Raw genomic sequence first — 54,857 nt, forward strand, 5'->3', positions numbered from 1 at the left:
CAATGAGGATGACCCAGGGAAGAGGGAGGCGGCTGTGTGGGGGCGGGGGAGAGGGTGGCTGGGAGGCTTTGCCTCCCTGGGCCTCAGTTTCCCCATCTGTCAGGGGAAGAATGAAGTCACTTGCCATCCCCACCCTCCCCATGACCATGGCATTGGTGGAGAAAGTGGCGGGCTAGGGCCAGGGAGCCCAGCGGTCAGCAGTGCCCAAAGGACACGCAGGCCATGCTGGAGGGCTCCAGTCCTGGATGTCCCGGGCAGCGGATGGGGGAAGGCAGGGCCCCACTGGATGTTCTCGAGCAGCAGTGTCCCTGGTTATCAGGCTCTCCTGGCTCTGACATTCAAACCTGGGGCACCGAGGGTCTAGGGCCAAGGTGGCTCCAGATGCTGAGAACCTGGGGGACCACGGGGTGGGTCCCCCGTGGGTCCCCCCCTCTCTGACCAGAGCTGTGAGGCTGGCTGCATCTCTGAACCCCAGCACTGGCTGGCCCAGGAAGCCGGAAGAAGTCCGGGTTGGAGAGCAGTAGGGGGAGGGGGCTTGACCCTCGGACACCCGCTCCCCTCTTAGCACTGGCTTGTGGGGTGGGGGTCTAGGTGATGCAAAATGAGGGGCTTGAGGGATCACCATTCCCACTCTCCAGAGCCCCCTGCCCGAGGAGCAGGACACACCCCCCGTTTTGGCTGCAGTCCTGACTCTTGGTGTGATCTCAGGGCAAGCCACGCCTCTGGACCTCAGTTTCCCAAGGAGGAAGTGGGGATGAGTTTTCTCCCACCCTGGGGATTGCTGCCTCGCCACCCCCCAGCTTAGGGACGGGGAGAAGACTCCGGCCGGGATAGTGGGGGGATAGGAAGAGGGACTTACCGGCTACGTAGAGCCCAGGCGGCGCGTCCAGGTTCCCAGGGCTGCCCGTGGGCGAGCGGAAGCCGCGGGGCCCGCGAGAAGGGGCGGGGGGAGCCCGGGACGGCCCCTCCCACCCGGCCTCCCAGGGCGCGCCCCGGCCGGGGTCCAGAGGGGCGGCGGCGCCGTGCGCCCCCGCGCGGCCGTTGCGCGCCTGGGCGCCGATCTGCGGCAGGGGACTGCTCCGCACGCGCCGCGGCCCCCCAGAACTGCGGCCTGGTGTCCGACCGTCCGCGCCCCGGTGACCTTGGGAAGCCCAGGGCGGGGGAGCCACGCGGGGACTGACCGCCCTTACCCCCACCTCGGGGCTGCTATTCCGGGCGCCGCGCTCAGGGCCCGGGAATGTGAGCGAACCGAGGTCGCCCTGTTGAGACTCCAGGAGGGCGCTGCCCTCTCCCCACCGACGCCCAGATCGCGTCCCCACGAAGGTTCCCTTTCCTGGCCATTACCCCTCCCCAAATCCCTCTCCCTACGCCTCCCTCAAAGTCACCCTACTCAGGAACCGGCGCGCCTGGGTTCCCGCCCCAGGTCCCGACCACCCCCAGCGCAGGGCCCCAGAGCACTGGGGGGAAGCTCAGTCCCAGGGGCCTGGCGTGGGGGGCGGAGAGCCCCTTCCCAGCCCGGCGCATTCCCGGGCGCTGCTGTCACCAGAGGACGCGCCCCACCCCGCCTCCCGCCCTCCCTGCCCGGCCCCAGGCTGCAAGCCGTGGCTTCGCAGCTAGACCCGGGTCCAGAAGGTCCGCCTCCCACGCGACTGTGGCCCCACCTTCCCCGACCTCAAGTTCCCCATCCGGGCAATGGGGCCGGCGGGGGTCTCCACAGCGACAATTCCAGGTGGATCTCAGCTCTTTGCGCGGACGGGCAAGGACAGGGTTACCCCAGGGTTCCCCACCACCAGACCTTTCCCCGGTTTAGCATCTGCGCGCCCCCCCCACCCCTCATCCCCCGCCCAAGCAGGGACGCAGCAGGCACCCTCCGCTCGCCCCCTCCCCTGGCTCCTCGCTGTGGCCCCAGGATGCTGCCTGGCGAGCGGGTTGAGGAGATGGGGGCACCAAGGGGGGCGTTGGGTGGACAGCTCGTCTGCTCCCTGGGCTCGGCCCAGGCTCAGCTTGAGTGTCCCCTTCTCCCGGGAGCCTGCAGTGAGGTGTTCCAGCCCCGACCACAGGGAGGGGGTACCGCCGGTCCAGCTCTGTCTGTCCTCCAGCCTGGAGCAGCTCAAGGCAGGGCCATCCAACGCCGTTCATTCATCCAGCACTTACTGAGCATTTACTTTGTGCCGCTACAGCTGTGAATCCGGCTAGTGAGGGGAGACAGTGCCCTACGAGGGCACCATGCTACCTTCCCATCAGGACGTTCTGCAGAGATAGCCCAAGCCCACGGCAGATGGGGTGGGGGGCCAGGAAGGCCCTCACGCAGGAGGTCACTGCCGCAGGGAGGTGGGGGAAGGGCAGCCCAGTCTGCCTGGAACAGCACATGCAAAGGCCCTGAGGCTGGAAAAGGGAATAAGGGACAGTGGGAAGGTTGGGGTGGGTGGAGCCAGTAGCCAGCCTGGGGGTGGGATGTGGTCAGAGAGGGGCCAGGGGGATGGCAACCCTGGGAGGTGGGAGGGGGTGCTCTGGTTTGGGAACAGCTGCCTCTGGCTGTCATGGGGGCAGGACAGGGGACCTGGAAAGCAGTGGGGAGGCAGTGGCAAGCATGCTGGGGTCAGGGGCTGGGCTGGGGGCGTGGGGGGTGGGGAGGGCACTGGGCAGCTCCCAGCTGTTTGGAGTGGAGTCTGCAGGCCTTGGGACAGATCCCACGGGGGAGGCACTGGGAGGAGGCAGGTGGGAGCTTGGGCTGAGCAGCCAGTGACGGGAGGCGCCCCATTCCCTGCGGGGGAGGGAGAGGCACAAGTCCGGAGGTCACCTACTAGGATGGGTCTAGGGTGAGGCAAGGACAGCTGGGAGTCCAGGGGCCGCGTCTGGCTGGGGATGGACATGTGGGCATCCTTTGCACACAGGGGTGCTTAGAGTCATCGATGAGGTCATGGGGTGAGAGTGTGGACAGAACGGAGACGGGGGCCTGAGTGTCAGAGGCTGAGGTGGGCATGGGGTCCCCCAAGGTCGCAAGAGGATGGGCTTCCGAGAGGAGGAGGGGCAGCCTGAGTGGGTAAGATGAGGATAGAGCATGGACCAGTGGCCAGCGGATCAGCATCAATGAAGGCAGTGACCTTGACAAGGTTCAGCCTGGGGGAACAAGGCTCGAGAGAGGATAGCAGGAGAGAGAGGGGGATGGTGCGGGCAGGCACCCTCTGCAGAGCAGCTACTGTGTGCTGAGCTGGGGCCTCGGGCCTGGGCGGCATCAGAGAGAAATCAGGCTTGGCCAGGAGTGCCACCAAGTGGACAATCTCATCCCCCGCACCCCCACCCCCATGTGCCTTATGCCCCAAGCCCCAGTCCACCGTGCTGTGCAGGGTGTGCATACAGCAGGCAGTGTGCCCTGCAGGACGATATACAGAAGGCACTGTACCCTGCAAGGAGTGTACATACCAGGCATTGTGATCTGCAAAGAATGCATACAGCAGGCGCTGTGTCCTGCATGGAGCATATACAGCAGGCATTATGCTTTGCAGGCAATGTATGCAGCAGTCACTGCATCCTAGACATGCATACAGTAGACACTTGGCCCTGCAGGGAGTGTATACAGTAGGTACTGCACCCTGCAAGGAATGCATTTAGTAGACACTGACCCCCCCAAGGAGTGTATACAACAGTCAATGTAGCCTATAGAAAGTGTATACAGAAGTCACTGCACCCTGCAGGGAGGGTATACAGAAGGCACTATGTCCCACAAGGAGTGCATACAGCAGGCACCATGCTCTACAGAGAATGTCTACAGCAGGCATTGTACTCTGCAGTGAGTGTATACAGCAGGCACTGAGTCCTATAGAAAGTGCATACAACAGTCCCTGTGCCCTGCAGGGACAAGACACAGGAGGCCCTGGGTCCTGCAGGGAGTGCATACAGTAGGCACTGTGCCCCGCATGGGGGCCCTAATGCTCATGGGATGGCCAGTTGGGGCTGGGGTGAAGGTGTGGAGTCCCGTACCCACCCATGCCCCCTCTCCCCAGTCTTTGTCACCCTGCAGATCTCCAGCCTCCCATCCCCATGCAGGAGCTAACTCAACTGGATTCAGCAGATCCCCAGAGGAGGCGGAGAGCTCAGCTCGAAATACCTGCTGCAGGTGGAGGGGTGGTTGTGAGGTTTGGAGGCTCCAGGTGCGGCGGCATCTCACCCCCCCCCAACTCATGCCCTGGTCTGAACTCAGGCCCAGGGGTCGGCAGGGTCCCCCTACGCTGAGCTCCGGCCTGGACCGCATCCCTGACGCTGGGCCTGGACAGGATCAGGCCAAGTGGGCACGAGTCCTGATGGATGTGGGTCAGCCTAGGCTCCCTCTGTGGTCTCACAGCCTTGAGCCTCCCCCTGCCCCCCTCCCCAACTCCCTATGGCCTCCCACGATCCCTCAGGCCTGGGCACATGGTCCACAGGATACTCCAGTCTCCTGTGTAGATGGGGTGGGAGGGGTCCTGCAACCCCAGAACCCCGGTCTCTGGAGCTGCCCAGCTGTCCCTGGGCCTGAGCATGAATAGAGCAGAATCGGGGACCCACCATGGCCAGGGTCGCCCATGTGAGCTGGGATGGTAGTTTTCTCCACCCCAGGGAGAAGCCAACAGAAGCAGGAAGCAGAGAGGGCGAGATTTCTGAGACGGTTGTTTCAGTCCCTGGATCAAGCTGCACCTGAAGCCATCCATCCATTATTTTTCACTTTAGCAATTTGGAGTTTCTGTGACTTGTTATCAGGAGGTCCTCTCAAATAGGGAACAGCATCTTTTTCATCACCCTCACCCCCCTGGACAGGTCCGGTTTCTTAGGCCACTGATCCTGTGATGCAGTATTTCACCTCTACATATCACCACCACCTTGGAGGCCTCCATATCTGATGTGACCCCCCCAGCTGCCCCCGTGAGAGGAATCCTCACCCCCACCTCATGGGTCGGGATGCTGGGGGGGCAGAGGGGCAGAGTCACACACAGTGAGACTTGGAGGGCCTGGGATTGCTTCACAGTCACATCCGAATGGGTGTCCTGAGCTCCTTTTGAGGCAGGGGGCTGGGGGGACTTGCCTGAGTGGGGAGATGCTTGAGGCAGGACCTGGAGAATGAAGGGGAACCGGACGGAAGAGGGTGTGAGGGAGAGGGTGTTCCTGGCAGATGGAACAGTACGTGCAAAGGACAGAGGGCCAAAGGAGCAGGGTGAGGACCAGCCCAGTGAGGAGGCCTGTGTAGCTGGAGAGCAGTGAACATGAGGCCAGAGGCGGCAGGGGCCTCGCATATTGTGGGGACCGGGAGCATGGGAAGGTTATTCAGAAAAGGCAAGAAGTGTTAGGTGAGAAGGAAAAGTTATGCATGATCTGATGCCGTTTATATAAAAGGAAAATTACCTATGTTAGCATAAACTCAGACAGGAAGTGGACAGGAATAAACCCTCACGGTTGAGCATGATGATCTAGGCGGGGGTGGGGGGGGAGGGGGTTGGGGTGAGTTTGAGTTACTGCCTTTTAGGTTTTAATTTATTGTAGTCTTTTAATTCTCTTTTTTAAAGAGAATTTTTATTTTGGAATAATTTTAGATTTACAGAAAGTTGCAAAGATGTTACAGCAAGTTTCTCTCTATCCTTTGTCATCAGTAGTATAATGTCACCCCCCGCACACACACACACACAGGATGTCCATGTCCCGGTCCTGGGACCTGTGACATGTCACTTCACGGGGCAGAGGGGACTTTGCAGGTGGAATTAAGGCCCCTGGGATGGGGAGGTCCCTGGATTCCCCGGGGGCCCCAGCATCGTCACAGGGTACTTATAAGAGGGAGGCGGGAGGGTCAGAGGCAGAGAGAGATGGGAGATGCTGCACTGCTGGCTGTGAGGATGCAGGGGGGGCCGCGAGCCAGGGATGCGGAGGCTCTAGAAGCTGGAAAAGGCGGGAACCGCTGCTCCATTGGAGCCTCCGGAAGGACCGGCCCTGCCCATGCCTGCATTTTAGGACTTCTGACCTCCAGAATGTGAGGTGATAAATATATGTTTTCTTAAGCCACCAAGTTTGTGTTAATTTGTTACAACAGCCATAGGAGACGACTATTTGTCACATCTAAGGAACTCACGTTGGTATATTATGATTATTAATTGATAATATTAGTAATTACCATCACTATTGACCAAACTCCAAACGTTATTTGGATTCCACGAGTTGCTGTTTTTTTTTCCTTTTTCCCCAACTAATTTCCTTTTTCTGCTCCAGGATCTCATCCAGGAGCCCACATGACATTGAGCTGCTTCTCTCATAATTGGTCAAAAGACCCAAGCAGATGAAATACAGATTATTCCTGTGGAAATCTGGCTGGTTCTGATGGCACCCAGTACTTTGCATGCAGCCGAGTCAACCGATGTCCCCAAACAGAGGTTGAGAAGGCATCCAGCTGAGGACTGGGGGACGAGCGTCCACCCGGAGGGGCAGCACCCACTCAGGACCCTGAGGATGCCCACCCAGCGGGCGGAGTCTGAGGCAGCTGGGGGAGGGTTTGGACTTTCCCAAGGCTCCCCCAGTGAGTGGGTCAGCACCTACACGGGACATAGCATGGAAATGCACAGCCTGTCTCTGCCATGGAGCCCCCAGTCCTGTAGGAGAGAAGTCAGCGAACTAGCAGGGAAATGGCACGATTGCAGGCTGTGAGGGTACTGCAGAGGGACTCATAGGGTGTGGGGGGCCCTTGCCTGGGTCCCAGAAGATGAGAAGGAGCTCCTGGACGAAGACTGGGGGGTGGGGAGTCCTTTGGGCAGAGAGAATGGCATGTGCAAGGGCCCTGAGGTTGGGATGAGCTTGGTACGGGATCTCAGACCAACAGAGAGGCCAGGGCGGCTGGGCCAGGGTGAGCGAGTGGGTGTGTGGGAAGGCCATGGGGGCCCACTAGCAGGCTTTGGATGTGATCTGATTTGGTTCTGGAAGGCTTCTTGCTGTCAGGAAGAGGCTGGACTGTCCCTGAGCCCCACAGCATTCCCTGAGTCCAGTTCTCAGGCAGCCCCTGGTTCTGTGAGCCTCTGAGGGCCCAAATACATCGTGGCCTCCTGACCTGGCCATAGCTGTCCTTAAAGCTCCTGACCCAGGGCCCTGGCTGGTCCTGAGCATGGTGCCAGGGAGGCCCCACGTGGTGTCTTCAGTCCCATCTCCTCCTCTGGATCATCCTTGGGCTCCCCTGCCAGGCATCTTGAAGGCAACGTCCCCAAAACTGCACTCTGGACCTCCCCTCCCGGACCCTGTCTGCCGCCCCACACCCTGACTGTGGACATGTGTCCTAGTGTCACGGGCCAAAGGGGAGAAGTTGGAGTGGTTGAGCCCAGGCTCTGCTCCGCTCTGGGGGGGGCATCAAGCCCCTCAGAGCTCCCCACCCACATACCTTCCTGTCCCACATTTCACTCCATCGCTCTCCGAGCTGCAGTTGGACCATGTATGGGAGCCATTCCAAGCTGGGTGTACAAGACAATTAATGTCAAAGGTGGAGGCCCCGGCCAACGGGGGGTGGATGCCAGGGGTCCATGCGCCCCTCGTCCTCCCCTCCCATCCTCCCCGGCCCCTCAGTCCTGCTCTTCAGATCAACTCACGGCACTAAACCCTTGCTTCAGGGTCTGCTTTTGGCAAAGGCCGGACTAAGACAGGGGAGGAGAGACAAGCCCCCTGCGTCAGTCTCCTGCTGGCCTGGACCACATCAGCGAGAGGGAGTGGACAAAGGGGATGCGGGGGGCTCCGAACTGAGTCGTGGGCACCGGGAGGAGGAGCCTCAAAGGAGAACCGAAAAGATGTAACAAGAAAGGTGGGAGGGGCTTCCCTGGTGGCGCAGTGGTTGAGAGTCCGCCTGCCAATGCAGGGAACGCGGGTTCGTGCCCGGGTCCGGGAGGATCCCACATGCCGTGGAGCGGCTGGGCCCGTGAGCCATGGCCGCTGAGTCTGCACGTCCGGAGCCTGTGCTCCGCAGCGGGAGGGGCCACCACAGTGAGAGGCCCGCGTACCGCAAAAAAAAAAAAAAAAAGAAAGGTGGGAGAATAGCCTACAAAGAGGTGTCCCAGAGGACATGAGGGGACAGAGCTTCTAGAAGGAGCCAGTGACAGTGTGTGCTGAGAGGCAGGAGAGGCAAGGGCAAGGGTTGTTCCCGGAGGATGGAAGCTCAGGGAATGTGGCACCCAGATCCCCACAGCCCCAGCTGGGCCAGTCTTGAGGCAGTGGGCACTGCAGTCATGAGGTGGCCTCCCGCCCGCTCTGCTCACGGGGCCCGTCCCTGGGGACCTGAGAGGTCTGGCCGAGGGCTCCCGAGTACAGACAGGCAGCAGGGAGTCCACTGCGTTTCAAAGTCCAGGAGGCAGGAGGCAAGAGAGGGACCCAGGAGCCGGGCTGAGTCACGCCTGCCTGCCTGCTCCCTCCCCGGTCCTGGAAGGAGGGGCTGCACCACCGAGGACCCCGCGCCCAGCCCACCTGCCAGCCGCCTGAGGGAGGCCTCCCAGGGTCCCGCCTGGGCGCTGTCTCAGCAGCCACCCCCTCCACCTGCGGCAGGTATTTTGAGCGAGGCACCCCAGCACTTCTCCTGGGAAATCTGCTGAGTCTGGGGAGTTATCTCAGGTCAGGGAAAGAACAGACTGGAGACAAATCAAGCCTCTGGCCTGGAGCACGGGGGCTCAGGGGACCGCGCGGCCAGGCTGGGGCTCCAGCCCACGACCACCCCGGCCTCCTGAGCCCTGGGCAGGGGTCAGCAGGGAGGGTCAGCAGGGAGGGTCAGGCAGCCCCCCTGAGTTCCCCCCTCAACGCCTGCCCCTTTGCAAAACTGCGATCCTGTGCTTGCTACACACACTAGGCTTCAGTTTGCTCATCTGTAAAATGGGGGTATTAGCTCCCTAGGCCTGTGGTTTTTAGGGGGGTGGGGAAGCTAAAACGGTTTTCACTTTCTGATTGTGGCAAAATATACAATCACACAAAATTCACCATCTTCACCATTTTTAAGCGCACAGCTCGGTGGCATTGAGCACATTCACATTGTTGTGCAACCATCCGCACCATCATCTCCAGAACTTTCTCATCTTCCCAAACTGAAGCTCTGTCCCCATGAAACACTGACTCCCCACCCCTCCCCCAGCCCCTGGCCCCCACCATCTACTTCCTGTCTCTCTGGATGTCACTCCTCTAGGATCTTCTGTGAGTGGAATGACACACAGTGTGTCCTTCTGTGTCTGGCTTATTTCACTGGGCATGATGTCCTCAAGGTCCATCCACATTGTATCAAGTGTCGGAACCTCCTTCCTTTTTAAGGCTGAATAATATTCCACTGTATGGGTGGAGCACGTTTTGTTTATCCCTCAGCAGTCGATGGACACCCGGACTGTTTCCACCTTTTGGCTGTTGTGAAGAAAGCTGCTACGAACATCTAAGGTTTTCCTTTTATTATAAAGTTTTCCATTCTAGAGTGCTGGGGGAGGGCATCCCTGCTCGAGGGGGCGCAGGCTGGCAATGGGATGGCTCCCCAGCCCCGTGGAGGAGGTTCAGCCAGGAAAACAGTGGGCTGCCGGGAGATGGGGGCAGAGCTGGTGTCTGCAGAGGGTGTCAGCTGACAGCCCTGCTGTGAGGCACTGGGCCAGGAGCTTTGGATTTCTTTCCCCCAGGAGGCTTCTGGGGGTCCAGTGGGCTCAGCTGCCTACTGCAGCGTGAGGGCTCTTCCTATGCTCCCGTAGCCCCTGGAGGAGAGGCCTGGGGGGCAGTATCGGGGGGGCAGGGGCTCCAGACGCACCAACCTGCACTGCAGGCCAGGTTCGGCCACAGTCTGGTGACTCTGGCTTGCATGTCCCTTCCTGAGCCTCAGTTTCCTCATCTATAACGTGGGGCTAAGAAGAGCACCGACCTCTGGGATAAGCCACTTCCTGGAAGGGGTCTGGCTTTCTGACGTTGGCCTCCAGAACCCGCCCAGACCCCCGGCTTTGGTTAATTCTGGGTGATCTCCTCTCCACCGTTTCCTGAGGGCCGGGTGGGTCTGTCTTGGGCACAAGACTGTGCTGAACAAATACCTGAATTCGCAGGCAGCAGAGGCGTGCCACTGAGAAGAACCTGGATTCCTGCCTGCCAGTGTGGATTCCAGGGTGACAATGATGTGACAGCTCAGACCCCCGGGCCCCCCAGCTGCCTGCCTTCTGTCACACCGCACCTGGTTCTCATTAGCAGAGGACTCGGGCTCCCCCGGCCGCAGCCAGCTGGCCCCCTGCACTGGCCTGGATGGAATCCTTGGCCCTGGAGCTGAGGCCGGCCCCCCGCAAAGGTACCAGAGGATGGCTCCATCCAATGCACTGGGGCCCCCGCAGAGTCCCCCATGCCCTGGGTGCCCCCATTTGACATGCCAGGCAGACATGTGACAACGCAGAAGGTGTTTCCTATCCCTGGTGGCTTGGCTGGGCCGAACTCCGAAATCTGGTCTCTGGAAAATTCCGAGGCCTGATTCCAGCCCCACGGAGCCCTGCTAACCCCTCCCCATTCATTGTGTTATGTAACTTTTGGGGATTAATACCGAGGCATCCAGAGGCAGCTGCCTGGATTCACGTCCAGCACTGTCCCTTCCTGGCTGGGTAAGCGACTTAACCTCCCTGGGCCTCAGTGTGTTCATCTGTAAAATGGGGACAAGGCCAGTTCCTGCATCTGAGAATCGGTGAAAGGGTGACTTGAGACAATACAAGGAAAGACCTGGGAACCGAGTCTGGGGAACAGCTCAGAGATGCTCCCATGGTTCCCGGGGGGCCCAAGCCTGCCCACTTGGTCTCCATTCCCCTGCCTCTCTTTGGCTGCCCAAGCCAGGAGTCACAACCCCCAGTGTCTGTCCATCAGTACCCAAATCCTGCTCCTTCTCTCCACTGAGTGTCCATCATATATGCCAGCCTCCCAACCCCAGCACTGCCCCTTTGGGCTTCACGCCCCTCCCCACCTCCCTGAATCCTGCTGTGGCTCCCTAGTGCCAAGATAATCAAGTCTCGTGCATTGTCATATGGGGTCCGGGGACCCACCTGCCAGGACCCACAGTCACACGTATTCAGGACGACTAGACTCAGACGTCAAGCGCAGTCTGGGGAGAGCCCTGCCAAGCCCTCCCTCCCACCCACCCTTCCCCTCGAAGCCTCGAGAGAATGAGACAATCACTCTGACCTCAGTCTCCTGCTCAGAGAAATGGGCGTGTTGACAGTTCACAGCTTGGCGGGAGGCGCAGGATTGGAGGAGCAAGCGAGCTGAGCGCGCGCGGGACTGGCGCTGGGCTGGCGTGCAGGGTGCCAGCGCCGCTCTGGTCCCTGAACTCCCGCCAGCCCCGCGTCCCCGCACGCCCAAGCGCCCCCACGCGCCCGCCCCCTCCCGCGCTGGCCGCCCCGAGCGTCTGGACTCCACCCCTCCCCCCTCGGCCAATAAGACGCGTCCAGGCAGCGCGCGGCCCCCAGAGCAGCGCCGCGCGCGGTGGTCCCGGCCGAGGCTGCGCCAGCGCGCCCGCCCCGCCAGGCTCCCGGGAGGGATGGAGCCCGAGCCGCGGCGGCGGCGGCGGCGGCGCAGTTGCCGCCCGCTGGTCTCCGTCTTCCTGCGCGACCCGAGCTCGGGGCGCGTGTACAGGCGCGGGAAGCTGATCGGCAAGGTGGGGACCCCGGCACCCCAAGTCCGATGACGAGGGGGCCGGGCCGGGCAGGGGTCCCGGCGGGGCGGGGCGCGTTCGCGCGATCGCGACCGCAAACGAGCCAGCGTGCGCCCCGGCTTTTGTCTCTGCGTGTGTCGCGTGTCCACGCGAGTTTGGGGCTGGCGTGGGTGGACGCCCGGGTCTGCGATGTACCCGCTGTTCTGCGTGCATCGTGTGGCGGGAACCGGTGTTGGGCACGTTGTGCTGTGTTGTGGGTTGTGTGTCTAGGGTGTGGGTGTGCGCCCAAGTGTTCTGCGACTTGGAGCCTTGGTGCGGACCCAGACTCTGTTGTGTTGTCCCTGTGCGTATGTGTCTGAATGTGTCATAGGTCTGTGCTTTCTGTGTTCGGGCGTTGTACCGTGTGTCCGGGGACTGTATTAGGGTCCGTGGGCTCTATATATCCAGGTGTGGATGTGTCTGTGTGTCTGAGTGTATGTGTCCCTGTGCCTTCGTGTACTTCTGTGTGTTGTGTTGCCTTGGGTATCCAGGTATGAGGATGTGAGCTATGCATCCATGCGTCTCAGGGGTGTGTGTGTGTGTGCGTGTCTGTGGTGAAGAGGTCTGGCCATCTGTCCCCACACCTGTGTGCCCTGAGCTCGTGAATCGCCTGCCCCGCAGGGCGCCTTCAGCCGCTGCTACAAGCTGACCGACATGTCCACCAGCTCCGTGTTTGCGCTCAAAGTGGTGCCTCATGGCGGTGGTGGGGCTGGACGGCTGTGCCCCGGCGACAAGGTACGCTCTGCGCATCAGTGCCCAGGGGCGCTGTGACCAAATCGGGTCCGCAGAGACGTCCTGCCCTGGGGGTGGTGAGCATGCCCGTGGGGGCATGGGTACCTCGGGTGTGGGCACCTGCCGGGTGTGTACACGTGGGACCCCGCCTGCAGGTGGAGCGCGAGATCGCCCTGCACAGCCGCCTGCGACATCGCAACATCGTGGCCTTCCACGGACACTTTGCTGACCGTGACCACGTGTACATGGTGTTGGAATACTGCAGCCACCAGGTGCCCAGGGGGCGGGGCCTAGAGGGAGCCATGCCCCCCCCAGTCCACTGTGCTCATCTGTGGCCCCCTCCCATGTCTGTCTCTCCTTACCTGTTTCTACCTGTGACCACACTAGGCCCACCTCTGCTCACCCTTAATGCTCTAGTGCCCACCTGCCCACCCAGAGGCTCTCTTGACTCACCTCGGCACACCTATGCCCACCTGTGCCCCTCCTGCACTCAGCCAGGCCCCACCTGCCCACACCTGGCCTCACCTGGGCAGTCCTGCCCCTGTTCCCCAGGCCCGGGGCCCTTGGGGCCACTCACACGGTGCAGCCCAGAGCCCAGATGTCCGACAGGCAGGAATGCCTGTTCCTGAACCCACTTGGACTTAGTTGCACCTTCATAGACCCCTTGAACTGCCTGAGCCCACTTAAATACACCTGAGCTCTCCTTTGCCCAGAACGTACCCACCTTGGGTTCGTCTCTTGCCGAAAAGCTCACTGTGGCCCCCTCGGCCCATCTGAACTCGTACGTTCCTCCTGGGGCTCAGAGCTCACCTCTGCCTGTCCCACAATCAGCCACATCCACCTGAGAGCTGAATTTACCTTTGCCTTCTTGGGTCCCTGGAACTCACTGTACCGCCTAACCTGGGCTCACCTGTGTCTCCTCGGCGCCGGTGCTGCACCTGCCGGTCCCCTGCAGTCACTGGCCCACGTGCTGGAGGCGCGGCAGACGCTGACAGAGCCTGAGGTGCGTTACTACCTGCGGGGCCTGGTCAGCGGCCTGCGCTACCTGCACCAGAGGCGCATCGTCCACCGGGACCTGAAGCTCAGTGAGGACGCGGAAGGGGCCGCGGGGGCGGGGCGGGGGCGGGGCGAGGGCGGGGATTCCACCCACACGCCGTGCTCCTCCCCCTCCCATCCCCTCCGCCCCCGGGCCCCGGCAGGTAACTTCTTCCTGAACAAGAACATGGAGGTGAAGATCGGAGACCTGGGGCTGGCCACCAGGGTGGGCCCAGGAGGCCGCTGCCACAGGTGACCGGGAGGCTCTGAGCGGGCTCTCTGGGTGGGTGAGGGTGGGCCGGCTCTGGCCCCAGCCTTCCTGAGCCCCCGTTATGCCCCCCAGAGTGCTCTGTGGGACCCCAAACTTCCTGGCCCCGGAGGTCGTGTCCAGAAACGGGCACTCCTGCCAGTCGGACATCTGGGCTCTGGGCTGCGTCATGTGAGTGGCCCCCGAAGCCCCGGGCCTGGGGAAGGGGGCAGGACTGCCCAGCTGGGGCCAGGTGTGGGCAGGTGGGAGCGGGCGCCGGCAGGTAAGGACAGGTGTAGGCATGTACAGGGGAGATTGAGTGGGGGCACAGGCAGGTATGAGCAAACACAGGACCAGTGTGTGCAGCTCGGGGGGCAGGTGGGAGCACACACCTGCCATCATCTGAGCGTGCAGGTATGAATAGGGCATATGGCGGGATGATAGTTTTGAGTGTGCACAGAGGTGTGGACAGGTGTGTGCAGGTGGCAGATACACAGGCAGATGAGGGCATATGTACAGGTATGAGGTGTGAGCATGCATAAACTAAACCCGGAAAGGTATATGCAGGTGTGTCCAGGTATAACCCAGGAGCAGGCAGGTGTACAGACAGATGCTGGTGTCTCCTGAGCAGACAGGAATGGCCAGGTGGGAGCAGATGTAGGGCAGCTATGAGAAAGTGGATGTGACGTGGGTACGGAGTCAGGAAGTGTGGGAAGGTGTGGCCAGGTGTGCACAGGTAGGTGTGAGGCAACCCTGGATGCCCAGGACAGATGCAAGCAGGCACCCAGGTTCCTGCCCCCGACCCGGCCCAGGTACATGGTGCTGACTGGCGCCCCTCCCTTCGTGGCGGCACCCTTGTCGGAGATGTACCAGAATATCCGAGACGGCCGCTACCCCGAGCCTGCACATCTGTCCCCCAATGCACGCCGCCTCATCGCCCGCCTGCTGGCACCCAACCCGGCCGAGCGGCCCAGCCTGGACCACCTGCTGCAGGATGACTTTTTCACGCAGGTGTGGGGTGTCAGCGGGTCGGGGCTGCCCTTCTCTGGGGCGTCTCAGCAGACCCAGGTGTGGGTCAGAAACCCTACTAGCCCAGGTACTCAGGAGTGGTGTGCTAACGCCCAGCTCTCCACTCCGAAGGGCTTCACCCCGGACCGGCTGCCGCCCCACTCCTGCCACAGCCTGCCCATCTTCTCCATCCCCCAGCCTCTGGGCAGGCTCTTCTGGAGGGTGGGCCGGCTGCTGCTGCCCCAGTGCCGGAGGCCTTGTGAGTACCGCCCCGCCCCCTCACCTGCTCCTACCTGCGCCCCGCATCTCACACGCCTGTCCTCCTCCCTACCTGCTCTGAAATGTCACCGCCACGGCAGAGGCGGATGTCGGTGGCAGAGGTCTCGCCCTGCATGGGGTCAGGCTCTGCCCGCCCCCCAATCCTCGTGCCTCCTGCAGGCCCCTTCACTCCTAAGGAGGCTTCAGGTCCAGGAGAAGACGGCCCTGACCCTGACTCCATGGAGTGCGGTAGTGAGGTGAGGGCGCGGGGAGGGGGGCATGGTGGGGAATGTGGAGGGCATCCTCACAGGGAGGCTGGGCAGAGGGAGAAGCCAGGGGGTCTTCAGGGGGGGAGGCCAGAGCCCCCAACCCCTGCTGCTCCCTCCCCAGGCCTCCCTGTCAGAGGGAGGGGCTCCGTGCCCTGAGCGCCCTGTCCACCTGCTCAGCCAGGGGACCCTCGGGAGTGACCCGGCGGGTGAGCAGACTCTCCATCGTAGGTGGGAGCTGTGGGCAGGACTGAGGGTCGAGAAGTGGGGGCAAAGATCCTGCCTTGCCAGGACCACGTCCCCTCTCCCGGCCTCAATTTTCCCACCTGTAAAATGACAATGATGTCTGGAATCCTTCTGGGGTGAAAATAGGACTTTCCCGGATGTGGGAGTTTGGGGCGGGGCTGGTTGGAGGGGCCCTGGCCTGTCTGTCCCCCACAGAGATCTGTCTCCCCAGGGCCCCAGGGGAGCCCGAGGCAGGAAGTAGAGGCAGCCATCAGGAGCCTGCAGCTTTGCCTGGACTCTGGCGCCCCAGGTAGGAGCAGCACAGATAGCTGGCGACTGTATTACAGACTTCCAGCTTCTCCTGTGGCCCAGCTTCTTGGGCCACTGGGGTTTCCCAGGGTTTCCATGATTGCCCTTTTTCTCTTCTGCAATCCAATCTAGGATCCCACATGGCCTTGAGCAATTTTTATTTTTTAATACAAAAAATGTTTAATGAAATAAAGCAAAGCCCTACGGTATTTTGGACCTTACAAGCATTTCAGATTTACTCATTTCCAGAGGCAGAGGCAGCTGTGATCCCAGGGTCCCCCAGTCCTCCCCCATCAAGGCAAGAGTTGGTTGTTTTTTTTTTTTTTTTTTTTTGGCCGCATGTGAGATCTTAGTTCCCCATCCACGGATCGAGCCTGTGCCCCCTGCAGCGGAAGCACGGAGTCTCACCCACTGGACCGCCAGGGAAGTCCCAAGAGTTGGTGTTCTATTCCCTGGACTTTACTCTCCATCTCCTGTGCCTCTGCCGTCCTTCCGCCCGCCCCTTCCAGGACCCCTGCTCACTTCATTTCATCCTGTGCCAGCCACGCAGGACCCCCCAGGAGAGCAGCGGCCCATCCTCTGGGCCCCCAAGTGGGTGGATTATTCCAGCAAGTACGGCTTTGGCTACCAATTGTCAGACGGGGGCAGTGGTGTCCTGCTTCGGGATGGCACCCACATGGCCCTGCATCCCGCAGAGGGGTAAGTTGTGGAGTTCCTTTCCCCCTGGGAGGCCAGGCCCTCCTCCCTGCCTTTCTTCATTCACTCCTCACAGATTTATTACACATCTACTGTGCACACCTACAGGCGCTTACTGCCTGGTCGGGGAGAACAATGCTAAACAAATGAATTACTAAGTTGATTTCAGGTGGCAGTTTTCGAAGGAAACGAAACAGGTGAGGTGACAGATTGGGGAAGTGGAGACGACTCTCAACAGGGTGGTTGTGGAAGCAGGGGCTTTCTGAAGAAGTGACGCTCAGGCGAGACAGAAATGATGAGAAAGAGTCCATCAGGAACAGCATCTGAGGCCTAGGGAACAGCATGTGCAAAGCCCCCGAGATGGGACTGAGCATGGTGGGTTTGAGGAATGGCAGGGAGAGGGGAAGGACATGAAGTCACAGAGCCTCACAGGCCACTGTTGGGGTTGGGGCGGGAAGGAGGGGTCAGACTCACACTTTTTTTTAAAAAAATTAATTAAATTAATTAATTTATTTTTGGCTGTGTTGGGTCTTCGTTGCTGCGCGCGGGCTTTCTCTAGTTGCGGCGAGCGGGGGCTACTCTTTGTTGCGATGCACGGGCTTTTCGTGGTGGTGGCTTCTCTTGTTGCGGAGCACAGGCTCTAGGCAGGTGGGCTTCAGTAGCTGTAGCGCACAGACTCAGTAGTTGTGGCTCGCGGGATCTAGAGTGCAGGCTCAGTAGTTGTGGCGGCCCGTCAGGATCTCAGCGTGGACAGGCTGAGTCTGTGGCTCCAAGGGTCTGGAGTTCAGGGGAGGGGCCGGGGCTGGATGAACAGAGAGGGCTGGTCCGTGCAGAGCTGGTTTCACATCATGGTCCAAGAGACACGGCTGCGTGAGAAGGTGTCCTCGGGTGTGAGGTGTCCAGGATAGAGGTCCTGACAGCTGGCACCGCCCTGTGCAACCCCCCACCCCCATCAGCCAAGTCATCTACATGCCTGACCGGGGAAGGCTGGAGACGTTCGCCCTGAGGGATGTGCCCACCCTGCTGGGTGCCAAGCTGGCTGTCCTTCGGCTCTTTGCCCGATACATGCAGCGGCGGCTGCGAGAGGTGAGGGCTGGGTGGGGCTGGGGGGTGTGCCAGGCGGTGGGAGCCCTCGGCCCTGAGGCCCTGTGGCTGGGTCTGTCCACAGGAGGGGGGCCTGTCCACAGCCGCCTGGCCGGCAGCCCCCAGCCTCTGCCTGCTGCGCTTCCTGGTGTCCGAGCGGGCCGCACTCCTGCTGTTCAGTGATGGGACGGTGCAGGTGAGTGAGGGTCCCCCCCGCAAACAGGGCTGTTACATTGCACACTTCTGGGGGGAGCCCAAGAAAATCGGAAATAAAATGTGTCTGAATGACAGCAAAATGTCACTCAGGGTCATCGTCCTGTGTGGTTACCTGTAGCAGCTGTCGAAATGTCATTTTGTTGCAGAATCATTTTTAGGTTTTCCTGCGCAGTCCTGGCAATCCCTGGGTCATCATAGCCACTCCTAAAACAGATTTCAAACGCACTAGTATACAATACTTATTATTTTTAAAAATTAGTATGATTTTATTTTATAGTAAAAATCCCCTCTCCGTTCAGACCAGAGTACCCTGGCCTGGGCCGGGTCTTAGAGGATTGTCTTCAAATGGCCCTGCCCAGCAGCTGTGGAAGCTGGTACCCATGAGGAGCTGCTGTTCCCCAGGGCACAGGCTTAAGAGTAGGAGGTCTCACTGGGCGGCTCTGGGTGGAGGAGTCCCATCTGAGCCTCAGTTTCCCTGTCTGTGTGGTAGAGCCCCGGGCTCCTGACCCTGAGTTCCTATGGGTGGGGCAGCCACTGAGACTCAGATCAGGGGGACCTCAGTCTCCTATCCACTTGTCCTCCGAGGGCCAGGGCCCCTTCTCCCCTCGGACCCAGCTCCTCCCGCCTTGGTAGGTCAGCTGCAGCGGAGACCAGGCTCAACTCGTGCTGAGTGGTGGGTGTGAAGAGCTGCGGCTCACGGTCTGGGAGCAGGGCCAGCCTGGCACCTCCTACCCGCTGGGCGTCCTGCGGAGCCACGGCTGTGCTCCGGCTGCCCGCCAGCACCTTCAGCATGCGATCCACATGCTTCAGAGCATCTAGCTTCCCTGAGGGTCAAGGTGGACCTCTGCATGTTGATGCCCAGGACCCAAGCTCCCTTTCTGTCCCTTTTGCTCCCCCAGAGGGGACGTCCTTGGGGACAGCTGGGGGAGCATGCAGGGGGTATAGGAGGTGGGGGTCCTGGCCTCGTGGCATGACTGTTCAACCCAGACTTGTGTTTGGAATTGTTCTTTTATCATTAAAGTAAACTTGACTCTGCAGCCTGCCGTTGGCCTCTCTTTGGGGGAGTTTGAGGAGCTTTGCCAAGGGGGCACCATGATCTGAGCCCACTGCTCCTGTGGCAGAGACAGGCCAGATTTTCACCAACACAGAAATTCTTACTAGAGTGGGGTTCTTCCATGACCAAAAGTCTAAAATATGGAACATTCGCTCAACTGCTGGGCAGTGAGGACACAGGTGTTGGAGGCTGGGAAGATGGCGACCCATGTCATGCCGGGACAAGACACTGGACCAGGGTCACCCTGATGTGCTGCACCTGTGAACCAAGAGAGCCAATTGCCAAGGGGGACGAGAGCTTGCCCTCAGGACTTCCCCTCCCCACGCCCCCGGAAATGCTTTCCAGCTCCCTGACTGAGAATGCGGTCCCTCTGGGTTTTTGTGAGTTTCAGTTATTCCAACTCACAGTGGCTGAAACAAAGAAGAAGAGCTTATTGGTGCCTATAACTGAGAGGTTGGGACCCATGACCTTCAGGCAGGGCTGCATCCAGGGCCTCTCACGGCAAGGTAGGGAATTCACCCTGGCCTGGCCCTCTCTCTCCCCGAGGGCTGCAGTGTCTCTGGCCTCACACTTACAATATTCACAACCCTGTACCCAGCAGTAAGCAGTCTCCTCAGGTGTTTCTGGAAAGTCCTGGGACAGCACTTCCTCAGACCAGCATAGGTGACAGCCCTGCCCATGGTTGGGGGACCACCCGGTTAACCATTGCGTCTTCAGAAACCCCTCCAGGGGGCTGGCTTTGGCTGGTCTGGATTTGGGCTTCGGCCCTGGGCCTCACACTCCCCTGGTGGGTCCTTCAGCCACCCAATCTCCACGATCCCCTGCCGAGCTCCCGGGCACCTGGGCCCTTTGGGGCCCTTCTCTCCTCTTATTTCAGCAGCAAACTGACAAGCCCACTCCCTGCAGCTCCCCAGAGACCCCTCAATTCCTTACAGACACCAGGCCAACACCCCTTCTGCCCACCCCTGTCGGGACCCTCGCTCAGGCTCCCGGTCCCACCTCCCTCCCGAGGACGCACGCCCACCACCATAGACCCCTTGGCCGGGGTGGGGGTCGGCCACAGCTCTTCCTCTTGCTCTTGGGGCCAAACTGCAGGGGGGTGGTCTCCATGCCTCAAGTCCCTGCTGCCTCCGTAACCCTCTATGGCCTGACTTCGCTCCAGGTCAGCTGGGGCCACTGGCGCCACCACTACTCTGCCACTGAAGTGTGGGCCGGCCCCGGGTTAAGCATCGCCCTCCCACCCACCCACACTGGTTCCTTGAAGCTCTGTAACAAATTACCACAAAGTAATAGGTATTTGTTCTCCACGTTCTGGAGACCAGAAGTCGGAGACCAAGGTGTGGCAGGGTCGCGATTCCTCTGAAGGCTGCGGGGCAGGCGGGGAGGGCGAGGGCCGGGTTGGGGGGGGGGGTGGATTCTTCTGACCTCTTCCAGCTTGTGGTGGCCCCAGGCATCCCTGGGCTTGAGGCTGCATCACCCTAGCCTCTGCCTCCGTCTTCACACAGCTTCACCCTCTGTGTCTGAGTCTCCTCCTCCGTCTCTTATAAGGACATTAGATTTAGGGCCAACCTAATTCAGGATGATCTCATCTCAAGATTCTTAATTACATCTGCAAAGACACTTTTTAAAAATTTTTATTTATTTATTTTGGCTGCGTTGGGTCTTCGTTGCTGTGCGCGGGCTTTCTCTAGTTGCGGCGAGTGGGAGCTGCTCTTCGTTGCGGTGCGCGGGCTTCTCATTGCGGTGGCTTCTCTTGTTGCAGAGCACGGGCTCTAGGCACATGGGCTTCAGTAGTTGTGGCTCACAGGCTCTAGAGCACAGGCTCAGTAGCTGTGGCACGCGGGCTTAGTTGCTCCGTGGCACGTGGGATCTTCCCAGACCTGGGGTCGAACCCGTGTCCCCTACATTGGCAGGAGGATTCTTAACCACTGCGCCTCCAGGGAAGTCCCTGCAAATACCCTTTTGTAAGCTCCCATCCACAGGTTCCAGGGGTGTATCTTTTGGGGGCCACGAATCAATGCACTCCACCCCCTGAGCCTCATCAGAGCTGGTTGCTTGTACCTAGGTGTATCCCCATTTTTTTGTTGCTTTTGAGCCACACTGTGCGGCATGTGGGATCTTAGTTCCCCGACCAGGGATCAAACCCGTCCCCCTGCAGTGGAAGCATGGAGTCCTAACCACTGGCCCGCCAGGGAAGTCCCAGGTGTATGCCCATTTTACAGATGGGGAAATTCCAGCAGGGCTAGGTTGGAACCATGCATGTATGTGGCCCTTCCTGAGACCCACCTGCGGCCCTGCAGCCTGGGGCTACTACTCTCAGTTGGAGGATCTGATGTGGCCGTCACTCGCTCGTGGGGTGCCCTGTCCATCTCTGGCTACTTCCTCTCCATCCCTGTTGCCCCATCAGACGCTCCTGTCATCCCAAGCCCCTGGCCTCCTCCTGGAAGCCCTCCAGGCTGCTCTGCTATGCCTTCCTAGCTTTCCTAGCGGGCTGTGTTCCCCAGACCCCTCATTGCCCATTCCTCAAGCCAGCAGCCTGTGGTCACCTGGCCCCTGGGTTTGTCCCTGGAGCAGTCCTGGGCCCCTCCCTGTCACCACACCCCATCCTCCACACACTCCAGCGCTTCCTTCCCCGCCTTTGGAACTTTTGTGGCAACTGCCAGCTGACCACGGTCCAACCCATGGTCCCCCAGTCCTCGACTCCAGGCCAATCCCAGTCCTGAAGAAATGTGTCCAGCAGCCCCACGGGCCATGGTCCTCTGCTCCCAACTAGGTGACAGCGGGACACCACCTGTGGCTCATCGCTCAGATGTTCTTTGGGGACTGGTAGGTGTTAGGAGTCATCCTGGGAGGAAGGTTTGCAGACCTCAGTTTCCCTGTCTGTACAATGTCAGGTGGACCCCGTCCTACTGGAGATGGGGGTCCCACACACACCACGGAGGCAGGCCAATGCCCTAGGAAGTAACCACCTGGCACCATCCCCTCCACATGGGTCATAGCCGTCCCCATGGCTGGTTGTCCCCTGGGATGTCAGGTCCTGAGCCTCAGGAAAAGGGGACCTGGCTGGACCACCTTTCGGTGTAGCCCCGATGCCGACAGCACCTGGCTTGTGGAAAAGCCTGGAATTGGGGTATCCTGAACTCTAACTCTTGTATCTGGAAGACTAGGGGGGGAGGGGCTGGATCTGAGCCCTCCCCCCACCCCTCCCCCATGCCCACCAACCCCACACCAGGCCAAGGGCTCACGTGTAGTAAAAAGACTTTATTAAGAAGGCTTTGAAGTCAAAAAATAAAACTCTTGATACAATTTTCTGAACCCTTAGGTCAGCTCAGCAAATATATAATCAGTAATTTAGCTGTGTAAGATTAAAGGTCCGTTACTTTATTTAAAATAAAATATATTTTAGTTTTCTTAAAATTTATTCCATAAAGTACATATTTCCCTATAAATTCCCTACATATACACAAGAGGTAAAAAGTAAAAGTTTAAAAAAACAAAAAAATTAAAAAACGGTCAACAGAAACCACAGCAGAAAAAGGATTAATAATTAAAAAAAAAAAAAGTAAGTTCTGGACGCCCCCTCCCCCCGCCCCCCTCCAGCCTGCGCGCGGCTTACATACTAAAGGGTAACCAGTTGGCCCCAAAAAGGGAGCCGTCCTTCTGGAAGTTTCTGCAGAGGTTGAGGCCGTGGGAAAACAAACACTGTCAAATCGATATCAGCTACGTACAAAAGGACAACCGGGAGAGTTGTAAAAATTGTGTTGTTTTTTTTTTCCTTAAAAAGATCACCCTGGGGAGGGGGGGGGTGTCTTAAATAAAAAGTGCAAGCAGGCCTTTTCTCTCTGGTTTATTTTAACCTGTCGACTCAATACTGTCATTTGTTAAGAACTGAGGTGTCGCTGGGCCACCCGTTCGCCGTCTCCACGCTTGGGACTGGAGTTAAAGCTCGTCTGTAAACACTGGCCAGCCCGCCGCTCACCCCGCCCACCCCCTCCCCTTCCTCCCCACCCGGCCCTGAGCACCCAACCCGCGTCCGTGGACGGGCCCTGAGGGCCGCGGGCGCGGCGAGGTGACCGGCTAGGAAAAGATATGAATGGCCTGGGTGGCAGGTGTGCGGCAGGCTGGGCACTCGGGCTCACTCTTGCCGCAGATGCGGACGGCGCAGTCCATGCAGAAGAGGTTGTGGCCGCAGGGCACCAGCGCGGCCATCACCTCACCCTCTGCACACACAACGCACTCCCGCGCCAGAGCCGCGGAGGCGGGGGCGTTGGGGGCCGGGGCCGCCTGGGGCTTGCGGCCACTCTCCGAGGCGCTCGAGTCCAGCGCAGAGCACGAGGAGGCCGAGGAGCTGCCGGGCAGCGAGGTGGCCGTGGAGAAGCTGGCGCTGCTCGAGAAGGATGCCAGGGAGCCCTGCGGGGGCCGCCAGGGCAGGGCGCCCACCGGGTCGGGCGCAGCACGGCGGGCCAGCGGGAGCTCCAGGCTCAGGCCGCCGGGCTCGGGCAGCGTGGGCGAGTGTCGTGGTGTGCCAGCCCCGCTGCTGCGCCGGGCGCCCGCGGCGGGTGGCGCGGGGGCCCCGTTGACGGCGGCGCAGCCACTGAAGGCGGGCAGGGGCGGGGCCCGCTCAAAGGGCGCCCAGATGGTGGCCGCGGTGGGTACGGTCAGGTCCAGCGCCAGGAAGTCGAAGCCGAAGTCGCAGTCCTCGGGGGCGGGTGGCCCCGCGGGGGCCCCCGGACCGTCCCCACCGAAGGTGAAGCCTCCGTTGCCCGAGGCGCCGTAGGGGCTGGTGGGGTCCGCGTCCGGCACCGGCATGGTCGGCCCCCCTCGGCCGCCCGCATAGAAGGCCTCGGGGCCCCCCGGGGTGCCCAGAGCAGCGTCCCCCCGGAGGCTGGCCGTGGGCGCGGGGGGCCGGCGGCCCGGGTTGGGGGCCTTGGCCCAGAGACCCGCGGCTGCCCCAAGCAGGTCCAGGCAGACGTCGGTGCCGTTGGAGTGGAAGTCGCTGTCGGGGCCGGTGTCAGCGAAGGCTCCCGTGCGCAGCGTGATGTGGGCCTCGATCTCCTCGCGCGCCCGGTCCACGTTCTCGGGCATGCCCGTCACAGCGAACACCGGCTCCTTGTCGCGCCCGGGCGTCACGATGTACGTGTGCGTCCGCTGCTGGATGCGCTTGATGGTGGCGCCCTTGGGGCCCACCACCAGCCCCACCACGCGGTAGGGCACGCGCACCTGGATGGTGGTCTGTCCCGGCAGGTTGGGCGGGCCCTGCGCGGTACCGGGCAGCCCGCCTGCCTTGCTGCGCGTGGCGCGGATCACGGAGAAGTGCTCGGCGGCCGACAGGATCTCACGCTTGGCCATCTCCACGTCCTCTTTGCGGCCGGTCACGATAAAGACCGGCTCCTCCCCACGCACCGGTGTCTTGATGTACGTGTTCGTCTTGGCGCGCAGAGCCTTGATCTTGCACCCTGTGGTGGGGGACGGGGAGACACAGTGAGGGCAGGGACCCCTCCCCAGGACAGCCCCTCCTGGGCAGCAGCTGCAGGGGCCAGCCGGTGCACTGGGTTAGGAGGCCCCACCTTCGGGCTGTAATCTCAGGCACTCGGCGTCCCTCCCTCCAACCTTGGGCGTCAGTGTCCACTCTGGTTCTGCAACCCCTGGCTCTGTAACAGGGGGATTGTCCCAAAGGCAAGGAGGGACCCTGTTTTAGGTTGAAAGGCGTCCCCCCAAATCCATGTCCACCTGGAATGTCAGAATGTGACCTTATTTGGAAATAACGTCTTTGCAGATGTAATTAGTTAGGGTGAGGGCATGCTGGATTAGGGCGGCCCTGAATCCAATGACCAGTGTCACTATAGAGGAGGGACATGTAAAGACACAAGAGAAGATGGCCCTGTGAAGACGGAGCCCAGGGTTGGAGTGAGACAGACACAAGCCCAGGAACGCCAAGGCCTGTCAGTCAGTACCACCAGAAGCCCGGGGAGAGGCCGGAACAGATTCTCCCCTGGAGGGAGCATGGTCCTGCCCACACCCCGATTTCCACCTTGCAGAACTGTGAGGGTTCATTTCTATAGTTTCAAGCCATCCAGTTCATTTTACCAGATCTAGGACACGAATGCAGACCCTCTGACACCAACTCCCTGACAGGAGGGGAAACTGAGGCTCGGATTGTGGAAATGGCCTACGACTTCTTCCTGACCATGTGACCCTCCCCCAAGAGCAGATCCTGGGCCCCATATCAGGACGCCTCCAAAGGCCCTCAGTGGTCCCAGCCTCTGAGGGGAAGCTCGAGGACACGGCCTTGTGGCTTCATCTTTGCTGCCTGGGCTGGGCTGGGCTAGGGGGCTGACCCTGCGGAAGGGGGCCAGGGTGGCCGTTGGGGAGAGGGTCAGTCGAGCAGGTTCTTTGACTAGGTGCCTCTCCCACCACCTAGGCGGCCCTCCCGAGGTCGACTGGAAGCTGCCCCTGAGTCATCTAAACACAAGGCGTGGCCGGCCGGGGGCCCTGACACACCCCCCCCGCCCAGGGGCCTTCTGACACATCTTGAGTCCGGACCCAGGAGTCTGGGAGGACCCCCCCACCCCCAAGTTCTGGGGATGCCAGAGGGACACAGGGATATTGTTGCAGTGCAAACAGAGGGCGGCACTGAGTGGAATAACAGCATGGCTAACTTCTCAGCGAGGGAAAATACAAAGTTAGCGGGACGAGCTGTCTGCCTGCAGCCAAGGAAGTCAGAGACACGGGGCCTGGGCAGGGGGCAGCCTCACCCCCAGCGCAAAGAGGGCAGGAGCCCCCCATCCATGGCTGAATAAAAGGGGGCCAGCTGAGTGGGGGTCTGAAATCTCCCAGGGAGACACTGATTTCCTCCCATCTCCCGGCCTCGCCTCCTGGCCCCCAGCCATCCCCACTGCACCCGGCGTCCTCCCCGTCGGTGGCTGCTGACCTGGGCTGCCTCCACTCCTGCCTGGATGGTCTCCTCCCCACTTGGCTGGGGAGGCCCCTCCTGCAGTTCCCCTGCGCCTGACCTTTCCCATTTGTCACGTCATCCTCACTGCTGCACCCCACCGTCCTCTCCCTTCTCTGCATCACATCACAGCCCGGCACCCTCTCTTCCAGGAAACCCGCCCTGACTATGCTGGGCCAGGCCCCAGCACACACTTCTCAGAGTTTCTCCTCACACCCTAAGTCTGACTTTCTAGACTCCCCGAGGCTGGGGGACTGTGCTGTAAGGGCCGGTGGACTGGGATTGCCCTGGGCACTCAAGGAACCATCCCATGCCTCAGTTTCCTCACCTGCCAAAGGAGGGCAGAAACACACCCAGCCTCACAGGTTTGGGGCAGGACCTGACCGGCCACAGACTGGAGAGTGGCCCCAGACCGGTGCCTGTCCTCATGGGGGAGCCTTAGTGGGGAAGGGACCCCTGGGCAGGGCAGGGCTGGGGAAGGACCCTGCAGCTTTCCGCTTGCCGGCCCCCATCCTGCCCTGACCCAGAGAGCAGCCTTGGATGGAGGCCTCAGTGGCCAAGTAGAGCCCAATTAACCATCCAGACTTCAGCTGTGACATCCACTATCCCCCAAACCCCACCCACGCTAAGACCCTGAGAGGTGGCAGAGCTTGAGGGGGTGGGGAGTGGAACTGCACAAGCCAGGAAATTGGGTTTCCAGGAGTGACCCTGGGGGCTACCGCCAATTGGTGGGTGCAGCAGAAATGCAGCTTCCCGGGCCCTGCCCCAGAATTCCAACTCAGATAACCGGGAAAGGTGGCTGACTGCCCCAGGCCCCAGCAGGCCCCACCCTGCGGCAGCCGGACCCTCCTCAAGAGGGGCAGGGCCAAGGGTCCCCATGGGGGGCCTAGATGCAGGCAACCCTGCTTCCCATTGCTTGTGACCCTGTACTGGGGTCCAGGCACCACTGCACTGGGCGTTCAGGGAACCAGGCCACACGGGCTCTGCCCCAAAGGAGCCCACGTGGTGACCACAGGCCACACTTATCAAGGGAACCTCAAGGCCGTGTGCGGGGAGCTGAGGGGCCGCCCTGGGAAGGAGGCTGCGTGCCGCTGGCTAAGGGGACAGCAGGGACAGAGTTCCAGCAGGCCAGGGCTGGGACGAGTCAGCCCGATATACTGCCACTCCCAACACAGCAGGGTGCTGTCCCCAGGGCCAGGCTGAGTCACAGTACCGTGTCTGGGGGCAAAGCTGGCTCACCTGTGAAACAGGGCCAGGGAAAGCCCCGTGCAGCAGGCACGGAAGGGTGTGACCTGCCACCCGGGGGCCCCGTTCTTCCTACGCCCCCCAGTGGGTAGGTAAGAACGTCAAGGCAGGGGCCCCCGACAGGCCTGCAGCGTCCCACAAGGGTGGGGCCCCGCACAAGGGAGAGAACAGCGAGCGCGAGGGATGATGGAAGGGACCCTGGCTGGCTGGCAGGTCACTCGCTCCCGACCGTGAGCCGAGTGTGCTGCAGACCCAGGCCTGGCTCTGAAGACCCAACCCCGGCCACCCCACCCACGGCCATTCTGCCAACTGGGGCAAAGGCAGCAAGGCGGGGGGCGCAGGGGAGGGTCTCAGAAGGAACTGGGCGCCAGCCCCCTGACATTTGATGACCAGCTGGGGTGACAGGCTCTCCACCGGCCCTTCTGAGTTTCCACTTTTCCTGTTTGTGGAAGGGGGCCACCTCCCCACCACCTCCAACCCTGGAGCTTTGGAAGGTGGAGGTTCTCTCCTGACTCACCCCTGCTCCCTGCAGGGCAGGAAGAGCCAGGAGACTAGGGTTCATATCTGGGCCCTGCCGACCAGCTCTGGCGGCACCTCCGCTCCTGCAGCCTCTCCCTCCCCGTCTGTGACCCGAGGCTGCAGGATCCTCTCTGGGGGACACCTCAGGGCAGGTTGAGGTTGCCTCTCAGTGGGTCCAGGGCACCTTCTGGGCCCCTCGGCCTCCGGGAGGAGAGAGCAACGCAGGGGCTATAATCTCCTGCCTGTGCCCAGAAGGTGCATGGACCCATTTCAGGGCTGAGAAAACCGAGGCTCACAGAGCAGCAAGGGGGTGTCCGGGAAAGGGCGAGCCCGGGTCTGTGGCTCTCGTCAGCACAGGAGGTCGGGCAGGTGAACCCCCTGACCCTGCACTCCAGAGAAGGGGGTGGCCGTGGGCCTGGGGTCAGACAGAAAAGAATAAGTTCAGGGTAGGCCGTGCCCCCTGCCCTAGGGACAGCAGGGCAGTAAGAAGGGACAGGTTCCACGTCCAGGGACCCACAGAGTGGACAGCAGGGTGGGTAACCGGAGGAAGGGCACAGAGTCCTCCAGGCTGTGCTTGAGAACTGGTGGCAGAAGCTGGGAGCCACAGATGCTTCTAGAGTGGGGAGACACAAGGGCTGCTGCAATTGCCAACCTGTCCTGGCATTCGTACTCCCCTCTCTGGTGCCCTGCACCCCACTCACCCCTGCATCCCGGGGTGGCTACAGTGTGCCGGCCAGGTGCTGGGATAAGAACCAGCATCTGGCTTGAGAATCCTCACGACAAGGGAGCTGCTCTCCCCCCTGTCACAGAGAGGGGCTCTTGTGCTCAGAGTCACAGGACCACCCTAGTCTGCAGGGAGAGCTGTCAGGGCCCAGGGACCCCCAGAGCCTGCCTTGCTGTCTGCCATCCGCAGGAATCCAGGCTGATACCCTGGGTACCAGCGGGTACCAGAGGGACACGCGGTACCAGTGGTCAGTGTGGAGCCTGGCAACCCAGCCACCAGACTGCTCAGCATGTAGGCCAGGGATCGGTGCCCCCTGCTTGCGGCCCGCACCCCCGGGGGGCTGACACGCACATTCACATGGGACTTGTCCTCAGGCTCCACCACCAGGTGGATCAGTCTCATGACCTTGGGTGACAGCCCCCAGCCTCAGTCTCCACAGGCTCCTGGACACTCGGCTGGGAAGCAGCTGTCTTGTTACAGGTCCCAGTGAGGTTACTGGGGACAGGGGCGGCAGGAGGTGTGTCCTGAATAGGAAGGAGGCAACTGGGTGGCAGAGGGGAAAGGTCCGATTGTGGTCTCGTGGTGCCTGCGGGTAGCCGCAGGGCCCGGAGAATGGTTTACGGGTCCCCCTCCCCCCGGCTCCCATTCCTAACAGCGGGTCCCCGGGCCCAGCATCACGCCTGGTCCTCCTTGTGTCCACACATGGGGAGGACAAATGAATGACTGAACGTACCTGCACCCAAAGCCAGAGGGCTTGCTACCCCCCGGCCCCACCCACCCAGAACTAGTAGAGCGGTGTCCAGGGCATCCCTGCGGTCCTCTGCTTGTGGCAGTTAGGGCGACAGGTCACCTTGAGACTCAAGCCCCCCAACACCCTTCTCTAGCTCCTGTTACCGAGGGTCCAGAGGCAGGGACCCCTAGCCCCACGTCAAGCCCCGCCCAGGCCCCACCCCAAGTTCTAGAACCTGGCTGAGCAGCAGGGAGCCCGGAGGTGCGGGCAGGAAGGCAGGAAAGTTGAGGCTGGTGGGCAGGCAGCTAACAGGGTGGGTGGGTGTGTGCTGGGCCGGGCACTGCCCACCACCCTCCAGCCCGCCCGCCCCGCAGCTCCAGGGCCAATGAGCGGCCGCCGGCCTGATGTCACCCTGCAAATCTCAGCCTGGCTCTCTAACAAAGAGAACAATGGGGCAGCCACAGGGACACTCCGACAATGCCGCTCCGGGACCCGCACACCCTGGGTCTGCTGCTGGCCACCTGGCCAGGGGAGGGCTGTGGGGCAGGACCCCAAAAGTGGCTTTTACGGGGGGGGGGGTCCTTGTGCATCCCCCAAATCCCTGACTGGGGGCGGAGAGCCCGGTAGGGATCCTCTCTCATCCTGTCCTGCTCCCCATCCCCAGCAGGGTGCCCAGGCTGGCAAGTCTCGATGCACCCTCTCTGTGCCGCCAAACTTCTCTCGACACTGCCGGAGCGCCCGCGCCCCCAGCCCCAGCGACCCCCCAAACCCGAGTGAACCCGCCCCGTGCCAGTTTTGGGTGTGGAGCGGGCGCTGCCCAGCCCGGCCCCCTTATCCCTGGGATGCCACCGCTGGCGGCCCAGGGCCCGGGCAGTGAGCTGCACGCAGGGGCCTTTCCCGGCTGCAGGCACCCAGACAAAGGCGGCAGCGGGGCCGGAGCGCCGAGGGGAGGAGCGCGGGCTGCGCCCAACTTTCTCCCGCGGCCAGCGGCAGGACAAAGGCACACAGGCGGCCACCGAGGCCCGAGCCCACGCGGGGCGTGGCCGGGGTCTGGTGTCCAGCCGCGGGCTGGGCTGGGTGGCCCCTCCCGGGACAAGCCGCGAGGGGACCCCCGGGGAGGCGCCCCCGACGACGGCCACTCACCCTGGCGACCCACGATCTCGGCGACGTGCTCGGAGCTGGGCACGGGTACGCACTCGGTCATGTTCACGCTCTTCTTGCGGCTGCCGATCACGCTCATCTGCTCGGCCAGCAGCGTCGGGGGACCCAGGGCCGCGGGGTGGGGCGCGAAGCCCGCGAACACGTCGGGCGGCGATGGCCGAGGCGGCGGCGGGGGGCTCACGTCGGGCTCCAGCAGCGGCAGCGGGCCGGGGGCCACGGCCACCCCGGGCGCGCCCGCCTCGGGCCCGTCGGGGGGCGCGGGCTCCGCCGCGGCCCCGCAGTCTGCGCCTCGCGCCGCCGCCACCGCTCCGTCCCCGCCGCCCGCGGCCGCCCCCTCCTCGTCCTGGTCGCCCGCGCCCCCCAGACCGAGCCCTGAGAGCTGGTCCAGGGCCAAGCGCAGCGCGGCGGCCGCGTCGTCGGGCTCGGGCGGCGGCCGGGGCGCAGGCGCGGCCTCCTCGGCGCCCTCGGGCGGGGGCGGCGGCGGCGGCGGCGGCGGCGGCGGGGGGCCCGGGCTGGGGTCCCCCCCGACCGCCGCCCCGGGTCCGCCGCTGCGCTTGCCCCCGCCGCCGTCGGGCTGTCCGGTGGAGCTGGGCATGGCGGCGCTAGCGCTCGGGCCCGCGCTCCCGCCTCTCGGCCGCCGGCCGCCCCCGCCGCCGCCGCCCGCGCCGCCGCCCTCCGCCTCTGAGAGCTCGGCCGCCGGCCGCCGGCATCCAGCGGCGGGGCGGGGCGGCGGCGGGGCTGCTCGGGCGCGGGCGGCGGCGGCGCGGCGCGGCTCGGCTTGCTTCTAGGCGGCGGCGGTGGCGGCTCCTCGGCGGCGGCGGCGGCGGCGGCGCGGACGCTCCTTCCCTCCGCCCTCCCGCCGCCTCCCTCCGGCCGCCGGCCGCCCCGCCCCGGCCCCGCCCCCGTGACGCGGCTGCCGCCAACAATGGGGCGCCGGGCAGGGCGCACGCGCGGGACGGGCGGGGCGGTCACGTGGCGCGGCCACCCCCGCCACGGGCTTTGGGGCGGGCCGGGCGCTGTGGCACGTGCGGGAGCGGCCGCAGGTAGGTGCCCGAGGCGGCCCCGGCCCTGGGGGCGCGAAGGCGGCCCGCCCCAGTCCTCGCCTCTGGGCCGGTGTCCCTCTCCCGAGGCCCCTAGCGCCGGGGCTGGCCTCCAGACTCCGCCCCCCTTCCCCCGCGCGATCCCCGCACGCACCTGGCTCCTAGGGCCCCCCCCACCGGGAGGTCTCGGGCACCCGCATCCCCCATCCCGGGAGAGTGCCCGGAGCCGAGATCGCGCCACGTGGTGGTGCTTCCCGGCTTGGGCTGGTTTCTACCCGCCAGAGCCCTCGGACGTGAGCACCGCCCTCTAATGCTCAGAGAGCAGCCCAGCGTGCCCACGCCTAAAGCCAACCTGTCCCGGTGGCCCTTCCTCCAGCGGCCTTTCGGGGCCTTCTTTTTTCCTTTGGGGCGAAGGAGCCGTCCGGTTTCCCCCTGTGGGATTTCTTTTGGTGAATGGATGGGCTGGGATCGACCCCACCCAGGTTGTCCTACCCGGTCTCCGAGGGGACCCGGGACCTAGTCCCTGCTTGGCTGCGGGACCTCAGGCCAATTGCATGGGCTCTTTGGGTGGGAGAGGGGGCAGCCCGCCCCTTTTGTCCAGCACTGACCTCTCACCTGGTCCACTGCCATCCTCACCCGACCTGGGTACCTGCCCCCCACCCCATGGAGTCCTTCGGCCACAGCTGTCCACGACTGGATGGCCCAGAGTTCGTCACCTCTCTTCACGAACTCTTGTCTTCCCTGGCAGGTGCCCCTCCCCCTCTCTTAAGGGACCCCAGTTCCTCTCTTAAGGTCTTGGACTTCTCTTTTGTGTGCTTGAATGCTCGCTCGGAAGTATTAATTATTTCATTATAACTTATGTTCAGGGACTTCCCTGGTGGCGAAGTGGTTAAGAATCCGCCTGCCAATGCAGGGGACACCGATTCCCAGCCCTGGTGGGGAAAGATCCCACATGCCGCAGAGCAACTAAGCCGGTTCGCCACAACTACTGAGCCTGCAAGCCACAACTACTGAGCCCCTGCGCCTAGAGCCTGTGCTCTGAAACAGGAGAAGCCACTGCAATGAGAAGACCACGCACTGCAACGAAGAGTAGCTCCCGCTCGCTGCAACTAGAGAAAGCCTGCGCGCAGCAATGAAGACCCAAGGCAGCCAAAAATAAATAAATTTCTTAAAAAAAAAAAAACAAAACAGGAGGAAGGGGAGAAGCGTCATAAATAACTTTAGAGACACGGAGGAAAATGCCAGAAGCCACCAAAATTGCCGAAAGGGGGTCTGGTCCGGGGAGCATGGGGCTGGGCATGGCTATTTTCCATGATGGGAATTTCAGTTATTTTTTTTTTATTTTTATTTTTTAGCTACACATATATTAGTTTTTAAACGTGTTGAGGCAACACTGATGAAAACACCACGGGCAGTGAGGCTCGGTGGGGGCCTGGGTCTGAGCTCTGCTGCTGAGCGCCTCTCCAGCACTGCCCAAAGCGGAGTGGCAGTGGTGCCTCATCCAAGGTCATGTTTTGAGAGAATAATAGTCAAGGAAAAGAACTTTGTTGCCAAAGAATATAAAACCACAAAACTGCCTTCCTTGCACCACTTCCACGTTCAGTCTTCCTCCTCCAGTTATTAAAATGTGCTTGTGGCAGTTGATTTTGGAGTGGGCTCATGGTTACTTTTGTGAATTGAGTTGGGTTTGAAATAAAATTTACACGCAATGAAAGGCACCTGCTTTCACTGCCCTGTGCATAAGCTCTTCCTGGCCAGATGAGCGGCTGCAGGACCCAGTTGGCTCTCCCCTCTCTGTCGGTCACCTGGACCAGTTTTGCCTCCTCTGGGGCTTCACGTAAACAGAATCTTTTTTCCCCCCCTTTTTGTCTGTACCGCGGCACATGGAATGTCCCTGACCTGGGATCGAACCTGTGCCCCCTGCAGTAGAAGCTCGGAGTCCTAACCACTGGACCGCCAGGAAGTCCAGGGAATCGCTTTGTACTCCCTTGTGGGGTGAGTTTTTTGCACTCGGCCTAAGTTAATTTTTGTCATTTTTTAAAGACTCCCGGCCAGGCAGCTGTGCATCCAGGCTCCTTCATGGGCCCGTGTGGGCTGCCTGGTCTCCCCAAGGCTGCCAGGGACCCTCTGTCTCCCGCCAAGCTGGCTCCCCACACCTCTAGGGCCGGCCAGGATCTGTGCACAGATGTCAGGTTCCCTGAACCCCTGATATATATATATATATATATATATATATATATATATATATATATATATATAATTTTTTGATAAATTTATTTAGTTTTGGCTGAGTTGGGTCTTCGTTGCTGGGCGTGGGGTTTCTCTAGTTGCGGTGAGTGGGGGCTACTCTTTGTTGTGGTGCGCGGTCTTCTCATTGCAGGGGCTTCTCTTGTTGTGAACCACGGGCTCTAGGTGCGCGGGCTTCAGTAGTTGTGGCTCGCAGGCTCTAGAGCACAGGCTCTGTAGTTGTGGCACACAGACTTAGCTGCTCCGCGGCATGTGGGATCTTTCCGGACCAGGGCTTGAACCCGTGACCCCTGCACTGGCAGGCAGATTCTTAACCACTGCGCCACCAGGGAAGCCCCCTGATATTGTTTTATTTTTAAAATTTGGGATATAATGTACACATATTAAGGTGCACCCTTTAAAAGTACACAATTCAATGTTTTTTTTTTAGTAAATTAAAGAGTTGTGCAGTCATTACCACCATCAATTCTAGAACATTATCAGGAATTCCCTGGTGGTCCAGTGATTAGGACTTGGCACTTTTGCTGCTGAGGGCCTGGGTTCAATCCCTGGCTGGGGAAATAAGATACATCCCGCAAGCTGGGCGGCGTGGCCAAAACAAAAAAATGATCATCGTCCAGAAAATGAAACCCCTTACACTTGCGCCATTACCCCCAAGCCCCCCCCAGCCCCAGCCCTGGCAACCACTCATCTACGGATTTACCTTCTGACATTTCACATGCACGGCATCAGACACTGTGACCACAGCAGTCAGGGTTCTCCAGAGAAACAGAGCATAATAGCAGAGGTTTACCATAGGAATTGGCCACACAATTATGGAGGGCTCTGTGTGATTCAGTCCGAGGCCAAGGGCGCGAGAACCAGCAGCTCCAGGGCAGGAAGAGAGGGACGTCCCAGCTCAAGAAGAGAGAAGGAACTTGCCCTTTTGCTGTCCTTTTGTTCCACTTGGGCCCTTGATGGGTCGGATGACACCCAAATGGGTGAGGGCGGATCTCTCAGTCTACTGAATCAAATGCTAATCTCTTCCAGAAACATCTGCACAGACACACCCAGAAATGTTTTACCAGCAGACGTTCCTCAGCCCAGTCAAGTTGGCACCTACAATTAACGTCACAGCTTGCTTCTGTGTCTGGCTTCTCTCACTGAGCATCGTGTTCTCAAGGTCCATCCACGTTGTAAACGAGTGTCAGTGTTTCTCTCCTTTTCACGGCGAAGTGATGCTCCCGCGTGTGGAGGGACTAGATTTTTTGTATCGAACCATCCCTGGATAGACGCTTGTTTCATCAATTTTTTAAAATAAGTAAATAAATAAATTTTTGGCTGTGTTGGGTGTTCGTTGCTGCGCGCGGGCTTTCTCTAGTTGCGGTGAGCAGGGGCTACTCTTCATTGTGGTGCGCAGGCTTCTCAGTGCAGTGGCTTCTCTTGTTGCGGAGCAAGGGCTCCAGGTGCGCGGGCTTCAGTAGTTGTGGCACGCAGGCTCAGTAGTTGTGGCTTGCGGGCTCTAGAGCTCAGGCTCAGTAGTTGCGGCGCACAGGCTTCGTTGCTCCGCGGCATGTGGGAACTTCCCGGACCAGGGCTCGAACCCGTGTCCCGTGCATTGGCAAGCGGATTCTTAACCACTGTGCCACCAGAAACCCAAACTCCATCCTTTTTAAAAATGTGTTCCTTCCACCCTCATGGAGGAGGGGTAGGGGATGGGGAGGAGTGACAACCCGATTTGCAGGGGTCCTGTCGCAACCCCTGAAGGGGATGGGGGAGGATCTAAGAGGTGGCACGACCCCCTAGTGACAGGTAACAGCTGCACTGCTGGCCCTTCCTGCGCCAGGACCTGAGCTCAGCTCCCAGGGTGGCTGGAGAAACGCACTGCTTTTGGTGAGATGCCCTTACTTACTGTGTGGAGGCTGCTCTGGCTGCCCTGGCGACCACACCCCAGCAAGGCTCTGTGCCTGTCCTCCCTGCCCCCTGCCCAGGGCTCTGAGAACAACAGTCTCTGTGGAGCAACCTGCTTCCAAGTCCTTCAGTGACCACGAAGGACTGGGAATGGGCTGGGCTGCCAGGGAGCCTGGGCATCAAACACCTGAGCTCAGCCCTGGGGGCTGATGTGAGGGCAGGGGCTGGGGGGTGGGCAGTGAGCAAATGGGCCTCCAGCTGGCATTCAGTCTGGGCCCCGCACCTGGGGAAAGGCCTCACCCTCTCGGTCCTGACCTGCACGCTTGGGAACCCTGTGGCCCACCAGCCCGAGGCCTGTGGCCCCTGCAACGGACTGCCCAGAACACAGCTGGGGTGCCAACGCCACACCTGGATTTTGCACGGGGACCACCTGGGGGCTCGGTGCGGGGGAAGACGAGCAGCCCCCAGGCCCCGACACGCCACTTCCATATCCATCGAGAGGTGCCTGGACGGAAGGCCGGCTGTGCTCCTTTTCGAGCCCCAGGTAATTCATACGAACAGCCCTCCTGGCCACGGGGCACCCACCCACCGGCTCTGGGCCAGCGACCAGCCCAAAACACAGAAGGCACAGAAGTGGGTGCAGGGAGCTGAGCCAGTGCTGCAGAAGGGCAGACACCACAGCCTGGTCCACAGCCGACTGGCCCAGGGCGGGTGAGAACGGGCGGGCAGGCTGAGGGGAGGACAGAGCGTGGCACGGCCTGCCCGCCTGGGCCCCAGGGAGAAGGTCAGGGTGCTGCCCGCGCCCTCGCTCCACTGCCTGGCATCCTTTGTGGGGACAAAGGGCTGGAGGCAGGGCTCCCGAGGAGCTCAAAGGCCAGGGAAGGACACACAGGACAGTCCAGCCCACCCTACCGCTCCAGTGGTGCAGCACCCTCTCTGAATTCCTACTGCCACCAAAAAACCCTCCTAAGGCCTTTGGGAAGAACTGCTAGGACCCAGGAAGACAGCCCCTTGCTGTGGCCCAGACTTCACGAACTGCCGGTGACCAGAGGGAGCCAGCCGGCCGGCCGTGAGCAGGACAGGGCACGGGGACAGGGCCAGCCACGGCCGGGCTCCCCGCAGCTGTGCCCACCGCCAGAACCAGCTCCCGCCAATCACAGCCCCCGACATGCCAAACAGTGACGGGCGAGAGGCCGGCAGGAGACTGACACCCCATCACTGGAGAGCCGGCCCGGCGAGGGTGGGGGGCCATCCCCATCTGAACTCACCCCACAGCTCAGCCGTCTCCCAGTGACCCAGACACGTCACCAGCGGAGAGCAGCCTTCAACGGCCCCAGGGCCGAACCCGACCAAGGTCAGAACTCCCGCCAGAGTGATGGCCCCCATGCCACTCCTGTGGTGGAAGGGATGGCAGTCAGAGACCAGGACTGGAGCCTTTTTTTTAATGCCTCCGTTTCAAAGAACCGTGTTTTAACCAGGAAAGTTCCCCAGGAAGGGGCTGTATTAGTGCAACAAGTGGGAGCCTTGACGCCAGGCTCTCTAGACACATCCAGGTGGTGACTTTTGGCCCAGGCCGGCCGCCGGGGACTCAGGGGCTGGGGGGACACGCGGCCCCTCCCCTACCCCGGCGGGGCGCTAAGGCACCCGGCCCACTGGGGTGGGCAGAACCCTGTGCCATCAGCAGGCTGGCGGCTCGCAGTCCTCAACCTGCAGCCCTTTGCTCAGGAGGAAGGCGTCCTGCTTGGGGTCCCGACCCAGGAAGAGCCTTAACATGACGCTGGCGTCCTGGGAGCCGCCTGGCCTCAGGATGCAGCTTCTGTAGTCCATGCCCACCTGCCGAGAGGGGGCGGGGCTGCAGGAGGGTGGAGTACCCCCACCCTTGGCTCCAGGGGCCAGCAGCATCCAAGGGAGGGGATCTGGGGGTGTGGGTGTGGCCACCTCTGCTGTGGCTGAACAAAGGGCAGGGGAGCAGGAGGACCAGGGCAGGGTCCTCAGGGCCGGGCAGGCCCAGGCGGGTGGCACAGGCATCTAGGCCCAGGCCGAGGACCGCGGTCTTGGTCTGTGCAGCAGGCCGGCCTCTCACCTTGCCACTCAGGACGCCCTCCTGCTTGAAGCGTGTGTGGAACATGTCCGCGGAGTACACCTCACTCCACAGGTAGCCATAGTACTGGGCGTCGTAGCCGCCTGCCAGGTGGCCGAAGGTCGCGGGCATGTTGGTCCCTGGGACACACGTGGAGAGGCTCCTGCCTGGCCCCCTGGCCCCTCAGTGCCCCTTCCCGAGAGCGGGGGCCTCAAAGCAGCCCTGTCTGAGACCCCTGCCACTAGAGGGAGACTTGGCCCAACACTTCAAGAAAACAGGGACCTTGCAGGCAACTCAGTGGAGGGACACAAATAAATCTTTGCCCACTTTCTGCTGAAGCTCACGAGGGTTCACCTCTAAGCCTCTTACAAGGTCAGCTGCCGAGGCTCCGAGGGATGAATCAGGGCTCGCCCTCCGCCACGGGGAGAGCGCGGATTAAAGCACTCACGAGGGAGTGAACCCGTGTCCACACCGACATGCACGTGCAAACCTGTGGACGCGTTCCGTCCGGGGTATGAAGCCCTCTCCTGCCCCTTCCAGGCTCTCCAGAAAGCACCTGCTGAGACGCCCACCCCACCCTTGGCCTCCACGGGCCACAGCGGGAGGGACCAGCCCAAGAACCGAGGCGGGAAGAGGCCAGAGGTCCGAGGGCCTCGGCCGGAGGGTGTTGGTCGGTCCCCCTTCACACACCACTAGACGATCTTCCTGACCCGGGCAGTGGCCGCCACCCCAACCCCTAAGGTGGGCCTGCCTCGCGCGTGGCTACCTGGCGTGGCTGGGACCCCGAGGATCTCCTGGGAGAGGCGAGCATACTCCTCGGCTGGGTCTGCGGCCGTCTGCGTGTGCAGGGCCTGGTCCACCTTGGCCAGGACGATCTGGCGCAGGTTGAAGAGGCCTGGGGGGCAGGAGGAAGGAGACGTGGGACTGGCTCTGTGTCCAGGCCGCCCTCTCCAGCCGGGCGGTCTGGAAGCCCCCTTCCCTTCCCTTGGCCCGGCCGCACCTGTGTTGGCCTGCCGGGACTTGATGAGTTTGTCCAGCAGCTCCTGGGGGACGGCGCTGCCCGTGCGGTAGTGCTGGGACATCCTGAGCAGCGGCTCCACCTCCCACACCCAGTTCTCCAGCATCTGCGAAGGTGCCTCCACGAAGTCCCGCTCCACGTGTGTCCCACTGAACATGGCGAACTCGGCCTGCAAGGCAGGCTGTGGAGCTGCAGGAGGGCCCACCCCGGACCCCAGACCTGCCCGGAACACAGGGGTGCAGAGAGCCCGCCACCCCGTGGATCACCGCGCCCCCTCCCCACCCATGGAACCAACACTCTCCAGCCAAAGCCCCGCACCCAGGAGGCAAAGGTGCGGACACGGCGCAACCGGATGGCGGCCGTTGGCAGTCGCTCTTTGCTCCTCTTTCGTGCCTGAAATTCTTCCTGAATACACGGCGCCTGACGCAGTGCGGCTGGAACCCAGGCCCGGCAGGTGTGGGTCCACACGAGCCCAGTGACCCCGGCATGTCCTTCCCAGGCCCCAGGGAGCAGGGCAGACGCTGCCTCCTCACTCCTGGGTCACTTGACCCCCAACTTCCGGTTCCAGCCCCAATTGCAAACAAGCGTCCTTCTCACGGTCTGCTGAATGCTCCAATGTGTGCATTTTTGTTTCTGGGGTGATTTCTCTGCTCAACATGGCTCCGAGCACAGAGCTGAAGTGTTGGCTGGTGTCCCAAGTGCAGGAGGGCAGTGACGTGCTCACGGGGGCAGTGCGTGTGTCAGATGAGCTTCCTTCAGGCGAGGGTTACAACCCCGCCGTGAGTGAATCAACAATTGCTATCAGACCAGGTGTCTTTAAACAGAAATACACATCACATGTGGCTGCGTGGGGATCGGTGGCGACAACGTGGTGACAGAGGGTGACCCCCAGCCTCACACCACAGACAACACTCCACCATAGTGGACAACAACAAAATTAAAGGCTTGATTACAAAACTTCTAGGCAGAAAAGGCAGAAGAAACTAGGCAGGATAAACTCAGTACCTCGGGTTAGAGAATAATTTTTTCCATAGGACACAAAACGTGCAAGAAAACAGTTAATAGACTGAACTTCAAAGTCAAAACCTTCTGCTCGTAAACATACTAGTAATAAGAGGTCCCTCCACACACGGGGACATCCCTCAGCCACACAGCGGTGAAGCCCTGACACTCGCTACCACGTGGATGGACCCTGAGAACACGATGCTCAGCGAGAGAAGCCAGACACAGAAGGACACACAGGATGCGACTCCACTAATGGGAAACGTCCAGAACAGGCAGATCCACAGAGTCAGAGAGTGGGTTCCTGGTTGTCACGGGCTGGGGAGGGACTGATAGCTAAGGGCATGTGGGACACTTTCGGGGTGATGGAAATGTTCCAAAACATGGCAGTAGTGACGGCTGCACAGCTCAGTGAACTGTCCCCACGTGCTCCGGTGCAGCCTGTGACAGCATCGCTCTCGGGACGGAGGGCTGACCGCAGGAAGACTGAGCGAGCAGTGGGTCCTGGGCCCGGCCGCTCAGATGGGGGCCCCACGTGGGGAAGTCACTGGGACTTGCTGAGCCTCCACCGAGACTGGCAGCAGCCCCAGGGCCTCACTGGGCGCGGCGTTCCCGGCCCCAGAGCCTTCCCTCTGGTTCTCATCACTGGCTGTCACCAGACTTGCGGCAACGTTCCTTTTTTTTTCTTTTTTAAAGGCAACTCTTGAGTACATGTATTTAACATGTAGGGAACCAGCCCTGACACCTTGATCAGTGGCTTCCAGCCTCCAGAGCCTCCAGGACATCCATTTCCGTTGTTTACGTGCTCAGTGAGTGGGGTTTGATGATGGAAGCTGACACCGAAGGCGTCGCCACGTCCGGGGTGACGTCAGCTGAAGAATCCCGCGGCGAGGACATGCTTGAGGACCACGCGCGCCCGGGCCCTCCCCCGCTCCTGCCCGCAGCCCAGCGCCCGCACCCACCTGGGAGCAGAGCTGGTGCATCACGTGCCCAAACTCGTGGAAGTAGGTCTCCACCTCATCGTGCTGCAACAGGGAGGGTGCGTCGGGCGTGGGCTTGGTGAAGTTGGCCACCATGGCCGCGATGGCGATCTGGCGGCTCCCGTCCTGCCGCAGGCAGCCCGGCTGCAGGCCGAAGCAGGCCGCATGCCCGTACTTCCCTTCCCTGGGGAGGGACGCGGGGTGAGGCCCAGCTTCCGCAGAGGATCCCCGGCCCATGGCCGACACGTTCCCCCAAGCACACACCGAGGGTAGAGGTCCAGGTAGAACTTGCCGATGACCTTGCCCGAGGCCGTGTCCCGGACCGTGTAGAGCGTCACATCTTCGTGCCACACGGTGGCGCCCTCCTCCAGGTCGAAGGTCAGCCCCAGCAGCTCCTGGTAGATGCCCAGCAGCCCGCGCGTGACCACCTGCATGGGGAAGTACTCCTTGAGCAGGTTCTGGTCCACGCGGTAGCGCGTCTCCTCCACCTGGTTCATGTAGTAGCGCATGTCCCAGGCGTTGATGCGCCCGTCAAAGTGCAGGCCCCGCCTCTGGCACTCGGCCTCCTTTAGCTCCAGGATCACGGCCCGCTCCTGCTCCCCGAGGGGCTTCAGCTTCTGGGCCAGCTCATCTGCGGGCGGAGGGGAGAGGCTCGGCTACGTCCCTGGGGCGGCTCCCCAGCCGCCCCCAACCCTGCGCCCCTCGAGGCAGAATGAAGGGTCTGGGAAGGTGACCCCCAGGCTGACACAGTGGGGTCTCAGGCAGCACCGCGTCCAGTCCAGGTCCGCCTCACCCCGCTCCCCACTGGGCCCCAGGGGGAGGCAGGGTTACCTAGGAAAGTGGCCACCACCTGGCTGGTCTTGGCCATGTTCATCTCCAGCACGTAGTCGGCATGCGTGCTGAACCCCAGCAGGCGGGACTTCTGGGCCCGCAGGCTCACCAGCTCCCCAAGGATCGCGCAGTTCTCCTGGAACCCAGAGACGGCCGGTGCTGGGGACCATGGGCCATGCCCTCCCCGTGGGGCCCCGGGCCAGGTCTCTGCAGGTGGGCAGGGCTCTCAGGCCGCTGGCGCGCACAGCCAATACTCCTCCCTCCTTGTCCTGGCCCAGATTTCTAGACACTTTGGTGCTGTCCTACCATGTGGTCTTTATAAACAGGTCCTTCGGAACCAGAAAGGTCGTGAACCGTGATGGGCTCTAAGGCCAAGGGCGGGAAGCAATGCGGCCAGGCTCTCCAGGAGCCACCAAGGGGCCTCCCCAGGCTCAACAATACAAACATGGCTGCTGTGCAGACAGCAGCTCATCCCCACGGCGCCCGAACACCCAGCCCCTGGATGGTGAGACACCTGTTGCTGCAGGTGGCCCGTGGCTGGCCGCTGAGGCCCGGCCCCAGGCGTATGCCACCTTCTCTGGGGCCACCTCTCCGGTTCTGCGGTGGGGTTCTCCTGGGAGCCCCCAGTCACCACAGGACCAACGTGGCCTGTCTGCAGGCCGAGAAGGGGGGGACACAGGACTGTCCCCCGTGCCCCCCGCATCCCCTGCGAGGCCGAGCGAGCACCAGTGGTGTCTGCGGGGAAGATGAAGGGCTCATGCACAGCCCCCATCTACTGAAGATGCTAAATGGGAGAAGCACAGACTGCAGCCACACGCGGTATGGACCAAACACAAGTGTCCTTGCAGAACCCGATGTCTGAATGTCAAGGCCGTGCCCGGGCCACAGCGAGAAGGCCCAGCCCACATGCTAGGCACAGAGAGGGGATGGGGGGGACCTCTGCGAATCCGAGCTCCTCGGGCATCCGGCAACACCCGAGAGGGAGAGGACCTGAGGCTAAGGCTCGAGAGCGAGGGAGCAGAAGCACGAGCTCAGGAAGAGGCTCAGACCCCTGCCCCGGGGAGCCTGGGGGACGGAGGCAGACCCCCGGACACCTGCTAGGGGCGGAGAGCGAGCTCGTGGGCCCCTCCGGGCACTGAGCCGGCAGAGGCGGGCTCCTCACCCGCTTGCACCGACAGTTGAAGGCCTCCTCCACCTTCCTCCTGGTCTCGGGCACGTGGCATTTCTTCAGGAGGGGGAAGTAGTGCGGGTACTTGAGGGTGACCTTCAACTTCTCATCCTCGGTCTTCTCCAGCGAGTTCAGGAAATCCTCAGGGAGCCCTCCTGTGGAAGCCAAATCGGGGAGCTCTGAAAGGACCCGTGGGCTGCCCGACCCAGGTGGGAAGGGAGGGCGTCCCTCCCGCGTGGGAAGTGAGGAACGGGAGCCAGCAGGGAGCACAGTGCCCGGTGCGGCCTACCCAAACGCCCACTTCCCACCTCTGCACCCAAAGGAGCCACGTCAAGGGCTCTCCTGCCTCAGACAGCTGCTGCTCTCCTCATCAGGACGCCATCGGGGAGGAAAAGCTATGTTCCGCTCCACCCAGGCCAGCCTGCACCTGAAGACGGCGTTCACCCCGGGACAGCGCCCACCCCGGGACAGCGTCCACCCTGGGACGGTGTCCACCCCAGGACAGGCTCCAGCCTGGGACAGCGTCCACCCCAGGACAGTGTCCACCCTGGGACGGCGTCCGCCCCGGGACAGGCTCCAGCCCGGGACGGCGTCCACCCCGGGATGGCATGGGCTGCCGTCTCCTCTGTGTCCTTTCTGGGTGGATGGCACCAGTGGAAGGCAGAACCCGCCAGGCAGCCCTGACTGGGCGGTGCCCCCGCCCCATCCCAGCTGTCAGCACTGCTGCAATGTCTGGCCTCCAACCTGGCCTGTCCTCTTAGCATGGAGACCCGGGTACATCGCCCTCAGACTAAAACCTCCAGGGACCTGTGCCTCACAGCCTGGGCGATGCAAGGCCACCGCCCCTCATGCCCCAGCCTCGCCACCCAGCTCAGCCCTGGGGGCCTGGGAGCTGAGGGAGGGGTGGAGGAACCCTAGAGGATCCCCCTCAGGTGGGCCGTCTCGGCAGGCCCCAACAGGTGTGCCCGTGACGCTAACCCTAACCCAACAAGAAACAGCTGAGGGAGAGCCACCCTCGCCCCGAACCGGCTCTTCCTCCCTACTGGGACTGGAAGACCCTGTGACTCTCTCTCAGCCTCACACTTACCCAGGAGCCGGTTCTCACTGTTGGACAAGGTGGTGAAAGCATGGAAGGGGTGCCACGAGGCGAATCCCTAGTTGCTCGACCTGAGCTGAAGGCACTGGTAGGCACTCGTGGATGTGTGTCTGCACGCGTGTGTGCACACAGCTCTCGTCAGCTGAGGGGGCCTAGAAGCAATAGCTCCCAGCATCTGGGCGCACACCCAGCAGCCAGACCTTCGTTCTGACTATCCCGCCAGGGCCAGGCCGGGCTGGGCCAGGGAGAGGACAAAGTGAGCCCGGCCCACCCTGTGTCAAATAGCAGGTGCTTGAAGAATCACAGGGACACGTCCACTTGAGGGGCTCTTCGAGGCCACACTGGGACAATGAGCATCTAAGTAAGTGATGACAGCAGGGGACCGCACCCCACCAGGAAGACCAGGACCTGGAAGCCCACACATACAAAGACACTGGTCAGCAAGTACTGAGGGGTGGGGTGGGGCGGGGGGGTGAGTTCTGACTTACAAGAAGATACAAACTAAGAGATTACACAGGACTAGTGGGTGAAAACAAATGAGAGGAAACAACCTCCAAGCTTCTCTGGAGAAATGACTGACTATGAACGGAGAATGGCGCCTTTACAGAGAAGATGCCTAGAGGAAATTGCCTTAGGACTGAGATTTAGGGAAAGAAACCAAAGTGTTATGTATGTGTATGACTCTCTCTCGAGAGGGGGAGGGAGGGGGATGGAGAGAGGGAGGGAGGGAGAGGGGGAGAGGGAGGGAGGGGAAGGGAGGGAGAGGGAAGGAGGGGGAGGGAGGGAGGGAGAGGGATGGAGGTAGAGAAAGAGAGGGAGGGAGGGGGAGGGAGAGGGAGAGAGGGAGAGAGAGGGAGGACAGAAAGCAGGGAGAAAACAGAGAAAGAACACACCATCTATGTTTCTGTAAAATGACACCAGGGATCCTTCCACAACCGGAGAAAATAACCCAGCGAGGCTCCTGCTCAGCTGGAACTGAAACTGCAGACGGGGTCAAACCCCACCAGGCTGGCCACACGTGTCCAGCCGCCACCCCAGCCCTGTGAGACGGGTCACCAGGGCTCTGAATGTCTGCTCCATGGAGCTGGGGTTCACCCTCTCGTCCGGGAGGCTGGGCCATGACAGTAGGGCCCCTGGGCTGGACAGATGGGGGGAAAGCAGCCCCGCAGGACAGCTTGTGCCAGCAGATTCAGCTGCCAGTTTCCAGAGGCCTGGGATCACCCTTTGGCCCGTGAACCCCAGGAGCCACGTGGGTCTTGCTGCCCAGGACAGGGAGTTGGGGACCAGAAGTTAGGGCAGCAGAGGTTGGCGTGATGGACCTGAAAAACCTGCCTGGGTCAGCGTGCATCCGTGGGTGTCCCCAAAACCCACCCGCCCAGAGGCGAACGAGGTGTCACATCTTATGCAACAGCCTGTTACACAGAACTGGTGAGGATGCTCAGCCCCATCTGAACCCCGGGCAGAGCTGACAGGCCGCTGCCCACCTGGCCTAGATTTTGCAAAACTATCAGCGTGGGCAAGACGGAAGCAAGTTTGTAAAAGGCTGAGGAACCGATCAGCAGGGAAGGAGCCTGGAGAGACAGGAACTAAATGCAATGCCTGAGGCCTGGCTCAAGCCAGATGGGGCCAGAAACGTGAAGACTGCCATCAGGACGGCTTGGGGGACCGCTCCACGCTCTGCTTCCCGAGGGCTGCCTGCACCTGGGGACTCAGGAGGCGCCCTTGCTCCTAGAGACATGTCCGGAGGCCCTGGCGCAGGAACAGCACACACGGCATCCACGTAGGGAGGCCGGGCCCGGGGAGCACACGGGGTCTCCCTGGTGCTATTCTTGCCACTTCCCTACAGGTGTGAAGTTTTCAAAATAAAGCATTCGAGGAAGAGGGCAGAAGTTGCAAAAGCCGCCCAGGCCCCAGCCCTTCAAGACCCCACGCCGGGTCAGGCTGGGGAGGACCCTGTGAAATTAAAGAAACATCACAGAGAGCAGGGTGGGGGTGGGGTCTTGGGGGACAACTCCCTTTGAGGCAGAATCTCGGTAGACAGACCGCAACCGCCCCCAAGGAAGGATCCAGAACATTGGGACCCAAACACTCTGAGCACCCCAGCGGAAGAAGGCCCTCCCGGGGGCCAGGGGCACACAGACGCCTCTCCACCACCGTGCGGGGCCCGCACGCACCCAACTCCTCGCGCGTGAATGGCAGGAAGGTGGTGTCCTCGTTCAGGTTCTTGTTGAAGTCGATGCACAGGAGACTCAGCTTCTTCTTGATGCTCTTGATTTTCTGAAGGAAGAAGATGGCCGTGAGATCGGGGGGCGGGGGCACGGAGGGGGGTTAAGGCAGAAGAGGCGGATGAGAGGAGGGAGATGGGAGAGAAAGGGCCTCGGGTCCTAACTGTTAGGACCCTCCTCAGGAGTTACCCCAAGGTGACAGCCTAAGCTTCAGCCATTTCAACGGAGCTAAGTTTCTGCCCCTTCAGGGTCTATCTGGTTTTCAGAAACAGGGAGAAATGGACCTGCCTAGGGGAGGGAGCAACGTGGGGTGCAGAGGAAGGCACCGGCTCCCTGGGGCCCCTGCCGGGCCAGCAGCAGGCGGGGCGCCTCGAGGACCTGCCCAGGCTGCACCCCCTGCCCGGCCCAGGACTCAGTGCGCCCGCCCCGCTCCCGGGCTGAACAGCCATGCCTGTTGGAGGACAGGAGGGGCGCTGGGGGAGCGTGCCCGCTGGCTCTGCCAGGAGCAGGGGCTCGTCGGGCACGCCTGGCTCAGAAGCAGCCCGAGGGACGCCGGGCATTTGCGGGCAGCAGGCGCCGTGCCAGACACTGGCCTCCCTGCAGCCTCACGGCCCCATGGGCCACGACTGGGCAGGAGCACAGGGCGCCCTGGGAGGGCGGGGCGGCACTGAGGACCCCGCCCCGTGCCAGCAGGCCGCCTCTCCTGGGCGCCCTCCTCCCCGGGCGTCCCCGTGGTCCCTACGGCCAGTGGCTCTCAAGCGTCAAGGCAGTCTGCGCAGCCCCAGCGTGCACACCCTCGCCTCCCCCAGCCTCGAAGCTCCACGCGCCTGCCGCTCCGCAGGACTTCGGGGCCCCCGCGCCCGGCCCACCCTGGAAGCTGGAGTCCCACAGTCCTCCGAGTCCCGGTTTCCTCCACCACAAGGCACAGCACCGGCAGAAGTGGGACAGCGTTTTTCTTGAGTAACGAGAACTGTCGCTGAGCCCTGGGTCGGGCCTGGTACCTGCATTAACCGCTTCTGTCACTTTCTGACGCAAACCAGCCAGCGCAGGGATGCACCCCAGCCCCTTCTGTACGGGGCTCCCACACTCGGGGCCACCGTCCCCCTGCGCTCATCGTAGGCCCGGAGCCCCGGGTCATTCTAGCCGATCCTGAGCTGCTCCTACCGGGGACCCACACCTCAGGCTCCAGTCCCCAGCCACCCCTCCCCTCCTTGCTGCTGAACCCTCGTGCTCCCGGGAGGCCCTAGGTGATGAGGCGGGCCCCTGCCCAGAACCGCGACTGACAAGCTCTTTCCTCATCTGCTGGCCTCACTGTTCTCTGTCCTCCACACAAACCGACTCGGTCAGCGCTCACGACCACCTGTGAGGGGGTCCTCCGGTCACGCACGTTGCAGAGGGTGAACAGGGACAACGGGGTCCAGTGACCGGCCTCCGGGGACCCAGCCGGTTGGTGGCAGAGCTGGGTCTGATTCTGGAGGTCAAGACGCGTGCAGCCACGGCGCCACACACCCCCCACCGAGGTGACGCGCTCGACCATCGGTGGCTCGCCGTGCCCGCCCCCCTCCCCACCCCACGAGGCTGCCTCCCGGGAGGGGCCGGGCTGCCCATCGCCCGCCTGGCCAGGGCACTGCAGGGACCCCGTCCTGCTGGACCAGGGGTGGGAAGAGCTGAGGGCTCTGGGGTCCACGTTGGGGGCAGAGGGGTGTCAGGTAACTGGGAGGACCTGAAGGGACAGGCCCCGGGGGGCTGGGCCCACTGGGAACCTGCGTGGCCACAGGGCTCAGCCCAGAGAGGAGGGAGGGGGTGAAGGCGGACGCGCTCGTCAGCCTCCCATCACCCCCAGCCTCTGTGCCCAGCGGGATCCGCGCTGTGAATTACAGGAGAAACGCGTCGGAGCTTGGCCCCCAGTCCTGGCACACAGCTCCTAAACCTAAAGCCACAGGATGGGCTGCATCTTACAGCCCCACTACCTGCCCACCTCCTGGGAGGGGAGAGGGACAGGGGTTGCAGCGTGAATCAGTGGCCCATGGCCAACGATGTAATCGTGCTCATGGAACAAAATCTCGGTAAACTCGGGGCTCAGAGAGCTGCCGGGTGGGCGCCTGCAGGGGGCCTGGAAGCCCCGGCCCCGCCCCACGCCTCCACACCTCCTCCAGCCACCTGGCTGCTCCTTATGATAACCCGGTGGTCCGGTCCGTGGACTGGGTGCCTGTGTTCTAGGGGCCGCGCTAGCCGACGAATGGAACTCGGGGTGGGTGCGTGGGAACTCCTGACACAGCCCGTCAGCCACAAGCGCAGAGGACGACGTGGACCTGTGGCCGGCGTGGGCCGAGCCCTGACCTGCGGGCTCTGACTCCGGGTAGATGGAGTCCAAACTGAACCGTAGAAACCCGACAGTCACAGAGCTGCTGCTATGGGAGCCCCACGGGCCTGGCGTCAGGACGGAAGCTCTGTGGGAGCGGGGGCTCAGGGTGGAGTGGGCTCAGAGGAGGCGGTCCTTCCTTGAGACCCTCCCAGCAAAGCCACAGGGGGCGGGGGGCCCGGCTGAGGCGGGGCTGAGGCGGGACGCAGAGAGGGGCCCACGCCGCCCGTGCTCTGGGGAAGCCCTGTGACCCTGAGGACCGAGGGCAGAGCAGGTGCAGTGGGACTGCTGGTCCACGTGGACCTTCCCTCCTGGGGTTGAGGCGGCAGAAAGATGGGCAGAGGCAGGCACGCGGGGCCCAGGCCAGGCGCTCACCTCCTGCGTCTCCTCGGGCAGGTGGAGCCCGTTCCTCCTGCCCAGGCTTATCAGCCGCTCCAGGTACCGCGACGCCTCTGGCTTCAGCGAGTCACTCTGGACCTTCTCCTAGAACAAGATAACCAAAGTTCTGCTCGCAGCAAAACATCGAGACGGTGCCCAGTGCTGGCGAGGCAGCAGAGAACAGGGGAGTCATCGCTGGAGGCAGTGCAAGACAGTGCAGCCACTCTGGAAAGGAGTTGGCCAGTTTCCTAGAAAGCAAAACTTCCTAACAAAGCAGCCATCACAGGACTCGGCAACCGCAGTCATGGGCACTTACCCCAGAGAAATGGAGACTGAAGTCCGCACAGAAGCTGTACACAAATGCTCGCCTGACTGGGAAGAGCCCCAGACCGAAAGCCGCTGGGGACCTTCCCAGGGCAGCGGATGACACGGGCAGTTGTGTCAACGTCAGGAGCCTGCTGGGACGCTGACTTTACTTTCACAAAAGGTGACATTGGGGAAAACGGGGCCAAGTAGCCGGGACCACTCTGAATCATTTCTTACAACTGCACGTGAACCTACGATTAATTCTGTCAGTGAAAACGTCTGTTAAAAGCAGCACTGCCTGCGCTTGCAGAGGCCCCCGCCCTGTGTCTGCACAAAGCACCCAGGGGCCTCCCCTGGTCCCGAGGGATACGCATCAGCGGGTTCTAAGAACCACCCACCAGCCACGTGAGAAGTATCTGTGGTCCCCCCGACACAGGCAGCAGTGCTCGGCCGGCTGCACGGAGCACCCACAGGAAGGCAGGAAGTGCACACACGTGTTACTCGTCCCTCACCTCACGTTGGAGACTGGGCGTCCCCTCTAGGTGTGCCCAGCAAGGTCGGGAAAGTGAGGTGACGTGTGGACCCGGGAAGGCATTTTATGCTTCCTCTCCTCCCTCCCACTCGTCTTTGTCACGTTTCTAACGTCGTCTGCTGTGGTCCAACGGCCCCACCGTGAAACTCACCACCTTCCCCAGGCCCAGCGCACAGCCTGTGGTGCCCACTGCCCACCTGCAGGGCTGCCTCCAGCTTGACACCTCGTAAAGCCCGGGGAGCGGAACGATCCAGTCTGAAGAGGTCCCACTGCGCGCTCACCTGCAGCCAGACGATCCTCTGGTACACGTCCCGCCTCATGCTCATCTCCACGTCGAACTCGGACAGCTTCTTGTCCGCCTCCGTGCTGGCTGTCCGGATGTCCTTGGATGGGGAGACGTGCTGCGGGAAGTCAAGGATGTTCCTCTGGACTGAAACAGGGAGACGACAGGACAGGTGTGAAAACGGCCCCGGGTGGAAACGGGTGGGTGCCAGTTCCAGGCTAGAGATGGGCGCAGTTACCCCCGTCCTCGGGGACTCACATTCCAAAAGGGAAGGAACTTAGCTCAGGACACCCCAAGTCAAGAGGGACCGGAACAGGGAGTAGGATGAGACCGGAAGAGGCCAAAGGGACTCGGTGCCAGAAAAGAGCCATGGCTGCCCATGGCTACGCTGCAGCTCACCAAAGATTTTGTACTTCACGGCACACGTGTACGCTTCGTGAGACAGAACGTGTGGCAGCTGTGAAAGCACACGCTTCAGCTGAGTCACCACATGACCCGCAGACCCACCCCCAGGTGCACATCTGAGAGTAACGGAACATCCTCCACCCAAAACTTCTACACACGCCATCACAGTAGCATGATCCGTAGTAACCAAACAGTGGACACGACCCAGACGCCATCAGCAGATGACTGGACACGTGTCCCTCCACATACGGGGGCATCACTCAGCCATGAAAAGGGGTGAAGCCCCGACACTCACTGACACGTGGACGGATCCTGAGAACACGATGCTCAGTGAGAGAAGCCAGACACAGAAGGACACACAGTGTGTGATCCCATTGATGGGAAACGTCCAGAACAGGAAGATCCACAGACACAGTGGGTTAGTGTTGTCAGGGGGTGACTGCTGATGGGGTCGGGGCTTCTTTTTGGGGTGATGGAAGGCTCTGGAACTGGAGAGTGGTGAAGGTTGGATATGCTAAATACACTAAAAACCAATGACGTCTATGCTTTAAGTGGGCAGATTACGTGGTATGTGAATTCTATCTCAACACAGCAGTGTTTAAAAAAGCATATACTTTGCATGGGGGAGACCTGAATTAACATCACAGTTTGGCGGCTTCCACGGTTCCAGGCTACCGAGATGGCCCAGGTCTGGTGGGTCAGCTGCAGCATGGAAACCTCTGCAGGGCAGTCACCGGCTCAGCTGACTAGGCCAAACACGGTGGGGCTCTGGGCGGGTCTCATGCCGGTGGCCCGAGAGCAAGCTGTGAAAAGGACAGAAACAGCCTTTTCTGTCCGTTTGGGATTTGCAGGCTGTGACTGCACCGAGTATGACAACGAAACACCAGAGTGTGGGATTAGTCCAGGTGGCTGGTGTGGGGAGACGGGGCACAGGAAGGGGCGCTGGGCGGAGCTCAATCTGTGCTCAAAGAACCCGACGCCCGGCCAAGCAGAGGGGAGGGGCTCCCCGGCTGGCACGAAGCCCCCAGACGGGGCGCAGGATGAGGGGCAAGGCGGCGCGTGGCTGGGCCCCAGAGGCCACGTCGAGGGCTCCCACCTTGACCCCCAGGGCAGTGGGAAGGCACCGGAGTTGGTCGAGGGGAGTGCCATGGTCCAATTCTAGTTTTCTTTAAAATTACTCAGGTTACTGAGGGGAGATGGAAAGAAAAGGCCACAGAAGTGGAGTAAGAGAGACCAAATCATGTCTGGCAGGGTCCCTCCCGAGGTGGGAATTTGCATCATCCACCCTCCAGAGCCTCCTGCCACAAATGAGAGGGGAGACTGAGCCCGTCACCCCTGTCCCGCCAGAGCAGGGGACTGGGGGGCAGAGCCGGCCTGCGGCCTCTCCATCCGCTGCCTGAGCCGCAGCCCTCACCCTTGGGCCCAAGGCACACTGGGTCCCCCCAGGGCGGACCCTCTGGAGTCTAAGCCTGCAGGCCAGGGGCAAGCAGACCCTGCACGGCGAGGCGTCAGGGACATGTGAGAATCCCGCAGCTGGAATTCAGGGATTCTAGACGGTTCGCAGAAAAACAGCTGCTCTGGAGATTCGGGCCCAGGGGGTCTCCTCGGCTCAGAGTTCTCTGTCTCATCAACCTCTGCAGAGGGGGCTCTGGGAGGCGAGCTGTGTATCTGACATACAAAGGCAGCAGACAGACTGTGGAGGAGAAGAGGGAAGGACCCACAGGGTGGCGATGAGGACGCCTCAGGGTATCAGGGGACCCAGGGCGCCATGGGAGGAGAAAACCAAAGGGGACCAAGTTCAGCGGCTCAGAGAAAACAAACAGATCCCCGGGCAGGCACACGGGCAGGGGTGAGAAGGGGCTCCAGTTTCAAGGCTGGCATGTGAGCCGGCTCCCCAAGAGGAGAACTGGCAGACACTGCCTGACGCTGCCGTTCTGGGCCCTCGGGGACGGAGCAAGCTGGCCAGCCCGGGCTGCCTTTCTCCACCGGGCCCCCGGGGAGGAGGTGGTATCGCCCAGTCTGGGCAGGGCTCACCTGTGTAGGACACCTCCACGTCGGCCAGCGCCTTGAGTGTGTTCTCGTAGGACACATCTTGGAGCTCCTGGGAGCCCACGCGGTCGTACACGCGCTTGGTCTCCTCGATGAGCTCGGTGGTGAGCTCCCCGATTTGCTGGGCACTCAGATCCCACCGGAGGTAGTTCACGGCCGAGCACGGTGCCGCCACGTCCAGGGCGTCTCCTGCACAGGCTGGACCCAGAAAACAGAACCCCACACCCGGCGTGTCTGCTTCAGGCTCGGAATCAGGGTCAGAGTAACAGGCTGGGGAGAGCCCACAGTTTCCCAGAACAGATGGCGAGGCCCCAGGGCTTTCTGGGGACGCACAGGGCGATTGGTCCGCTAGAGCACAAGGTGATCCTGCTCCCAGGGGACACTGGGGGATGTCTGGGGACGTCTGTGGTTGTCACCACTAGGGAGTGATGCTCCTGCCTCAGCGGGGTCAGGTGTGCTGCTCAATACCCCACAGCAGCCAGGACCGCCCCCAGGAGAGGCCCCGCCCCCGAAGTCAGCGGTGCTGAGCGGGACATCCGGCATGTACCTGCGTTTCACTGAAAGAATAACTGCACTGCAGGGTGGTACCCCCAACCTCCCTGAATGGAACCTGGAACATCTGTATTGTATTACTTCTCTAAAAGAGGGGCAAATCCTGATTACTGTGATGTCCCTAGCCCCAGGAGTTTTTGGATACAAGACTGTGGTCCTATAACAACAGCTGTCGGGCTTCCCTGGTGGCGCAGTGGTTAAGAATCCACCTGCCAATGCAGGGGACACAGGTTTGAGTCCTGGGCCAGGAAGACCCCACATGCTGAGGAGCAACTAAGCCCGTGTGCCACAACTACTGAAGCCCGCGCGCCTAGAGCCTGTGCTCCGCAGCAAGAGAAGCCACCACAATGAGAAGCCTGCGCACCGCAACAAAGAGTAGCCCCCGCTTGCCACAAATAGAGAAAGCCTACGCGCAGCAACGAAGACCCAACGCAGCCAAAAATAAATAAATAAATAAATAAATCAAAAGAAAAACAACAGCTGTCACTTGAAAATCTTCTTGTGTGTTCCAGGGTGTTTTGACCTCACTGAACTCTCAGGCAGTTCTGTACTCTGCACCCTACGTAGCTCCACTTTACAGACGGGAATCCTGAGTTTGCCATGATGCCACAGCCAGCAAGCGACAGAGGTGGGGTTCAAAGCCGGGCAGCTTACTTCCACTGATACACACTAAGTGGCGGGGGGAGCCTCTTCACCTCAATAGAGGTTCGATTTTTCTGGCCAAATGACTGCTTCAAATTAGAGAATATCTTTGCAGAACATTCTGGATTTCAAGAACTGCACAAGAGGGACTGTGAGTCTGCATTAAATCTGGTGGTAAAGAAGGGCTCCAGGAGCTCAGGAAAGGCGGGAGGTCCGAGTCGGGTGGAATTGTCGGGAAAACCTTTTGGAGGAACTAGGATTTGAAAACTTGGAGCAGGCCCATTCTTTTCATAAATATTTACTGATTGTCACCTACGTCCCAGGTCTCTGAGCTAACAATCCCGCAGCAAACAAGGCAGACAACATTCCTGCCTCCCTGAGGCCTGAATAACCATAATTATGATTATCAGCATGAATACAATTATCATCATCATCACAATGGGCTGCAGAAAGAACAGAGGGAGGATAGGTGGGCAAGAGAAAATTCCAGGAGGCACCACTCAACATCTTGGGCGATTTTCTAAAATAGAGTATGCGGGTGGCATCGCTCCCCTAAATGAAAACCAACCCTTCCATAGCGCCCCTTTGTGCTTCCCATAAAAGGGACTCCCAGCTGTGTTCCAGCTAAAATGCTCCCCAAACGCCCTACTGGTGCGCTTGCCTCCCCGCCTTTGCCCTCGCGAGTCCCACCACCTGGGACGCTCCTCCCGCAGGACAGCTGCTTCTCCCCACGGGGTCCAGGCTGAGTGAAATGCCACCTCCACCGAGAAGTCCTCCAGGACCGCCCTCCCTAAAGAAGCACCACCAGTCCCGGCACCGACGACTGTCTAAAGCCCTCGCTTAATTTTTGCCTGTTGAATGTCCGTCTCTGGCTCTGGAACTGCGTCTAGAACTCCCTCAGAGTCCACCCAAGGGCCAGACCCATCCTCATCAAAAGCGACACGGAGTTTGCCGAATGAGTGAAGCGCTGGAAAAGTTGTTCATTCATTCGGCAACCGAGGGTTCGGGGTTCCGGGCTCGCTGACCCCCCTCCCCTGCCTGGGCCCGGGTCACTCGAGAGTCACTGGGCTCCGCTCTTAGGCCCCAGGGGCCACCCCGAGGGACGGTGCGCGCGGCTCCTGGGTCCGGCGAGCGGGGCCAACACCAATGGGCGCCCGGTACCTGCGGGGGGCTTCATGGCTGGCGGGTGTGCACCGGCGACCTCTCCCTCCACCTGGCCTGCGTCGGCGTAACAGCCGTCAGCCTCCGTCCACTCAACCGCCGAAGCCTACTGGACTGAGGTGCCCGCCGCCCGCGCACCAACTGAATGCTGGGAGACGCGTGCGCCGGACGGGAGGGCGCACGCGCACCCCAGCTCCGCTCACAACCCGAGGCTGTGCACCCGAGCGCTGACTCCTCCTGAGCATGCGCTGGAACCACCCCCGCCCGTCATTGGCTCTCAGTGGTGAGAGGGCAGAGCCTTCGGGGAGGCGGGGGAGAGGCGTTTCCATGGAAACCCACACAGCTGGCACCTCGGAGCCTTCGCTAGGTTCTCTCTGCCAGTAGTTCGCTTGGGCTTCTAGCTCCTGTATTAATTTGTACTTGCCTCCTTTCTACCTTTGTTGGGTATTTGGCTAGTTTTACAAGTTATCTCCCTCACTTAAGGTCCTCCG

General features: G+C 61.5%; 3 protein-coding genes, 1 long non-coding RNA gene and 1 other non-coding gene across 6 annotated transcripts; 3 read left to right on the forward strand and 2 right to left on the reverse strand.

Annotated features, from left to right (window-relative positions):
* Window positions 1-11,491: 11,491 nt before the first annotated feature.
* Window positions 11,492-18,764, forward strand: PLK5 (polo like kinase 5 (inactive)). Its single transcript, XM_060006517.1, has 15 exons — window positions 11,492-11,623; window positions 12,281-12,394; window positions 12,547-12,663; window positions 13,347-13,476; window positions 13,591-13,678; window positions 13,770-13,865; window positions 14,486-14,684; window positions 14,814-14,940; window positions 15,120-15,196; window positions 15,330-15,414; window positions 15,663-15,740; window positions 16,282-16,438; window positions 17,392-17,521; window positions 17,604-17,714; window positions 18,368-18,764. The coding sequence occupies exons 1-15, from the start codon at window positions 11,507-11,509 to the stop codon at window positions 18,551-18,553; spliced, it is 1,812 nt and encodes a 603-aa protein (XP_059862500.1). The 5' UTR covers window positions 11,492-11,506; the 3' UTR covers window positions 18,554-18,764.
* A 3,272-nt stretch (window positions 18,765-22,036) lies between these two features.
* On the reverse strand, window positions 22,037-30,819 carry MEX3D (mex-3 RNA binding family member D). The gene is made up of 2 exons (XM_060007315.1): window positions 30,102-30,819; window positions 22,037-24,244 (listed from the first exon to the last, which is right to left on the reverse strand). Exons 1-2 carry the CDS (start codon window positions 30,712-30,714, stop codon window positions 22,866-22,868), a joined length of 1,992 nt encoding a protein of 663 aa, XP_059863298.1. The 5' UTR covers window positions 30,715-30,819; the 3' UTR covers window positions 22,037-22,865.
* Window positions 30,820-31,071: 252 nt separating this feature from the next.
* On the forward strand, window positions 31,072-32,347 carry LOC132421713 (uncharacterized). Its single transcript, XR_009518762.1, has 2 exons — window positions 31,072-31,162; window positions 32,026-32,347. It is a non-coding gene; the product is annotated as an uncharacterized lncRNA (long non-coding RNA).
* Window positions 32,348-33,893: 1,546 nt separating this feature from the next.
* TRNAK-UUU (transfer RNA lysine (anticodon UUU)) lies at window positions 33,894-33,966 on the forward strand. Its single transcript has one exon. It is a non-coding gene; the product is annotated as a tRNA-Lys (tRNA).
* Window positions 33,967-36,730: 2,764 nt separating this feature from the next.
* Window positions 36,731-54,494, reverse strand: THOP1 (thimet oligopeptidase 1). 2 transcript variants are annotated; one of them, XM_060007317.1, is made up of 13 exons: window positions 54,367-54,494; window positions 51,997-52,209; window positions 49,556-49,704; window positions 48,434-48,541; window positions 45,646-45,748; window positions 42,370-42,530; window positions 41,208-41,343; window positions 40,641-41,007; window positions 40,359-40,560; window positions 38,377-38,563; window positions 38,143-38,271; window positions 37,380-37,516; window positions 36,731-37,129 (listed from the first exon to the last, which is right to left on the reverse strand). In XM_060007317.1, exons 1-13 carry the CDS (start codon window positions 54,380-54,382, stop codon window positions 36,974-36,976), a joined length of 2,064 nt encoding a protein of 687 aa, XP_059863300.1. In that variant the 5' UTR covers window positions 54,383-54,494; the 3' UTR covers window positions 36,731-36,973. The 2 variants fall into 2 exon arrangements, with proteins under 2 accessions (XP_059863300.1, XP_059863299.1); XM_060007316.1 differs by having other exon boundaries at window positions 36,731-37,516.
* Window positions 54,495-54,857: the final 363 nt, after the last annotated feature.

This window comes from Delphinus delphis, chromosome 3 (assembly GCF_949987515.2).
Source record: "Delphinus delphis chromosome 3, mDelDel1.2, whole genome shotgun sequence".
NCBI lineage: Eukaryota > Metazoa > Chordata > Mammalia > Artiodactyla > Delphinidae > Delphinus > Delphinus delphis.

Bases quoted from the DNA above. Each gene is read 5' to 3' on its own strand.
- PLK5 (XM_060006517.1), top strand. From the start codon at position 11,507: ATGGAGCCCGAGCCGCGGCGGCGGCGGCGGCGGCGCAGTTGCCGCCCG. The intron at 13,679-13,769 runs GTGACCGGGAGG...TATGCCCCCCAG, and splicing joins CCAGGAGGCCGCTGCCACAG to AGTGCTCTGTGGGACCCCAA. The intron at 14,941-15,119 runs GTGAGTACCGCC...TGCCTCCTGCAG, and splicing joins GCCCCAGTGCCGGAGGCCTT to GCCCCTTCACTCCTAAGGAG.
- MEX3D (XM_060007315.1), bottom strand. From the start codon at position 30,714: ATGCCCAGCTCCACCGGACAGCCCGACGGCGGCGGGGGCAAGCGCAGC. The intron at 24,245-30,101 runs GTGAGTGGCCGT...CCCCCACCACAG, and splicing joins CGAGATCGTGGGTCGCCAGG to GGTGCAAGATCAAGGCTCTG.
- THOP1 (XM_060007316.1), bottom strand. The intron at 41,344-42,369 runs GTGAGGAGCCCG...TCTGGGTTCCAG, and splicing joins TCAACTGTCGGTGCAAGCGG to GAGAACTGCGCGATCCTTGG. The intron at 41,008-41,207 runs GTAACCCTGCCT...CTCCGCCCGCAG, and splicing joins GGTGGTGGCCACTTTCCTAG to ATGAGCTGGCCCAGAAGCTG.